A 72,089-nucleotide genomic window follows, 5' to 3' on the forward strand; every position below is an offset into this window, starting at 1 on the left:
TTTAATCAGGCTTTCTGTGTGAGAATGATCATATAAATGTAGAGTTCATATCCCCTAAAATTTGCATTGTGTCCATTTGTGGATCTGAATACAATAACATCTGTGTGGGCTGCTCCTAGTGGATTACTGCTTGGTAGGTCATGTCTCCTTTTAATCAATCCTGAGTGAATTAACACCACTGAGAAGTCTGCATATTTCAGACAATGGAAGTGATGTGTTTTATCTCATATGGAGGAGTAGGTTAGAGCTCACCTGCTGAGCCTGGTGACTTTATAAATCCTGTGCTCATCCCCTTCTCTCTCTCCTCAGTTCCTCCTCTGCCTATCCCAGTGTTCCTGCACATCTTTTTCTGCCTCTCTCTAACCTCATCTGTAATCTGAGCTGCTGTCCTTTAACTTGTATCCTCTTATTATAGTAGCAAAACTCTTTGTATTCTTCCTCAGCTGCTACTTTTGCTGCTCCTAGCAGTGTAGTAGGGTATGTGTACACTGTGCCCCCCTGTGCTGCTCCTAGCAGTGTAGTAGGGTCTGAGTACACTGTCACCCTATGCTGCCCCTAGCAGTGTAGTAGGGTCTAAGTGCACTGTGCCCCCCTGTGCTGCCCCTAGCAGTGTAGTAGGGTCTAAGTGCACTGTGCCCCCCTGTGCTGCCCCTAGCAGTGTAGTAGGGTCTAAGTGCACTGTGCCCCCCTGTGCTGCTCCTAGCAGTGTAGTAGGGTATGTGTACACTGTGCCCTCCTGTGCTACACCTAGCAGTGTAGTAGGTTCCATTTACACTGTACCCCTCTGTGCTACCCCTAGCAGTGAATTAGGGTCCACATACACTGTGCCCCCCTGTGCTGCTCCTAGCAGTGTAGCAGGATCTGAGTGCACTGTGCCCCAAGTGCTGCTCATAGCAGTGTAGTAGGGTATGTGTACACTGTGCCCCCTGTGCTGCCCCTAGCAGTGTAGCAGGGTCTACGTACACTGTGCCCCCCTGTGCTGCTCCTAGCAGTGTAGCAGGGTCTACGTACACTGTGCCCCCTGTGCTGCTCCTAGCAGTGTAGCAGGGTCTACGTACACTGTGCCCCCTGTGCTGCCCCTAGCAGTGTAGCAGGGTCTACGTACACTGTGCCCCCCTGTGTTGCTCCTAGTAGTGTAGTAGGGTATGTGTACACTGTGCCCCCTGTGCTGCCCATAGCAGTGTAGTAGGTTCCATTTACACTGTACCCCTCTGTACTGCCCCTAGCAGTGAATTAGGGTCCACATACACTGTGCCCCCCTGTGCTGCTCATAGCAGTGTAGCAGGATCGGAGTACACTGTGTCCCTCTGTGATCCTCCTGTAGCTTGACCCAGGTAATGAGTGTCCTAGCAGTATTCTAAGCTAATTAGCATATATAACAGTCCAGAGATATCACAGGTACCACCCCCACCTCTGATCTCTGCTGCTGACTAGTAGTACCTGCTGTTTCATTCTCATCTGTTACTGATCTGTCATTGCTGCTTCAGTCTACCTCTGATCTGCCACTGCTGCTTCATTCTACCTCTGTTACTTGTCTGCTGCTTCATTCTACCTCTGACCTGCCACTGCTGCTTCATTATACCTCTGTTACTTATCTGCTGCTGGACGTCCACACTCCCCTAGCATGGCCATCGGGACCTTCTCTGTATGGGACTATGTGGTGTTCGCCTTGATGCTAGTCATTTCGGCTGTCATTGGCATCTACTATGCCTTCGCAGGTGGCGGACAGAAGACCTCCAAAGACTTCCTGATGGGTGGCAGAAGCATGACTGCGGTGCCAGTGGCTCTGTCCCTCACTGCCAGCTTCATGTCAGCCGTGACGGTGCTGGGCACCCCTGCTGAGGTGTACCGGTTTGGTGCTATGTTCAGCGTGTTTGCCATCGCTTACACCTTCACAGTACTTATCTCATCGGAAGTCTTCCTGCCGGTATTCTACAGACTGGGGATCACAAGCACCTACGAGGTACAGTGTGAGGATATTACACAATAATTAAGCACTGTTAGATGCCAATCATTCTGCACAGACAGGCATGCACTTCATTGTCTTTTACTTACAGGTAGCAGATGTAATGAAAGGGCAAATAGAATATGTTATTTACATATAGAAAATGTATAGCTGCAATTACCATATGGAAACTGTAATATGCAATAGGTGATCAGTGTAGGTGAATTATACATGTAGTGCAGTCTTTTTTAGCTATAAAATGACTACTGATGCTTTTTGGGTCCAGAACTACTAAGACAGTAAATGCATAAAATGTGATCTTCTGGGCAGTATATTCTCTATATGTCTGTTGCCTAATACTTATAATTGCAAGTCCACCAGAGACTTCAGAAGCACTTGGTTAATGTTTGCCTCTTTCTTGGGAACCATAAAGACTAACGCTACTAACAGTAAATTATTTTAACCAACTGGCCTCTTAAAGGGGAATTCCATTTTTATTGGCAAGATGGAGAACATAATTTTATGTTGCTTACTTTGTTTTTGTGGGCATATAAAACACAGTCATTTCACAGTGTTTTTAACGGTACCTGGTGTCAAAGATTATACCAGGTCCATGAAGTAGTAGAGGTGTTGGAAATGTACAGCTAGTTACTCAGGCAGTACAGTAGGGATTTCTGTCTTAAAGAAACAGTACCCCAAACAGAGCATAGAGTGTACTGCTGCCAAAGCTGGGATTTCACTTTACTATTAATTATGGAAATTCTTAATTTGCTACAAATTCAATAGGAATTGCATTTTTTTCAGAGCTTATTTTTGCTAAATGATGAATGTTAATATCTGGATTTTTTGTCTTTACTCACAGTACCTTGAACTCCGCTTTAATAAATTTGTCCGACTGCTTGGAACAATCCTTTTTATTATTCAAACAGTAAGTAATATTATTATCATTACTTGTTTTGTAGTCTGGAAAGCGTGCGTGTGTGTGTGTGTGTGTGCGTGTGTGTGTGTGTGCGTGTGTGTGTGTGTGCGTGTGTGTGTGTGTGTGTGTGTGTGTGTGTGTGCGTGCGTGCGTGCGTGCGTGCGTGTGTGTGTGTGTGTGCGTGTGTGTGTGCGTGTGTGTGTGTGTGCGTGTGTGTGTGTGTGTGTGTGTGTGTGCACTCTAATAGGTCTAAGGGTGTGCATGTCCTAACATTTAACATTTTCCTTTTTGCTACATCAAACATATACCTAAATGAGCATTATGTTTTTCAGTTCTTCACACAATCCAGATAAACATGTAGATGGCTGATGGTAGAGAGTATACAAAGCTGTTAGTTCAGTATGTGTGTTCATCTTTAGGCCTCTTTCACACAGGAGGATGAAGGGAGTGATTCCACTGCCGATCAGCTGGTCCCCTTTTTCCAGGCGATGAGGTCACCCAGCCCTCTACAAAGGCGCACAGACATGAAACTTGCTCTGGTTGGGTAGTGCCGCAATTGTGCCCATTTGTGCTGAAAAAAACGAACATTTTATAAAGGTCAAAGTTCACTCAACCTCCCTATAACAGTGCACATGCTGGGTGAACTTTAGGTACATCAAAAACTGTAAAAGATAGAATGATTTTTGCAACAACAATAGGCACAAATGCAGCATTACCCAACCATACCAGCCTTATGTCCATGTTGCTGTTGTAGGGGGTTGGGTGGTAGCATCAGAAGAAAAAGTCATTGCTATTATCTTCCTCTGAGGGACAGTTAGTAACATGACTATATACATTGTGTAAAGCAGTGCTATATAAATACACAATAATAATATGGGGCATTCACTGTCATAGCAGGAGCTGTTTTCACTTGAGCTGATGGATGCTGACACTTGCTGTGATGCAGCAACACATCAGAATTCCTCTAGTCAAGCCATGCACGGCACAGAGATTCGCACATATTATGCGATTTGTTTTACTTCTGACCAACCGCTTTTTTACTGCATGCGAATTCAGAACCAGCCTATTGATTTTAATAGGATGTGTTTCTCCGTCCAAATTCACGTGCAATAAAAATCTGAGAATCACTCCTAGCAGAAACTAGCCCTAAGGGTTGTTTTTACTGAGCACCCTCAAGTAATGGAATATGCATCTGCATCTGAAAAGATCACATATACTAAAATAAACTGCCACCAACTTCCCTGTCTATAGCTACTTTTATATATGGTACACCATTTTGTGTTTATTGCAGTGAAACTCATTACACTCACATTTTCCTCTGATAACAGTGAATAACTAGGGGTAGCTGTAGAAATGGGACAAGAGGTAATTCTTTAGTGTGTGAATGGGTTGTGGCTAGTGGCCAACAACAAGTGATTAGTCTACACCTTTACCACAGAGAGCTACATAATGTGTTTTATCTTGTAGGCATCAGCCCCTACCTGCACACTCCAATGACTTTATTGCAGTTAATAAATTGTTTTATGTTTTGTTGATTGTAACTGGTACATGATGATAGTGCAACCATCAACTTTGAATATGCTGAAAAGTGCCCTCTGCAGAAATAAGTACCCTTTTTCGGTGAACTCTTTTATGATAATGTGCGGTACCAGTGGCGTGTCTTAGGAGCTGTGGGCCTCAGTGCAAGTTTTACATTGGGTCCCCCAAGCACTCTATACATAACAATTAATACAGCGCACCAAAACCTGCCAATAACGACCACAGTGTCAGAGGTGCAAGAAGGAGATGAGGAACAGTTTGTTAATAATTACCACTATTCAAAGCATCTATAGATATGAATGTTACCAGCACAGAACCAATAGAGAGCTAAAACTGCAGTTAAAGGAGGGCCCTTCGGGGCCCCTCTGGCCCAAGGACCAGTTGGATTGGATATATTGAGGTTAGCTAGTCACCAGCAAATTCGATCACACTGATTCCATCTGCAGATCAGATTGTGAGCTCCTCTGAGGGACAGTTAGTGACATGACATGACAAAGGCATCTGTTAAGGTGCACACTAATCATACAATCTCGATTGTACAATCTTATAACTTCTATGTAATATAAAGGACTACCTAAAGAATCCATCCAAAGCATAGTCACTCAAACTACCCTACTACTCTAGATTTGCTAAAATTGTACAATCAAGATTGTATGATTGGGGGACAACTTTAAAGCACTGTGAAGATGTCCATACGCTGCTGGGAATATTGACCCATGTATGGCCACCTGTATTCTGAAGAAAAAAAGTATTCTGGCTAAAGAAATCTCTGTGTTTTGCCTGACTGCACAACTGTTTATATACTGTAGAGTTTTCTATTGGTAGAGCCAGTCTCAGCTGTTATGTAATCCTTCTAATGATTACCTCTCTTGGTTTCTTGTCTGAAGGTTTATCTTGAATTAAAAAACAAAATGGGACAACCCCCTTCTTATGTTGCTTCATGTATTCTATCTCCTTTCTGCATTTAGGTTCTGTACACTGGAATTGTCATTTATGCTCCGGCTCTGGCGTTGAACCAAGGTAAGAGATACAATGCAGAAAGGCAGCTCCTCACTCACTGGAGCTCTTCAGCACAAGAGAATGTTAATATATTGTTGTTTCACAGTGCCCTCAATGTAAATTTGGGGGTATGGTGCGCTGAGGTGCTTATTTTTTGCGACAGTGATACCTGGGGTAACATTTGGTGCAGACGTTCGGATATAACATAAATGAGCACAAGGATTGTCGGGAGAAGCGGTGGGGATGGAGAGCAGAACAGTATTGAGTTTGGTTGCAGTGTAGCCAAACTCAGATAGCAGCAGGAAGGGTGCAAGGATCGGTAAGGAGTTTGGTTACATTGCAGCCGAGCTCACATATCAGCTGAGTCACGATAAAGGGGGGAGGTTAGTGTTAGGAGTGGAGAGGGTAAGGTTAGTGATAGGAGTGGAGAGAGGGGAGGTTAGTGTTGGGAGCAGGTTAGGGGAGGTTAGTGTTAGGCTTGGAGAGGGAGGTATGTGTTAAGTGTTATGAGGGGGGAGGTTAGTGTCAGGTGTGGAGGGGGGGGGGGGTAGTGTTAGGAGTGAAGAGGGGAGAGGTTAGTGTTAGGAACAGGAGTGCAGTTTAGTGTTAGGCTTGGCGAGGTAGTGTTGGGAGCAGGTGAGGGGAGGTTAGTGTTAGGCTTGGAGAGGGAGGTATGTGTTAAGTGTTATGAGGGGGGAGGTTAGTGTCAGGTGTGGAGGGGGGGGGGGGGTTAGTGTTAGGAGTGAAGAGGGGAGAGGTTAGTGTTAGGAACAGGAGTGCAGTTTAGTGTTAGGCTTGGCGGGGTAGGTTAGTGTTATGTGCTAAAAGGGAGGAGGTTTTTGTTAGAATAGGAGAGGGTAGTAAACAGAGGTATTACTGGTATAATTACATAGTTTGGCTGAAAAAATACATCTGTATATCAAGTTCAACTAGAAATTATCATGCGCCAAAAACTCTTGACAGTAACAACTATACACCTTTCTATTTGTGCAGCACAGCCCCAGAGAGCTCTCTATCCCTTCACTGCATGGATTTGTACAGCAATTGTACCCTGCACCCCTGAGCTCCTGTTTAGCTTCTCCTGGGATGCTCAGCATATGCCACAACCCACTTTCTCAATTTATGGCCTCTACTCAGTGATGTATTTAGTCAATCTTGCTGTACATAAAAGGCCATTTAGTAACTAAATGGTATATGCTGTAAAGGAAAGTTGGTGCTTGAGTTACATAATACATTGTTGACAAGTTATAATATAGTAAATGACAAGCAAAAACATTTATTATGGCAACAAGAACATGCGTCACTTTCTTTACAGAACCTACATTACTTCTAATGGGGGTCTCTTGTGTAATGCAAAAATGAAGCCCAACTCAAAGAGGAAAGCCAATATGATTTGCTTAGAATGTGTCTTCGGTCCCTGAAGTAGGAAGGCACTGCTTTATATTTGGCCAGGCTGAAATCCAATAGCCAAATACCACAATTATTTCATTATATCCTGAAATGTCCATGCACACATTCCTGTATTATTGTTGTCTTTCTTTTTTGCTGCCGGACCTGCATTTTACTTCTTATTGTCATCTTGGTTGGAGTCACAGGTCTAAACAGTTCTCTTTACTCCTCATCATCTGCTGACACATCATTAGGGCAGTGAATAGAGCTGTGCTAAAGAGCAAGCAAACAATGAGGAAGAAAAGGAAAATTTAAAAAAACTGAATTCATCTAATCTTTGTATTTAACTGACTTATTTCAAGTTTCTGCGAGATTGTTAAATGGTCATTTTGAGTTACAGAAAATGCTATTTTATGCCGGGCATACATGGTTGCGATTATGTGCCGGATCCAGCCTCTGGCTCGATGCCGGCGCATCCCCGCTCGTCCGTGCGTGCGCGTGGATCGATCCCAGCTTGTCCCCGCGGGCGGCTGCTAATTAGCCGCTCGTTTAGTCTATTGTTCTCCCCGCCGGTATCGAGCAAAGTATCGATCCGGCGGGGTATCGGACACGTCGGATATTATCAATCAAGCCATCAGGCTCGATTGATAATCCTCAAAATCATAAATAAACTTTGCCTATCTCAACAGCCACCTTAAATTGTAATACCCACACCTCAATGCGAGGGATCAGCCCCACCAAAATATGATGTATAGTATTATAAGCAGTAAAAATGGGAGAGATCATAGGTATATGCAAAAATAGAAAATTAGCTTTATTGTGACACCAAATCCAATCATGTGTAGCCAAATTGAAATCAATTAAAAGTAGCCTGTTTTGAGCATACCACCATCCGCACCTTCATCACGCACCACACACTTAACCACCCCTAACGGTACCGGTACCAGTTTAGCCGTATCTTCAGAGAGGGGGAGAGAGTAGTATGTGCTTAATAATGAAGAGCAATCGGAATCCTCTTCAGCTTGCAAGCTAGTTATAACAGAGTCCAGATAGTCTCACCATAAGTAGTTCAGTCATTCAGTTACCGTCACTGCGATGTCATTTGAACAATTCACCACCAAGGTACGGATCATCGGACAGCATAGGCTCTAAGGCATCTGCTCCACCCGCTCTGCTGTGTTGCCGTATGGCGGGGAACGCGCACTGATGCCGTGTCCTGCTATCGTGATGTTGCAGCCGTGAGGAGCGCTCCAGGTCACGTGATTCAGACCCGCCCACCGACGCGTTGCGCCCGCCCACTTGCGGGCTTCGTCAGGGTGTACGTGGCTTGCCATTGGCTACACAGTCTGTCTTTTCTACCCATCAGTTACGGGGCGGGGAGTCCTTCAGTCCGTCATCATTCCGCGTACATGCGGAAGTCTATGCGCACCACCTCAACACCGTCACACGCTGCTGATGGTATCCATGGCAACTCTTATGTACCAGCTAAAGTTTCAGATCCGCGTTCAGGCGGCGTCTTTTCCGCGTTTGGGCTCACATATTGCTCCTTTTCTCGATGCCTTCGTGTGCACCCATAGATAGAAGGTGAATTCAAGGAAGGGGATTCAATATATGCATATGTATGTCTTATTTCCCAAATTGGGACACATAGAGTTTCCATGCTTAGATTGTTTGGGTTATATTTCCTCTGCTTGCTAAAAAAATCAACAGTTGGGATATCTCATCCCCCTCTCCCTTTCCAATCACAAATGGCTTCCCAAGACAGCAGTATGGAGGTCGTCACCGGTTAGGGCAGAAATGGGGCATAACTCGGTTCACAATCGAGTCCTGCTGACCCCATAGCCCCCAGAAGGTAAATCCACCGGCTTTCTTGCTGCTTCAATAGTTTTAATCTGTCTCCCCCTCTCCTATTCATTGGGATTGAAACAATCCCCATTGCTTTCAGGCCTCTTGGGTCGCCATCATGTTCCTGGCAGAAATGTTCTGCAACGGAACTCTTGTATTGTCCATTGTCCTGGAGGCCACTGTTAATATTGGATATGTGTTCCATGACACGTGTTTTTAGCTTGCGGGTAGTTAGTCCTACATATATCTTGTGGCATGGGCACTCCAAACGATAAATGACCCATTCACTATCACAATTGATAAAGCTCCTAATCTTCCATTGTTTCCTACCAGATGCATCTTGGAAGGTTTTGGCTTGCACCATTACTTCACACGCAACCCACTTGCCACATCTAAACATTCCCACAGTTTTGCTACGGCCTAACCAGTTGGTCGTTACTGTAGGGACGTATTGTGAAGTTACCAATGCGTCCTTCAAGTTAGGTGCGCGCTTTGCTACGAGCAATGGGCGTTCACCAACAATTCCCTTCAGATCGGGATCGGTCTGCAATATTGGCCAAAATTTAGATAGGATCTCCTGGATTTTCCTCCAGTTGACATTGTATGGTGTTATAAATCTGGGGGGGTTCAATCTTTTTATCAGGCCTGCCTCTAGGGCGGCCTGTGTTGCCAGCCAACAACTCGTCCCTTGCTCGCATCCTGGCCCTGTCAAAGCCGGTGCAGAGCACATCATGACGGTACCCCCGCTCCCGGAAGCGGTCATACATGTCTAAGGCTTTTCTACCAAAGTCACTCTCAAGTGTACAGTTCCTGCGCAAGCACAGAAACTGACCATCCGGAATTCCGTTTTTTAGGTGACCAGGATGATGGCTGGCGGCGTGGAGGAGGGTATTGCCTGCTGTAGGTTTGCGGAATGTAGTTGTGTACAAACAGTCGCCCCCGCGTCTTATACGCAAGTCCAGAAATGAAATCTCTGTCTCACTCGCGGTATAAGTCAGGGTGATATTCCTTCCATTATTGTTTAGCTGGCACATGAAGGAATCAAGTTCCCGCATGTCCCCCCTCCACACCACCAGCACATCATCAATAAAACGGAGCCATAATCAGACATGTTGCTCAAACCCCGGGAGGGGGTACACGTCCTGGCGTTCCCACTGGCCTAGATGTAAACAGGCATAGGCAGGCGCGCATGCCGCCCCCATCGACGTGCCGTGCACCTGCCTATAGTGGGAATTGCCAAATATAAAACAATTGTGCTCTAACACAAACCTCAACGCCTCAACAAGGAACGAATTGTGTTACTGCGCATCAGGGTTAGCATCCTCCAGAAAAAAACGAACAGCCCCGATGCCAACCTCGTGGGTAATCGACGTATACAAACTCTCAACGTCGATTCCTACAAGGATGTCACCGGGGCCGAGCCGGACCTCTCCGAGGAGTCTGAGCACATCTGTGGAGTCCTGCACAAAGGAAGGGAGCGAAAACACCAGTCCCTTCAATTTTGCATCAAGCCATTTGCCTAACTTCTCAGTAGGGCCACCGATTGCGCTAACAATCGGACGACCCGGTGGTTTTGATGCGTTTTTGTGAATTTTTGGAATAAGATATAGTATTGGGATCCGATAATTCTCTACCCTTAGAAATTTCCTTTCTTTGGAATCCAAGATATTGGCCTCCCCAGCATCATCAACCAGGCTATTGACGCCACAATACGATCATAGGGCTTATCTTTTAATGCGCGATAGGTATTCTCATCAGAAAGCTGGCGATTGGCCTCGGCCAGATATTCCTCCTTGGACCTCAAGACCACGTTTCCCCCCTTTATCACTAGGCCTAATGAAGAAGTTATCTGCTGTTTTTAATTCCATTAAGGCAGTCCTCTCACCACTTGTCAGGTTGTCCTGATTTCTGGGGTATTGCCATTTTAGCTTTCTAAATTCCTGAGTGACCAGATCCGAAAAAATACCCAAAGCCTGATTTTGATAGGGGGACGGCATGTACTTGGACCCAACATGCATTTGTACGTGCTCGATTACATCAGGCTCCTCACTGTCATAATTCCTCCCATTTCCCTCTGATCCTAAATCTTTCAATTCCTGAAAATGTCGCAGGGTTTCCCTCTCACTCAAACTCCAAAACACATCCTGTAATACAGGTCCTGAGCTCTGCTCCGGGGGGGCCTCACTGTACTGGTCAGGGTGATCATACATTACCCGAAGGTTCAGTCTCCTAATGAACATCTGGAAATCTTTTTGAATATCAAACTCATCTCCTCCCTGCACTGGGGAGAAAGATAAACCTTTTGAGAGAAGGGAAACGTGGTCAGGGCCCAAGGAGAAATCAGAGAGGTTAATGACATTAATTTGCTGACTGGTGTCCCCCCGTGTTTTCACTGTCACGAGGGAACCCCTGTCGAGTTCAACATCTTCACATTCCACCTGACACATTATGTCTGTGGGTGATTCTTCCCTTTCCGGGGAGGTTGAACCCTTAATATAGGTTTTAAATTTTTCTCTCTCTTTTTCTTTCTCCCTCTCCTTTTTCCTTTGTCTGGCCTCTTTTCTTTTTCTGTGTCGCTGTCGTCGGCGCTTTAGTCTAAAAAAACAACCGATTTTCCTGAGTTCAACGATGCTGGAGAGCCTCCACCTCCTTCCTCCTCACCCTCCTCGCTTCCGTGGGGCCTCCCACCCCTACCACGGGAACGTGATTGCTGCCTGCCTGGAAGGTAGTCGTAGAACTCACCTTCGTTCCACTCGTCTATATCCCTTCTGTATTTTCCCTGTTTCTCCCTCTTGATATTCTTGATATTCTTTTGATAATCCTCCCCAGCAGCTGTGTATGCCCAGCATTAGACCTTTTTTTAATCTCATGTATGCTTTATTTTTCTTTTGCAGTAATGAGGCAAAACAAGGTAGAAAAAGAGGGTAAATTGGCAGTACACTATAAAAAACGAGAAGCATTTTTGTCCTGTGTTGTAATCTCATCCAGGACATTATTTGCATTACATTTTTATGTTTTTCCTATGTTTGTGTGTGTTTCTTGGCACTCCAATTTACTATGACATCCCAAAAAGATACTAATAAGGTCCCTTCCCCCCCCCCCAAAAAAAAAATGGCCTTAGAGAGCAACATAAGACTATGGCCCTTATTCAATTCACTTTTTCTCCTATTGTTTTCTCCTAGAAGATAATTTTTACTCCTTATTAATAAAATTGCCTTTAAAGAGATACTTAAGCCTCCAAAAAAAAAGTTTCCTTGCTCACGTTCCCGGGAACGAGAACTTGAACAAGAATATGTGTGGCCAGAGATGCGCAGGCAGAGTGGCCCACAAAACTAACCTGCGGCGGGGGACCGTAGCATCGGTGAGTGGCTGCGCGGGCACAGGGTGCTGCAGGGGCTGGTAGAAGCACCAGGTAAGTGAAACATTTTTTTTTTTTTAGGAGGCTTAAAGAGACACTGAAGCGAAAAAAAAATGATGATATTATGATTTGTATGTGTAGCACAGCTAAGAAATAAAACATTAAGATCAGATACATCAGTGTAATTGTTTCCAGTACAGGAAGAGTTGAGAAACTCCAGTTGTTATCTCTATGCAAACAAGCCATTAAGCTCTCCGACTAAAGGCCCATACACACGTCGGATTTTTTTGAACGACGGGTCGTTTGAACGTCCCGTCGTTCAGTCGTTCGCACGCGGAATCAGACGTGTGTACGGACTATCGTTCACGTGATAAGACTGGTTTACCAGTCTTATCACCTGAACGATAGTCTGTACACACGTCGGATTTGACGTGCGAACGACTGAACGATGGAACGTTCAAACGACGGGTCGTTCGCAAAAATCCGACGTGTGTATGGGCCTTAAGTTAGTCGTGGAGAGGGCTGTTATCTGACTTTTATTATCTCAACTGTTCCTGGACTATTTACTTTTCCTCTGCTAGAGGAGAGGTCATTACTTCACAGACTGCTCTGAAAGACTCATTTTGAATGCTGAGTGTTGTGTAATCTGCACATATTATAGAATGATGCAATGTTAGAAAAAACACTATATACCTGAAAATAAAAGTATGAGAATATTTTCTTTGCTGCTAATCTTCTAGTAATTATTCTTAGTACACAACCAGTTCACTATATCATATTTTTTTTTTCGCTTCAGTGTCTCAAGTATCCCTTTAAAACACCCAGAATAATGTTGACAGTACATGTTCACCTATACTTTTTTTAATTAAAGAATGCTGAAAAGTTACAGAAAATGAATAATTATCTCCTAGTAGAAAACTTAGGAGAAAAAGGAATTTGAATATGTACTCCTAACAGTGAGGTAAAGATGTTTTCATTTCAAACATCAATCCCAAGGAAATACTATATGTTGCCATTATTTACATATTTCTCCACATAATTGGATCTTTTCTTTCAGATTCTTTTATTTATCAAAACCATTTTTCCTTACATTTTGTTCCATAACAATTCAAAACACATCCATTGAGGAAGAGCAAATAAAGGAAGGAATAGAGGCCATACCATATTCTCTAAGAGCATATTATTTCTTCAATCCAATACCTTATTTGGGGAAGACCCACTACTTACCAACAGGTCTCCACTCCAGGAACCTATAGACCTCACTATACATCAATCTACTAGCTGACTTAAAGAGACACTGAAGCGGAAAAAAAATTATGATATTATGATTTGTATGTGTAGTACAGCTAATAAATAAAACATTAACATCAGATACATTACTGTTTCCAGTACAGGAAGAGTTAAGAAACTCCAGTTGTTATCTCTATGCAAAAAAGCAATTAAGCTCTGCTACTTTCAAAGTCGTGGAGAGGGCTGTTATCTGACTTTTATTATCTCAAGTGTTATTGAACTATTTACTTTTTCTCTCCCAGAGGAGAGGTCATTAGTTCACAGACTGCTCTGAAAGAATAATTTTGAATGCTGAGTGTTGTGTAATCTGCACATATTATAGAATGATGCAATGTTAGAAAAAACACTATATACCTGAAAATAAAAATATGAGAATATTTTCTTTGCTGCTAAACCTCTAGTAATTATTCATAGTACACAACCAATTCATTATATAATATTTTTTTTCTCGCTTCAGTGTCTCTTTAAGGTGGCCATACACTTATAGATTTGCAGCAGATTCGATCATCAGATGCCTCTCAAGTCGAATCTGACAGGAATCTATCTGATGTGTGCCACACACTAAGAACAGATTTCCAATAGATTTCAGAATGAAATCTATTAGAAATCTATCTAAATGCATTATTGGACCATTAGATCTAATGCATCTCTATGGGCGATGAATCTGCTGCCAGCAGCAGACCGACCTAGATCTTACATCCTGGCAGATAGATCAAATCCATAGAAATCGATCAAAATCGGCCACAAATCAATCGATCGGTAGATTTGAAAAAATCAATTTCTAGTCAATCGATTCTATAGAATCAATCGATGGCTGAGATCCACCAGTGTATGGGCCCCTTTAACAACATGCCCTCTCTCATTCCATCACAATAAACCCGTAATCAAATTAGATTAAATTCCCAACAGCTCCCATAATTGGATTTTAGGTCACAGAAATAGGACAATATAGTTTTCTGCATGGAAACCCAATAGCTTATCGTTTTGTTTAATCCTGAAATTTTGATCGTAAAATGTCTGCATGAGTGTCCTCGCTGCTGAAACTTCTCCAAACTACAAAAAATGGGGTAAAACTTGTTGTTTTGAATGTACAGGCAAAGAATGAGGAAATTACAAAAAAAATCACTTTCTCTTTTCTGAACTAGTTGTTTGCAATCAATAACATTTCCAGGACAAACTAACATTCAGTGACCCACTGGCTTAATTCTACAGGAAAGGGAGACTTTTGAAATAATTGTGTAGGTTTGTGCCAAACATAATAAATTCATTTCCTCCTTGTTAGTTAATCTGTTATCAAGCTCTACATAAATTTTCTGACATGCATTTCAAAGTTTAGAGACCAAAGTTCCAGAACTCATTAACTAGGGATAATCAGAAAACTGCAATATTCGATGTTCATAGAATGTATCCAAGATTCAAAGCATTTCCGTATTTTAATTCTGTGTTATTTTTATGCTTATTTTAGTCACTGGATTTGATTTGTGGGGTGCTGTTGTGGCTACTGGAGTGGTCTGCACATTCTACTGTACAATGGTTAGTCTTTAGTCTTCATACTGTTTTCTTACTCCATTATGTGACATACTGTATTGTCTATCCTGTTTTAAAACAGGACCACTGAGTTACTTTTGTAACTGGTTTGTTTAATTTACATATACAGTATACAAGCTTTAAGCACAATCTGTAAGCCTTGGTAGGTTTGAGTATCCAATCTTGTTGTGGACTGCAGTGGCCAAGTACCCCTAACTGTGGGTAACATTATCTCAAGTACCCCTTGATGCAATTATATTTGTTACAAATATTCTATAATTCTGTATAGATCTTTTCAGATTCAGACATTCATTGATGCTTTTAACCAACTATAAATACTTAAAGGACATCCGAGGTGAAAAGTGACATGATGAGATAGACATGTGTATGTACAGTGACAAGCGCACAAATAACTATACTGTGTTCCTTTTTGTCATTCTCTGCCTGAAAGAGATACAAATCAGGTACGCAAGTTACAGTTTCTGCCTGGGTCGGGACCAGGTCAGACTATAATGTAACACTCACTAATAAGGAATTACAGCCATAAAACACTTTACTGACAGAAAATGGCTTTAGAGAGCAGGAAAGAGATATAAAGGGCCAATAGTTCATAGATTTGAGCGCTGGCATACTTCAATTAATGTGCCATTGAGAAGAGGCATTAAAACAGTAAAAACTTGAAAAGTAGATTTAAATAGAAAACAAAACTGTGGCATAGCTAAAAAAGAAAGTCATTTTTAGGAGAAGGAGGATAGATACAATTGTTTATCTCATTACAGCAGAAAACAAAGCAAGCGCTCACCAATATGGGCCGCATCTGAATGACTCACCACCTCATATGCACCGCTTAAATAGCTCAAATACACACTCAGCAATCAGACAGATGCAAAACATATGCAAAACTAAACTAAATACTTACCATGCAAAACAGGATAGCACAATGGGTGCTGCTAGTCTGGTAGTTACAGAACTGTGGATACAAAATATAGGTAAAAGGCTGCGCATCCCTGACCCAATACTATACAATTGAATGGTTAATCGCTGTGGCGCACACCGCCCCCCCTGGACTAAAATGTACGCCCGCATCCAAACAATGCAATACTGGTCTATGGAGAAATTTTAGCTTCCATCATAGTTTTGCATGCAAAAATATAGATATACTGGACATCTGCACCAACGTTGAGGTAAATCTCCAGAGCAGATGTCCTAACACTAAACTGACCTAAGTTAAAAGCAAATGTCTTTACCCTGGCAGCAGCTACGCTAAAATGTGTAACTTACATTCAATACAGACAGCAGAAAACAAAGCAAGCGCTCACCAATATGGGCCGCATCTGAATGACTCACCACCTCATATGCACCGCTTAAATAGCTCAAATACACACTCAGCAATCAGACAGATGCAAAACATATGCAAAACTAAACTAAATACTTACCATGCAAAACAGGATAGCACAATGGGTGCTGCTAGCCTGGTAGTTACAGAACTGTGGATACAAAATATAGGTAAAAGGCTGCGCATCCCTGACCCAATACTATACAATTGAATGGTTAATCGCTGTGGCGCACACCGCCCCCCCTGGACTAAAATGTACGCCCGCATCCAAACAATGCAATACTGGTCTATGGAGAAATTTTAGCTTCCATCATAGTTTTGCATGCAAAAATATAGATATACTGGACATCTGCACCAACGTTGAGGTAAATCTCCAGAGCAGATGTCCTAACACTAAACTGACCTAAGTTAAAAGCAAATGTCTTTACCCTGGCAGCAGCTACGCTAAAATGTGTAACTTACATTCAATACAGACAGCAGAAAACAAAGCAAGCGCTCACCAATATGGGCCGCATCTGAATGACTCACCACCTCATATGCACCGCTTAAATAGCTCAAATACACACTCAGCAATCAGACAGATGCAAAACATATGCAAAACTAAACTAAATACTTACCATGCAAAACAGGATAGCACAATGGTTGCTGCTAGCCTGGTAGTTACAGAACTGTGGATACAAAATATAGGTAAAAGGCTGTGCATCCCTGACCCAATACTATACAATTGAATGGTTAATCGCTGTGGCGCACACCGCCCCCCCTGGACTAAAATGTACGCCCGCATCCAAACAATGCAATACTGGTCTATGGAGAAATTTTAGCTTCCATCATAGTTTTGCATGCAAAAATATAGATATACTGGACATCTGCACCAACGTTGAGGTAAATCTCCAGAGCAGATGTCCTAACACTAAACTGACCTAAGTTAAAAGCAAATGTCTTTACCCTGGCAGCAGCTACGCTAAAATGTGTAACTTACATTCAATACAGACAGCAGAAAACAAAGCAAGCGCTCACCAATATGGGCCGCATCTGAATGACTCACCACCTCATATGCACCGCTTAAATAGCTCAAATACACACTCAGCAATCAGACAGATGCAAAACATATGCAAAACTAAACTAAATACTTACCATGCAAAACAGGATAGCACAATGGGTGCTGCTAGCCTGGTAGTTACAGAACTGTGGATACAAAATATAGGTAAAAGGCTGCGCATCCCTGACCCAATACTATACAATTGAATGGTTAATCGCTGTGGCGCACACTGCCCCCCCTGGACTAAAATGTACGCCCGCATCCAAACAATGCAATACTGGTCTATGGAGAAATTTTAGCTTCCATCATAGTTTTGCATGCAAAAATATAGATATACTGGACATCTGCACCAACGTTGAGGTAAATCTCCAGAGCAGATGTCCTAACACTAAACTGACCTAAGTTAAAAGCAAATGTCTTTACCCTGGCAGCAGCTACGCTAAAATGTGTAACTTACATTCAATACAGACAGCAAAGTTACACATTTTAGCGTAGCTGCTGCCAGGGTAAAGACATTTGCTTTTAACTTAGGTCAGTTTAGTGTTAGGACATCTGCTCTGGAGATTTACCTCAACGTTGGTGCAGATGTCCAGTATATCTATATTTTTGCATGCAAAACTATGATGGAAGCTAAAATTTCTCCATAGACCAGTATTGCATTGTTTGGATGCGGGCGTACATTTTAGTCCAGGGGGGGCGGTGTGCGCCACAGCGATTAACCATTCAATTGTATAGTATTGGGTCAGGGATGCGCAGCCTTTTACCTATATTTTGTATCCACAGTTCTGTAACTACCAGGCTAGCAGCACCCATTGTGCTATCCTGTTTTGCATGGTAAGTATTTAGTTTAGTTTTGCATATGTTTTGCATCTGTCTGATTGCTGAGTGTGTATTTGAGCTATTTAAGCGGTGCATATGAGGTGGTGAGTCATTCAGATGCGGCCCATATTGGTGAGCGCTTGCTTTGTTTTCTGCTGTCTGTATTGAATGTAAGTTACACATTTTAGCATAGCTGCTGCCAGGGTAAAGACATTTGCTTTTAACTTAGGTCAGTTTAGTGTTAGGACATCTGCTCTGGAGATTTACCTCAACGTTGGTGCAGATGTCCAGTATATCTATATTTTTGCATGCAAAACTATGATGGAAGCTAAAATTTCTCCATAGACCAGTATTGCATTGTTTGGATGCGGGCGTACATTTTAGTCCAGGGGGGGCGGTGTGCGCCACAGCGATTAACCATTCAATTGTATAGTATTGGGTCAGGGATGCGCAGCCTTTTACCTATATTTTGTATCCACAGTTCTGTAACTACCAGGCTAGCAGCACCCATTGTGCTATCCTGTTTTGCATGGTAAGTATTTAGTTTAGTTTTGCATATGTTTTGCATCTGTCTGATTGGTGAGTGTGTATTTGAGCTATTTAAGCGGTGCATATGAGGTGGTGAGTCATTCAGATGCGGCCCATATTGGTGAGCGCTTGCTTTGTTTTCTGCTGTCTGTATTGAATGTAAGTTACACATTTTAGCGTAGCTGCTGCCAGGGTAAAGACATTTGCTTTTAACTTAGGTCAGTTTAGTGTTAGGACAACTGCTCTGGAGATTTACCTCAACGTTGGTGCAGATGTCTAGTATATCTATATTTTTGCATGCAAAACTATGATGGAAGCTAAAATTTCTCCATAGACCAGTATTGCATTGTTTGGATGCGGGCGTACATTTTAGTCCAGGGGGGGCGGTGTGCGCCACAGCGATTAACCATTCAATTGTATAGTATTGGGTCAGGGATGCGCAGCCTTTTACCTATATTTTGTATCCACAGTTCTGTAACTACCAGGCTAGCAGCACCCATTGTGCTATCCTGTTTTGCATGGTAAGTATTTAGTTTAGTTTTGCATATGTTTTGCATCTGTCTGATTGCTGAGTGTGTATTTGAGCTATTTAAGCGGTGCATATGAGGTGGTGAGTCATTCAGATGCGGCCCATATTGGTGAGCGCTTGCTTTGTTTTCTGCTGTCTGTATTGAATGTAAGTTACACATTTTAGCGTAGCTGCTGCCAGGGTAAAGACATTTGCTTTTAACTTAGGTCAGTTTAGTGTTAGGACATCTGCTCTGGAGATTTACCTCAACGTTGGTGCAGATGTCCAGTATATCTATATTTTTGCATGCAAAACTATGATGGAAGCTAAAATTTCTCCATAGACCAGTATTGCATTGTTTGGATGCGGGCGTACATTTTAGTCCAGGGGGGGCGGTGTGCGCCACAGCGATTAACCATTCAATTGTATAGTATTGGGTCAGGGATGCGCAGCCTTTTACCTATATTTTGTTTATCTCATTAGTTTATTTTCACCTCAGATGTCCTTTAATCAGGCATATTTATATATCATTTATAATTTGATTGTGAGAAGTCACAAGTACCCCCTGGGGCCAAATTAAGTACCCCCTGGGGTGTGCATGCCATGTGTTGATGATAACCTAGGGTCTAGAGAAGTGATGTTTTAAGTTATTTGGTCTGTGGACCATTTAAAACAAAAAATCCAAGATCACCTGCCTAGTAGCTGGATAGTGTAATGGTTAAGAGCTCTGCCTCTAACACAGGCAACTTGGTTCAGTAAGCCAGCACCTAGTCAGTAAGGAGTCTTTGGGCTAGACTTCCTTACACATCTACTGTAAGTGCCCTTCTTTTGACTTCAATAAACTGTTGTTATAGAAGTGTCGGCCTCCTGTTCTCTGCATATATAGTGTTTGATTTAAGGCTAGAGCACGCTTCAGGCAATGCTTGGTTTCATCAGAAGCACTGCAAGCAGAAGGCACCTAGGAGTCCATGATCCTGACAGCTACACGTACAGCCACCGAGTGCTGGAATTATTCCCATTCTCCATTATAAAATATTTGATCTACTGATATCTCCTGGCCATGGATCACCTGGCACATCTCTGAAGCCCACCATTAATCCCTGCACAGCCGTCTAATGCTGGGAATACTCCATTACATTTTGTGTTAGATAGATGATTCGATAGATAATTTCCGACATGTTTGATCTTATTTTCGATCGTTTTCCTGCTCGATTTCTCATAGAAGTGAATGTAAATTGATAAGAAAAGATAAGAAAATCGATCGGAAAAATTGATCGGACAGTAAATCCACTGTGAAATCTCATTGTGTATTCCCAGCATTAGATCTAGATTACTGTATTCATATGAATAACCTTCCCTTCATTTCCATATGCTTCATTTCTTTACACTTTATATTCTAGGGTGGTCTGAAAGCGGTTGTATGGACAGACGTTTTCCAGGTTGGCATTATGGTTGCCGGATTCTCATCTGTCATCATCCGAGCGCTGGTGGTACAGGGTGGTATTCAACCTATTCTCAATGACTCATTTTATGGAGACCGATTGAATTTTTGGGAGTAAGCACAATTATTCACAGCTAGCACTTTTTTTTAAACTCCAGGAGCCATAATATTTCAGTTTTATATATGCTGGAAAGAGGTTACAACATCTTTAGGGTTTCCATTAAAGTATACCTGACCTGAGGCAAAGCTACATAAGGTAAGCACAGAGGTACAATCATTCTGGATCTACATACCTCTGTGTAGCGATGATCGGAATCAGCTAATTACGATTATGCAACATTTTTGCAATTACGGCCATACGGAATTATGATTTGGATATTCAATTGATTTCGTATTGTCAGTTTTTAATTTCTCACACTTTTCTCATCATTTCTTGCCGACTTTAGCGGTTGATAGCAAAGCAAATACATACCATTGTCACCAAAATTGCTACACATGTTAATGAAAATAGTGGGAACAATTTTTTTTTTCAAAAAGACCTTTTAGTTTTTGAGAAAATTGATTTAAAACATTTTAAAAGTGATTTTAAAAATGCAAAGAATTTTTTTTTTAAACTCAGAAAATGACAGTTTAAAAACCATAATTCCTTTGCATGATTAAAAATTGATTTTCTCAAACTACAAGGTCTTTTTGTCTTGTTCCCACTATTCTTCTTAACATACAAAGCAATTTTTGGTGAAGATAACATGTATGGGGGCTTTGCTATTAACCCATAAAGTCATCACAAAATTACGCAAAAATTAAGCGAAATTACTGTTCCTGATTACATATACATACAAACAAAATTAATTAACCAATCACAAGAGAAGAATCTGGGCACCAGATGAGCTGCAAGATTCTCCATTTTATTTCATCCCACCACAAGCAGATACATACACTCAGGCAGGGCCTGACAGCTGTTTTGCAAGTTGTAGCACTTGCTTCCTCACAGACCACCAGTCTCTGAGGAAGCAAGTGCTACAACTTGCGAAACAGCTGTCAGGCCCTGCCTGAGTGTGTGTATCTGTTTGTGGTGGGATGAAATAAAACGGTGAATCTTGCAGCTCATCTGGTGCCCGGATTCTTCTCTTGTGATTGTACAATTGAACCTTGCCGGAGGCACAGTGAGTGATCACCTCTACCCCCCAAAAGCCTGCCAATCCACATTTAGTGCCGGTCTTCCCTATTCTTCTCTCCCACTGCAAAATTAATTAAGATTTTTCCCGCAATGTCACATTACGCTTTCGCATTGTAATTGCAAATTACGAATATGTGAAATTTGTGCTAATCACTACCTCTGTGCTTGTCTGTTTCTCTCCTCATTCCCCCTGGGCCCCCCATAATCACTCCTTGAAAAATTTTACTTTTTGCTAAAGTCTAATTTTCAGACAGGAAGAAGCAAGCAAATTCATCAGTCCTGCACTGTGCTTACCTTAGGTAACTTTGTCTCGAGCCAGGTATACTTTCTTTTTCTCTCTATTTTGGAAAGGTCCCTTAGTTTCTGTATTGACAGGAAGTGTCTAAAGCCATCCAAAGAGGACAGACTTTTCAACAAATAAAATTTTTTGCAATGTGGGGAAAAGTCAGATCCGCTGTTAATTTATCCTGTACCTTCTTTTCTGTCCCTGACCACCAGTTTTCATACTGAAGGTACTGAGATCTAAACAGGTGCCAGACTCCCTTCCAATAATAGTAAGTAAGGGAAAAACTTCCCAAAGAACAGAAGTAAAAACCTAAAAGATGTTCTAAAACCTCTTCACATTATCAATAGTAAGATAAAGAATGTATCTGTTGCTAGGCTTTACATGTATATCTTTTTCCTACTGTTAGCTAATAAAATTCAGCATATTTTATTTGTGCTTATTTTGCATTACTTTTAGCTTTAATCCGTGTCCACTGCAGCGACACTCCTTTTGGACTATTGTTATTGGAGGAACTTTTACCTGGACGGGAATCTATGGAGTTAACCAGTCACAGGTGCAGAGATACATCGCTTGCAAAACTCGATTCCAAGCTAAGATGTAAGTCGTGTTTTTTTGTTCTGTAATAAAATAATAAAACACACTAGGGCCAGACAGTCCAACGTTTCTTTTTTCTCTTCATTGTTTTCCTTTAACTAGCGGTAAGTTCAGTTCCATTTTTTTGTGCATAAGTGAGTACATTTACATTAAATAGCAATGTACTTGTGATATAGTTTTTGATATTAATATATTTAAGTACCTGCCATGGCTGGGTATTGTAGCTGCTTTTCCTGCTGAAACAACATTTCAATTTTATTGGTTGTCTAGAGTTGTGGTTGCTGTCCAACCTCCTCCCTCTATCCTTTCAAATCTCATATGAGGTATTCATAAAGGAGCTGGTTGGAGGTACCAGCCAGTCTTTCCCTATAATAACAGTGATAATCACCTGACCTACCTACCTCTTTTCTATGCTACTAAGAGATCAACTCTTGTGGCTATCACTGAATCTACAGCTAAGCTGATTCTTAAGTGTATGGAAAAGCATTTAAGTCTTTCTATGCCCTCCCAGTGTCCTTCCAAAAGGGTTGGTGGCTGCATATGCTGTAAAAAGGGGAGGGGGGAGGTTACAGGTCAAAGGAGGGAGTGGTGATAGACAGGAATTTTGTGAGGTTTAACCATACTTGTTCATCGAGGGTAGGAAAAACCTAGGGAGGAGAGCCCTATGAAATTTTGCAGGGGGTGCCATGGTTTGTGGTAAAACTCCTCCTCACTCCCGTGTTAATAAGTGTCATGTTTGTGTGGAGATATTATACTATATGCCCATAATATAAGTACTCTGTAAAACACATTAGCATATAGTGTGTCACTTGCCTAAGTATCTTATATATTTGTATCTTTAGGTCTCTGTATGTGAACCTAGTAGGACTGTGGGCTATTCTGACCTGTGCAGTATTCTGTGGGCTGGCCATGTACTCCGTGTATAAAGATTGTGATCCATGGACCGCTAATCTTGTATCAGCTCCAGATCAGGTAAACACAGTTCAACAAAAGCATAAAAACTCTATACAATGTCCTATGATACCCATACACTCTAATGTCTTGTAAACAAATTACTGACACCCCTTAACCCCTTTTTTTTAGTATTTTAATCCAGTGTTCCCCAACCCTGTCCTCAAGGCCCACCAACAGTGCATGTTTTGTGGAAATTCACAGAGATAGTTAATCAGCTCTGCTGAGACACTAATTACCTCACCTGTGAATGTTTGTCGTTTCCTGAAAAACATGTACTGTTGGTGGGCCCTGAGGACAGGATTGGGGAACTCTCCTTTAATCCACTTATGCCCAGATTTAAACAAATTTGGGCAGGACAATAAATCTCTCATAGGGCCCGATTCAATTCACTTTTCCTCCTAAGTTTCCTCCTAGGAGATCATTTTTCATCTTTTATTTAAAATAGCTTTACAGCACTCTGCAATTGAAAAAGTACCTAAAAGTAGATGAAAAAGTACTGCCAGAATCATTGTGGGTATTTTCATGCTTGCTGGTGGCTTAAAAGGCATTTTATTTATAATGTGACGATTAGGAGAACACTTAGGAGAAAAGGTTAACTGGGTCGGGCCATAGCCTTTCCAATACTATGTTATTTATTGAATTATTTTGCCTATATGCACTTTAGCAAGGCTTGCTGTTCTTCTATGTAATATTTACATTTCTCTTTTTGTACATACAATTTTGCCTTCATAAAACAGAAGGTATTTGCAAATAGTCAGCTTCACATGAAGTAGTTATTCCCACAACACATCATTTCAGGACGATAAGTGAATGTGCATATACCCCGGTAATTCCTTTATGTTCCAGAAAATCCAGACACGAATCCAGAACTGCTGGTTTACAGCACACTTTTAGCCTATTTTACAAAGCCATATAATCCAACTTGCAGACATGTTTCAGGCTGTTTTGGTCTTCATCAGTGCAAAGTTTGGATGGATATGGCTCCTTGGTATTGCTGCCAGGTAGAGCTATTACATGGTATCCAGTTAATTAATGGAGAACCAGAAGCACTAGGATTTATGTGCCAGGTTAAGTACAATTTTTTTATTTATAAAATAAAGATAGTTATACATTTTATGTGTAACTGCATGTGTTAATTGTGTGTATTTTCTAATTGTACTTCACCTCTGTCAACGATGTTGCTATTTAAAATAATCATCGTAATATTTTTTTTCTTTATTAGAGTATGATAAAGTTATGAGTAATTATAAATGGTTATAGACATGGCTAAAAAGCACGCTAATTTACCTACTTTTTCACTCAGCTTATGCCTTACCTTGTCCTGGACATTTTGCAAGACTATCCAGGGCTCCCAGGACTGTTTGTTGCCTGTGCATACAGTGGTACCTTAAGGTATAGTGTTTTCCATTCATTCAGTTTCTTGAATTCTCATTATTATTATTACTACCTATTGACTTATATAGAGCCAATATATTCTATAGCATATTACAATTGCAAAACCCCCCCAATACTAACAGTTCTATGATGTAAACGGGCAATACAGAGGACACAATGATATACAAACTCTTAACAAAATAGATATTTTCAACAACATCCACTCCTTAGATGATTATCAACCAGATAGTACTGTATATTCCTGCGTATAAGACTACTTTTTAACCCTTGAAAATCTTCTGAAAAGTTCTGGGTCGTCTTATACGCCGGGTATCATTGATGCCTGGGTGATACCCCCTATCCTGTTACCGTCTCTCAGATCTTGCTGCTGAGGACTGTAGTGAAGCGGTGCAGGCGCACATGTGCGAGATCTGAGAGGCAGAGAGGGAGATACATAGGATATAAGGGTGGGCCAGACAGGTGAAAAAGGCGTATTTTATGGGCACAGCGCAATCTATTCTTCCATAACGCTCTGATAAACAGGGAGACAGGGAGAGTTGACCAATCCAACCAGTCAATTGACTATATACTGTTCTATACTGGGTACCACATACAGTACAGCACCAGTATATGATTTTTTGGTGTATGTTGGAAGAGGGGTAGTCTTATACGGTGAGTATATCACAAACTCTATATTTTAACTGAAAAAGTTGGGGGGTCGTCTTATACACCCAGTCGTCTTATACGCCGGAATATACGGTAACTCCCCCCCCCCCTCCCCCCTCACCATAAAAAAAAAATCAGGAAGCCTCTCAAGTGATTAGGTAGCATTTCACATAAATTATTATTGTTATTATTTATTGTATTTATAAAGTGCCAACATATTACGCAGCGCTGGACATTAATTTAGGTTACAGACAATATTTAGGGGTGACATGCAGCAATATGACAATACAGGAATACAAGAAAACCAGATCACACAGCACAGTATGAGTACCAGGTAATGCTTAGTCAGTCACTGGATGGAGCATGGAGATTAGGCAAGTTAGGTTCACTCAAATGCATAGGATGGGTGCACAGTAATGGAGGTGCATGATCAGGTAGGACACAAAAGGAGGAGGACCCTGCCCAAAGGCTTACAATCTAGAGGCTCTAAATAGGCAGAGTGCGTGTTTCCTACACACCTAATTTGGCAGAGATCTACCAAAATCATAACTAGGCAAGTTCCTCCCTAAAGCCTCAAAATGTATGTATGCAGATCGCTCTCGTAAGTCCCCCAAACATAGATGGGCATAGGCCTTCCTAAATCTCCAAACATTATTAGGCAGAGGTTCGTCTCCCACCTTAAATGTCCAAACAAGAATGGGCACAGCACCTCCAAACATAATAAGCCAGCATCCCCTCTTAAAGTGTACCAGAGACTATGGCTATCATTCATAAAGCCTTTCCGCATGCGGAAATGCTTAAAACAGCTGACTTTACCGAACACTCGGCAAAGTCAGCATTCTTTCCGCATGAAAAAATGACACTACCGAGCAGAGTGATAAATCACCGCCTTGCGCGGTGATTATCGGAACAAATGTAGCAAAATGTTAATTCATGAAGATCACCGCAAGCGGTGTGAGGTCGGGAAGTACCGCTCACTCTGATGTGGCGATAACAATGTAAGTGAATGGAGACACACAGACCTCCCAGGCAGCTGCAGCAGAGCGGAACATGGAGAAATGTATCAGATCCGCTGCTTCCGTGTCTCTGCAAGCCTACCGACAGCCTAGTTCGGGGAATCTCCGCACTGCTACCGCACATGGATACATTTTTATGAATGCCCACCCGGAAGTCCAAAATACCGGCAGCGGTGTTTTCTCGCATTGATTCCCCTTACCGACAGCTCCTTTATGAATGATAGCCTATATATAAAATAAAAGTTTTATACATACCTAGTAACCTGGGGCTTCCTCCAGCCCCATCTGCAGGGATCCCTCCCACGACATCCTCAGTCTTCTGTATCACTGGTACCGGTCCCGCAAATTCAGCCAGTCGCGGCCAGTCTGTGCAAGAGAACTGCGCTCTCTACGTATCTTTGCAGCAGCCGCTTCTCTGGTTTCCTTTAGATCCCCAAGCGTAATTATGAATAGCGTCACCCACCCTCGTATAATTAGGCAGAATTCACCCAACCCCCAATTCCCAAACATAATTAGGAGGAGCCTTTCCCCCGAATATAATTGGACAGAACCCCACCCCCATCATAATCAGGCAGAGCCCCCTCGCAAAATCCCCTCCAAATTATTTGGCATAGTTTCTCTATAGGTAAGTAATGTGCTTCCAAATCCGTGGAGCAATTTGAAGGCACCTGTAATAAGAATAATAACTGGATACTCACCCATAGCCTGACTACCTTGGTAGCCTTCAGCAGTGTAGCAAATCTGCCACATCAGCCGTCTCTGTTGATCTGTTGATGCGGTTGCAGCACATACCCCTCCACATCTTCTCATCATAGACAGCCAAGTAAAGCCAGCACCATCATAAATTTGCCAACATAAAATACCTGTATATCACATCCAGATAGAACAAGGTAAATCCAATGAATTGAGAACACACAGGGTCTCTTTATCAAGGTAACCTGCTCACAGGTAGTGTTCAGCAGGCAACTGTATAATGCGTGCTAAAGGGCACGGAGTTGGGAGGTGAATGAGGTGAAGATGTGATGTGAACACTCCATGTAGCTCAGCAGCAGCCACATGTAACATTCATATTGCATCTGAGAGTGATCACCCCATTCATCTCCTGGACTCCATGCACTTTAGCACTGATTACCCTGCTACCTACTGAACACTACCTGCGAGAAGATTACTTTGATAAAGGATTTACCTTGTTCTGTTTGGATGTAATAAAATGTGTGCCTGAAGATTTATGATGGTGCTTGCTTTGTATGATAGACTTTGTTCAACAGGATGGAGACATCTGGAGACATCTGTCCCACCATTAGCCCTGTGCACCTCAAGCATTTGTTTTGGAATAGCCATATGGAGTGCAGTCATATAACCATTGATGTCATCAGAGACAGCTTCAGCCTGTAGATGGTTGCTCTGCTGCACTGCTACTCTGCATATAGCCTGGAAATCATGAGTGGAACCGTTTAGTCAAGTGAAAGGATCAGGGCATCACTGTAGACATCCAGGGCGCCCTGTCCTAATTCTCTGCACCTCTACAGAAGTATGACAGCCTCTAGTTTAAGTATGTAGCGTCATAGTAAATATTATAGTAAATATTCATTTGGTCGGATATGACACCAAAGTTTTATACTGCTTATCCATCTTTAGTGAATTAAATGCAATTTTTATTAATTTATTTATGGAATATTTGTTTCAGTACTGTATCCTCCAGTATAAATGCTTTGGCTGCTGTCACCGTGGAAGACCTTGTGAAGCCATACTTCCCATCCTTCAGTGAAACCAAGCTGTCCTGGATTTCCAAAGGAACAAGTATGATGATGACACTTCTTATATCAGATTATTATCATAACCCTGCCATTCTGCCAACCGTGCAAAGAGTGTAACAATAACATGTGGAATGCTGATAACACTTGCTAATTGCTCGTTACTATCTGTGCTTATGTTTCTCAACTTCATCAATTTATGTGTTCTTCTTGTGACATCAGATATTTATCTCCTTTACGTCAGCAGTTTCACAACTATTATGGTGATTAGATTACTGTGATCAGATTTAGTCATTTTTAGAGATGTAGAGTCCAAATTCATGTGAAAAGCAATTTGAAGGTCACCATGCACTGGTCGATGTGGTCATCAGATCTATCCCTCTCAGATCTGATCAGAGAGGACTCTATCTGATCAAATCTCACCACACATTATGCTGGGTATACACAATGCAATTTTCCACCCAACAGATGAGAATCAGGCAATTATTGCCGACATGTCCGAACGGTTCCTAAACAATAAAGTGATCGATTTTGCGCACTTATAATTGGAAAATCAATTGCTTTGGACATGTACACACGATGCAACTTCCCATCCGATCACCCATCGATTGGGAGTGAAATTGCATTGTGTGTACCTAACATTACACACATATTTTCAATAGATCTGAGCATGAAATCTATTGTAAATCTGTGCGCACTGCCTGCTGGGTCCCCATGTCTCCCAATCTTCCCTCCGGGCTGTGCAGAGTGTTCAGCAAATCACCTTTCTGCCGGTGCCTCTTCTCTCTCTACCCCTGGGCTCTCCTTCCTGTCTCTTCTCTCCCAGGGGCCTGTGTCACATGATAAACGCCAGAGGACAAATACTACAGGCACTATGGCACATACCTTATATGACCACTAGAGGCCTCTATTGTTTGTGATGTAATACACAGCTCCCCGGGAGTGAAGAGACATGGAGAAGCCCCTACTGTGGAGAGAAGATACACCAGTGGACAGATGAGAGTAAGCTCCGCTGCTGCGTTGGTTGTCAAAGGGATCATTTGCTGCATCGATTTCTACCAGATTTGATTAAATGCTTGAATCGTCCTTATCACGATGCAAAATGGACTCCTGTAGATGTAGCTGCTCTCTGCCCTGATTTGTTAAAAACAAAATGTTCTGCTGCTTTGCATAGTAGAAGATGAAAAATGTTTTTTTCCAGTTTTTTATATGCATAAGCATATATATGAAAAGGTAATAAGCATGGCCACTCTCCCTCTGAAGTCTAAACCTTCATGCACACTTAGGAGGACTGATTGGAGAGATTGGGAGTTGATCCCTTGGGCGACAGTGCATAGTCAAGGCTGTACTGCTGCTATGAAGAAGGGCTCACTGTATGGCACTGCATGAAGCAGGCGGGATAAGAAAGAGAACAATGCCCTTGGCCATCACCCCTTGCCTGAGATGATTCGCCAGGCAGATCACTGGGTGAAGCACCGCAGGGAATCTGGGGCCAACGTACACATGCTAGATTCTCAGCAAAGTGTCCCCGACTGGACACTTCAGCCAAGTACCACCTAGTAGCATGTGTACAAGGCTTAAAGGATACCAGAGCTGAATGAAGTAAGAAAAATGGGAGGAGCAGGCACGTACTGGCAGCTGTCCTGATGCCCACCGCTATCCCCGCTCTCCTCTGTCCCCCTCCTTTCCTACCAAAATTGGTCCGCTAGGCATTAGTGCACAGGTGCTGACCCGCCTGTGCGTGTCCTACATCGCGCACCGGCGGCTGGGAGTGCTCTGTGCATACCCATGACATAGTTGTGATGTCATACATTTTAAGAAAAGAACAGCAAGGGGTCCTCCTCCCAAGTTTTTTTAACCCCTTGTCACCCATACTGGCTGGTGTAGCCTGAATGTGGAGTCCGCACCTTGAGCTAGACCAGCTTTCACGGCTACTATGTATTTGAAAAATCATTTACCATGTTCGTAATTTCGTGTAACATGAAATTTACAAATGGATCACATGAAATCAATTCAATTTTGAAGTTGTAATTATGTGTAATTTGAATTGTGAAATGTTACGCCAAATTCTTTGTAAACAAAATTAGTGCATTACGATCATTCTTGTAAGTATAATTCCTCCCAACAACCACACAGCCATATATCATATATATATAAAGATTCCAAACCTTCTGTACTTTAAACAACAAAAGTTTTGGTTAAAACTCTGCCTTAGTTTCACTTTTGCAGGCTTGACAACGTTTTCTGTCTTTTGTTTGCCATCCCAGGTCTCCTGTATGGTGCAGTATGTATTGCCATGGCTGGTTTGGCATCTCTAATGGGCGGTCTGTTACAGGTAGTGAATCAAGATTGATATAACATGGGGAAGTACTACTGGGTGTATTTTATAACGTGGGTCTTCATTTATTAAGTTGTCTGTAAAAGATTTGTCTGTACTGTTGTTTAACAGTCAGAAATTACAGTGGTGGAATATACAGTATGTCTTATTTTTTTTCTTAAATAACTGATTTTATTATCCTGGAAATTTGATACATACATGCATTATACAATTACTATTTAAAAAGTGGATATTTCCTAGGCTTTAAGTTCAACTTCTCCTACTAATTGCACAAATGTATTATCCAAATACCTTTTACAGAGCCAAAAAAGCATATCACATGACCACTATGCCTGTTTACAAATATCTACTAGATATGCTGACTGGGAATGTCCTTTATAACCTTGATTACCTCCCCTTACCTTGGAAGCTACTCCAGCTGTGGTGGAACTACAAGTCCCATGAGGCATTGCAATACTTGGACAGCTTTAAGCATAACTCGCGGAGGCAGAGGCATGATTAGATTTGTAGTTCTGTCCCAGCTGGAGTACCAAGGCTAGCCATCACTGCCATAGGATGCCTGTAGCAATTTTTAAGTCAATATCAGTATGTAATTTCAACAATTACCGTATATACTCGCATATAAGCCGACCCGCATATAAGCCGACCCCCCAACTTTCCCCTGAAAAAACTGGGGACAATGATTGACCCCCATATAAGCCGGGGGTAGGAAATGCTGGATTGGTGCAGCCCCCCAGTGTGTCCCAGTATAGCTAGTATAGTGCCCAGTAAAGGTAGGTAGTGTCCAGTATAGCTAGTATAGTGCCCAGTATAGCTAGTAAAGTGCCCAGTATAGCCAGTATAGTGCCCAGTATGGGTAGGTAGTGCCTCAGTTTAGCTAGTATAGTGCCCAGTTTAGCTAGTATAGTGCCCCAGTATGGCTAGTAAAGTGCCCAGTTTAGCCAGTATAGTGCCCAGTTTAGCCAGTATAGTGCCCAGTTTAGCTAGTATAGTGCCCAGTTTAGCTAGTATAGTGCCCAGTTTAGCTAGTATAGTGCCCAGTTTAGCCAGTATAGTGCCCAGTTTAGCCAGTATAGTGCCCAGTTTAGCCAGTATAGTGCCCAGTTTAGCTAGTATAGTGCCCCAGTATGGCTAGTAAAGTGCCCAGTTTAGCCAGTATAGTGCCCAGTTTAGTTAGTATAGTGCCCAGTTTAGCCAGTATAGTGCCCAGTTTAGCTAGTACAGTGCCCAGTTTAGCTAGTATAGTGCCCAGTTTAGCCAGTATAGTGCCCAGTTTAGCCAGTATAGTGCCCAGTTTAGCTAGTATAGTGCCCAGTTTAGCTAGTATAGTGCCCAGTTTAGCCAGTGTAGTGCCCCAGTATGGCTAGTAAAGTGCCCAGTTTAGCTAGTATAGTGCCCAGTTTAGCTAGTATAGTGCCCAGTTTAGCCAGTATAGTGCCCAGTTTAGCCAGTGTAGTGCCCCAGTATGGCTAGTAAAGTGCCCAGTTTAGCTAGTATAGTGCCCAGTTTAGCTAGTATAGTGCCCAGTTTAGCCAGTATAGTGCCCAGTTTAGCCAGTATAGTGCCCAGTTTAGCCAGTATAGTGCCCAGTTTAGCTAGTATAGTGCCCCAGTATGGCTAGTAAAGTGCCCAGTTTAGCCAGTATAGTGCCCAGTTTAGTTAGTATAGTGCCCAGTTTAGCCAGTATAGTGCCCAGTTTAGCTAGTACAGTGCCCAGTTTAGCTAGTATAGTGCCCAGTTTAGCCAGTATAGTGCCCAGTTTAGCCAGTATAGTGCCCAGTTTAGCTAGTATAGTGCCCAGTTTAGCTAGTATAGTGCCCAGTTTAGCCAGTGTAGTGCCCCAGTATGGCTAGTAAAGTGCCCAGTTTAGCTAGTATAGTGCCCAGTTTAGCTAGTATAGTGCCCAGTTTAGCCAGTATAGTGCCCAGGTTAACCAGTATAGTGCCCAGTTTAGCCAGTATAGTGCCCAGTTTAGCCAGTATAGTGCCCAGCATAGGTAGGTAGTACTCCCGCCCTCACCCCCCGCTCCCCGCTCCCCCCGCTGCTATTACCTGCAGGCAGCGGCCGCTTCCTAATCCGCGTTCCCCTTCTGTTTCAGCGTGTATCACAGCAGCGCGCCCGGCGCTGCTGCTGTGACGATGCAGAGTGCAGGAAAGAGCGCGGCTCCCTATAGCGGCGATCTGTATCGCCGTTACCAGGGGAACCGCTCTTTCCTGCCCCCTGCATCGTCACAGCAGCAGCGCCGGGCGCGCTGCTGTGATACACGCTGAAACAGAAGGGGAACGCGGATTAGGAAGCGGCCGCTGCCTGCAGGTAATAGCAGCGGGGGGAGCGGGAAGGGGGGGGAGCGGGGCGCGGAACACCCACCACTAACCACTATACCACCAGGGAAGACTCGCATACAAGCCGACCCCCCAACTTTTGACCCCCTTTTTGGGGGTCAAAAATTCGGCTTGTATGCGAGTATATACGGTACATGTAATAATAGACTGTAGTGTTTCAGCCCCACTATACTGAAAGATGTAAAATCTTGGGTAAAAATACTTTGACTGGAAATATACATAAAAAAACTGTATTGTTTCAACTTTTCAAGTTTTTGCATTTTTACATTATAAGAATTACCCTGATGAGTAATAGTGTGTCTGGTGAATAGCATTAAAGGTACTCCGAGTAGTGCAGAAACTATCGCTATTTGCATTAATGCAGCTGCTGACTTTAGGAAAAAGTCGCCCTGTGTGATACAATGTAACTGTGTAAAGATGGATATCATTTTAAAGCTCTCTTTCTCCTCTTTCTGACAACACCTAAATCGTCGCCCTACGCCTTTTAGTTTTCTCTATTTTCGCGATCTAAATCGCGGCCGCGGCAATTTCAATCGTGAAAATAGCGAAAACTAAAAGGCGTAGGGCGGCAATTTATATATCATTGGAAAGAGGAGAAAGAGAGCTTTAAAATGATATGCATCTTTCCATAGTTTCTGCACTGCTCGGAGTCCCTTTAAAGGGTCAGTTCTTTAAAAGCTGCCTTTCAGGATTTGGGGAATACTACAAAGTTTAACTATAAGGGGACTTATTTAAAACTTTATATATGCCTTTTCCTTTGCATTCGTGGAAATAAGTTTATAAGTCACCTTTACTAAAGAGCCAATGTACTGCAACCCCTGCAGCTTATTTCCAGCATTGTCTTTCTGTACTGCAGCTATTACTGCTCACCACTAGAGGGTGTTGTTGAAAGGCTGGAGATGAGCTTTGTATATGGCAATAAAGTATAAGTAATTAACAGGAAGTAAAGTAAACAAACAAATCCAATAAAGCACACCACATCACATTTGCTACTCCCTAAAGACCCCTTAAAAAGTAGCATTTATTTTATCAGCACCAAAAATATGTTTCAGGCATGTAACAGTGTGAAGACACAATGTGGATGGAGAAGGATCACTGAATGCCCACTCTCACATTTGGCAGTGCACAGATGATCTAGTGTACAGTAAAAGAGTCAAGGGCCCTTATTTAATTCACTATTATTTTCCACTGGATCATAACTAAAGTGTAACCCTGCTATCCGCCTTGGTATTAGCAAACCACAAAACAAAGACTAATCTCCTTTTCAAACAATATACAGTTAAGCCTGGTTCACATTAGCATTTTTTTGCGGAGCCGGCCGTATGGATCCGGCCATCAGAATCAGGTAAAAACTGTCAGTTTTTACAGCCAGTGTGCTGTAAACTGTCATTTTTCTATTTGTTCCTATGCAGCTGAAAAGCCTTCCGTTTCCATTCCGCTGGGCACAACGATCTTGGGAAAACAGGTCCTGCAGCATTTTCTTGTTCGTTGAGAGGAACGGACAACGAATCCGTACAAGCGGATGGATGTGAACGGATCCATTGGTTAACATTGGATCCGTTCGGATACCGGACCGTTTGTACAGTAAACATTCTGCTTCCGTTCCGCTCACCGCTAATGTGAACCGGGCCTAAGTAGAAAGATAAGCCCAGAAAAAGCCAGAAACAAAAGAGGGGATGGGATGTCCTAACTGAACAAGTTTACATAATTGAACAAATACTAGACTGCAAAAATCAACCATTTACACAGGAACCTTGTAATTCACTAAGGCAGTATTGCAATAAATATACCTACTATATTGGACCAGCCATCTACAGCAAAACTACAAATACATGCTATTGCCCCCAGTGGCGTACTTTCCACAAGGCTGCAGGTGCTCACAGCACCGGGTGTAGCCATGGCTAGAGGTGCCGCTGTGGTGTTCAGCCACTGTGTTCTTCCACCTGGGACCTTTTTTCATAGTTCGGGCAACATTTGGAAAAATAGTAGCAGGCAGTGCAGGGGACTGTACTACTTCCTGCACAAGATGTAGCACCCCTCCCTCTTCCTGTCCCATGGGAAATGTGCTTCCTTGCTCTCTACACATAGCCTGCAGTGAGTGAATGTGCAGAGCAGCAGGGTGAGTAGAGAGAATGATTGCTGTGCTGCAGCTGGGACATTAGCAGGGAGAGGTGGCAGGATGTGTTTAGTGCTTCAGAAGTTGCTTGTCATTAGTAGCCATGTGCTGTAATACCAGAGTGCCTAGACTATTGATTATTTATCCTGATCAGAGTAATTAATCAATAATGCAGGGCAGTCTGCATTGCCAGTGATACAGGTGCTGACAGCCGGCTTCTGTAGTGAGCATAAAAGCAAGCTGCAGGCAATTTAAATTACCTTGATTGCAGGTAATCGTATCTCTTTTCCCAGCTCCCCCTGTTGTCTTTCCCATGACCCTTTCCTCTTTTCAGATTTTAGTGGCTTCATTTAAAGAACAAGCAACACCCATGCTAACCTAGTAATAAAAACACATATATAGGTAGATAAATACTACTTCTACTTACATAACAGATGTATTGTGCTATCCACGTAATGATTCCTGTGAATTTTATAAAGGAAAAGAAGAAAATCATTTTGCAGGCAGTGGCCATTTTGCCAAGCTAATGCTGACATCATATCCTTCCTGACTCTTGTTCCCCCCCCCCCTCCCTTCTCTTGCTCATTGTGTATTCATTAGCTGCCTCCTCCCATTTATTTTTTTTTATTTACACATCCAATCACTGAGTCACCTCAGCCTTGCTTGTAAACACAAGTGATCAGCTAGGCAGGGAAATAAATGGAAGAGGAGGAATATATTATAGATAAAAAGAACTCCCAGCATTCAAAAGAACTCCCACCATTCAACTGTTTGGCACTGTTTGGCACTAGGGCCAGTGCTCCTAAAGTATGTGATAACTCCAAACCATAACAGCAGAAAAAGTTTTGAATGCAGGATTAGCATCTTTATCACTTAATACACTCAGACCAGTTGCTGTTGAAATTAGATTTTTATGGTGACAATACTGCTTTAACAGCGTGTCCCTGCCAAACAGCACTGGTGATGTTTGCAGTCCTGGCGAGAGGTCCTCCTGCCATTTCTCCTCTCCCACCAGGTTCTCTGTTTTGTGCCTCCACCTCTTTACACCCCCTCCTCCTATGCATCCCCCTCTTTCGTATGTCCCCTTTTTCTGACTGTCCACAGAGGAGCTCACAATCTAATCATACCATAGTCATAATCTAATGTCCTAACATATAACTATTGTGTATTTATATAGCACTGACACCTTCAGCAGCACTGTATAGAGTACTGTAACAGTTAACTCCGTTGACATCCTGATGACTCCTTTTCCCCCAAAATGTGCAGCTCGGCACCCCAACCCGTCAACCCTCCCATCAAAATTATTGGCTGTTTTTGGAGGGAGGAGGGTGTCTGTAAATAACCAGCACCGGGTATCAAATTCCCTAATTAGGTCACTGCGCCATACAACTAAAAGTCTATCCTAACATGTTTTAGTGATTGAAAGCCTTCAACAGGATGTGGGAATAGTGCTAAAGTTCAGTACATAAAACATTATAACATGGTCAAACACAAAGAGACAAAAAATACAAACATTTGAGGAATGTCACCTTAATTGATTCTGAGCAGTTGAATCATGGATGTCTGCAGGTCCCCTACCCACCATCTAACCTTATGTATGTGTCCAGTAATGCCCGGATAAAACAGAGACCAGGGGCCATATGCAATTCCCTTTTTCACCTGAGTTTTCTCCCAGGTGATATTTTCACAACTTGTAATAAAACTCTTTTACCCCATCAGCAAGCAAACAAATACTCTACATAATTTTGGCAGTACTTTTTCGCCTAATATTTTGTACTTTTTCCATCGCAAAGTGATAAAAAATGTATTTAAATCGAAGATGAAAAATGATCTCCTAGTAGAAAACTCTGACTAAATATTCTGTATATTCTCTTGTATTTCACAGTGGGAAACTCCTTGCTCCTCTAAATGCAGTGCAAATCATGTTCTGCTACTACTTTTAAATTGTGTTTACCTCATTTTAATATCACCCCATTAACATAGCAGACAGCCTAGAGCTTAATACAATACTGGTCATTTGGAAATTCACATAGAGGTTATGTGAATGTCATTAAAAGTAATATAATTGGAGCGGTAGTACTAGTGTATACTGTAAACATTTTGCTGAATTAAATAAAAACAAAAAAAGGCACACAATGGTTTTTATTGTGTAGTTGAATACTGTGCAGACACTTCTTCAGCCTCTACTAATGTCATAATTGTTTATATTTTTTCAGGCGGCGCTGTCTATTTTTGGTATGGTTGGAGGACCTCTGCTGGGTCTGTTTTCTCTAGGAATCCTCTTCCCCTTTGCAAACTCATTAGTAAGTAAAAGTGTGCAGTGTGTAAGCAGCTCCTTGTGTGATTATTACATTCGTCCTTTTGTGGTGACACAGTGAGTGCAGCTGGCTATTTCCTACCACTTTTAATGGGGACCATTGCCAAAGTAGTGAGCGTGATATTAAATGGCCAATAGGGGTGCAATACGTTTGAAAATGATCCCTTAGAGGTAAAATATATTCAGACTTTAGAATTTCCTTTGCAGGGCGTAACTACAGGGGAGCAGCATATGCAACCGCAGGGGGGCCCAGAACTTTGAGGGGGGCCCTTACTAAACTTCCCTTTAACCAATAAAGGGGAGTATCCTTCAGTTCAGGTGTTTTTGAGGCTACGCTTGTTATGGGTGTGAAGATAATGATGGCCACACTTGTTTTATGACCCTAGAGTGATGGGCCCCCAGGCTGTGAGGGCCACCAGGGGTAGGCAAAGTAAAGGGAACATTGGGGGGCTCTATCTAAGTTTTGCTGGGGGGTGGGGCATGATTTGTAGTTATGCCCCTGTTCCTTTGCCAAAACAATTGCACCTGATTGTTTTAATAGGAAATCTAAAATGTGTACCGGTCACCCCCAATTCGCTGGACTGCCATGTAGTGGTCCATCAGAATGGCTCGCGGTCCTCTGATTTCTTTTGTTCCTGAAGGAACTTTAAAGGAAAATTCTGGATAGTGCCACTTGCATCTTTTCCCCCATCCCCCCTTCTTTCCCCATTGGGAAGTACATGTTGCTTGGCCAGGAGCTGAACACAGTGTGTCTGTACAGCAGTTGTTTCAAATTGACATCCGAAATGTTTTTACTGACAATTTTTAAATAAATACAGACTAAAAGTGACTACACAACTATAGGAAAACTCAGTATAACTAAGCTGTAATCTAACATATGCCAAAAGGGCAATTCAGAAGGTTCTGCCTAAGGTCTATCATGGAGGGTCCATAGCTCAAGAAATAAAGTATTAGTACAAAGGCTTTTAGCACAAAAATATAAGCATAGGACTATATTCACAGTGGGACGTTGCATTGTAATGCGATGTTAAAGTCGCAAGGTGTCTGCGTTAAGAGGTAACGCACTGCAAGCAGTGAGTTACCACAGAGCAACATTTTTTAACGCGACTTTAACATCGCACTGTGAACTGCCCATAGGATTAGCATTGCAGTGCGGTAAGCTGCGTCATAAGACTTTATAACGTACGACCATAACGCCCCACTGTGAATGCGACCTTAGGCAAGTAGAAAATGAAAAAGCAAATATTTTAGTCTTTAGTGTAGCTAACTTCTAACTGTAACTGTCTGAAAATAGTTGCAGATTTGGCACTTCCCTTGTAAGCTTCCCTGAGAAGCAGCATTGGTCTACAAACTGACATCATGCCTCTGATGGGGGTATTATGTTATGCTTGACCCTGTTCACCAACCCTATACTGCCCCACCTCCTGTGGATATTAATGGAAAGCATTTCAGCTCTATGGAACCCCTACTAACAGTTGGGAACTGCTTTGTTAAGCTAATGGGAGCTGTAGGTAGAATGTACTGAATACGTACATGAAGCAAATGGCTTGATCTTGCCCATAAATCTAGTGACATACTGCAATGTTCAGGTTGCAGTTGATTACCCAGCTTAATTTATGTTCAAATGCTTTATAAATGTATTAGGTTCAATAAGATCGTTCTTATATATTGCAGGGTGCTGTGGTTGGTCTAACATTTGGCTTTGTGATTTCACTATGGGTTGGCATCGGATCTCAGATTTACCCTCCTCTACCTGTAAGCAGTTTACCCAAACCTCTGTCAACACATGGCTGCAATTTCAGCACTATGGATACTAACTGGACTACAACAACCGTACTTCCCACCATGACTAGTTTGCTATCAGAAGTAGGGGATCGGTATGTATATGACTCTTGTCTTATAACACCTTTGCAGAATTAACTGACTTGTTTACCACTAAGCCTACTAAGCCTGGAATAGGAAAATGTTTAAGTAAAATAGATAAAACGTCATTTAAAACATTACCAGAATCATAAAACAAACACTCACATAAAAGCGAAAGTGCTTGTACATTATGCTCAATGTCAAGAAGGTGCTGCTACCTCCTCCTCATCCAACTGATTTCACATTGACTTTAGGGTCCATGTTGTGTGAGCCTTTTCATGTTACCTATTCTGACTAGGGATGATCAATGATATGCAAATTGTTTTTAAAAGTTTATGCAAATGTACGCACATGTTATGCAAATATATGCAGCTTGAAAATGGACCAATCAATTTAAACCTAGGTGGGACTTGATTGGTCCATTTTCAAGCTGCATATAGTTGCATAAAAAAATGCATAAATTAGCATAAACTCGGTAAAATTTGCATATCATTGATCATCCCTAATTCTGACTTCAGTTCTCAATTCGGTAACTTCCTACTTGAGATTCATTATGACACTTCATGATCAGCGGAGATTCACTGATATGATCACTTCCGTCAGATAGCAGAACCATTCCAGGCATCTGGATATCTTCCCAGAATGCATTACTCAGAGTACCTGTCAACAAAAAGTAGGAGGGGAAAAATGTATATAATGGAAAAAGGGCATTTAAGGGCTGGTGCACACCGGAGCCGTTCTGGAGCATTTTTTAAAATGCTTGCAGGGGGAAAACCGCTTGGCTAATAAAAGTGAATGGGATGGTGCACACCAGAGCGGCTCGTTTTTTCTACAAATGCAAACTCGTGGGCTGCAGCATTTTTTAGATTTCGGAGGCGTTTCTGCCGCATTGTTAAAGTATAGGAAAGTGGAAAACGCTCTGAAAAACGCTAGATCAGAGCGGTTTTCCAGGCGTTTTTGTTACAGAAGCTGTTCAGTAACAGCTTTTATTGTAACAATATTTGTAATCTGCTACACAAAAACGCGCCGAAAAATGCTAGCCATGTTTAGAAAACGTCTCTAAACATGCCTAGAATCGCTCTGAAATCTGCTTCAAAAACCTCTAGCGTTTTGCAGATCAGCTACAGGTTTTTGGTGTCCACTGGGCCAAAGAGAAGGACCATAGGGTGGCAGTGCTGCATACCAACTGTACAACATGCATGCTGTAGAGAAACATAACCAGAGTCAGAATGGCAATGCAATATTGAACCTCGGCTGCGGCAGAACACTGCCGACGCATTGTCTGATGTCCTTTTGTATCACACACTGAGTTGTTGAAATCAGCTCAGCAATGTGCCCAGATCCTTATAGTGTATAGCTCTTATTTGCACATGATCCATTTCTTTTATTAGAGAAGAAGAAATATCTGGATTTAGTATGTCAATCAGACTAGAGTTTATTTCCCCGGCATAAGCTTCCTGCAGCATGCTGTGCTCAGACTTCATGACATTTATCTTGTGCAGAACTAGTTGACCCTCCTGATGTGGGGAATCATTGTGATGGAAGAGACTTTTACCAACAATGGCCTTGATTCATAAAAGTGCTGTCGGTAAGGTAAATCCGTGCGGGGAAACACCGCTGTCGGTATTTCAGCCTTCTGGGTGGTCATTCATAAAAATGTTTCTAGTTGTGATAGGAGTGCGGAGATATTCCGCTGTAGGCTAGCGTTAGGCTGTCGGTAGGCATGAGGAAACAGGATATGCTGGCCGAGTCCCTCCATGCGGTGTTCTCTCTGCTGCTGCAATGTATTCCGCACGCTTCTCGCCACATCAGAGGTAGCGGTAATCCCCGTCTGCATACCGCTTCCTCTAATCTTTATGAATTGACATTTGTTACTTTTGTTAAGATAATCACAGCACAAGGCGGTGATTTATCGCTCTTCTCAGGAATGTCGGCTTTTCATGCGGAAACAGCCTTTATGAATACAGATTTTGCTATGTGGTCGGTAAAGTGAGCTGTTTTCAGCATTTCCGCATGCGGGAATACTTTATGAATCGAGGCCATTATCTTTCTGGAAGACAGTACCCCAGCAGTTAAAGGGAACCTGAATTGAGGGGAATATGGAGGCTGCCATCCTCATCCCCTTATAAACAATTCCAGTACCCCGGTTGTCATGCTGAGCTCTGGGCTTTAGTTGTGTTTGAGTCACAAATCAGCAACAAGCATGCAACCAGTGGAGTCAGACCATAGTCAGAGCATCTGATCTGCATCTCATTCTGGGCGAGTGACTTAAAGGGAACTAAGCGCCACTTTTTTCCTGCAATATCTCCTGTCCTGGTTTCTAATAGCTATAGGAGCCCCCATGTTCCCATGTGAAGGTAATCAAGTGTGATTTCTCTAAACTCTTTGAAGAACAGTGTCCTATCTTTAAACCCTGTCTGCTGATGAAAGCTTTTGTTTGCTCTCTGCTAATGTGTGCAATAAAATAATTACATCAGTCCTCATCTGCCTGAAAAGTCTGCGGTTGGGCAGGCCTGGGAAGTAGGGTAATAAACACTGCTCAACTTTTAAATGTAAAAAGAAGAGGTAACAATTTTATTAATGAGGCAAATTGTTAGCATGCATTTTTAATCTGCTATTGAGATGCCCGGAGTGCTAAAAATTGTACTCGGTTCACTTTAGTATTAGAGGCAGAGCATCAGCACAAAAGTCAGGCAACTGACATTGTTTATTAGAGGATGAAGATGGCAGTCCTCATATTCCTCTCACTTCAGGTTCCCACTTAACAGAAGCGCAGATGTGCTGAAACTGTATAATATATATTAAATGTGAGACATTTAAAGAGAACCAGAGACGAAGCACCCTCATGTATTTTATTACATTTATCAGTGGGAACATGACAGTAAACACCTACCCTGTTTTTAGTTTCATTGTTATCTGCTTAATTAGTCTATTAGCAGCTGTGATAAGAATCCCCGACTGGCTCAGTCTAGGTTTGACCTGGAATCATTATAGCTGAGTCACTCTTCTGTGGAGTCTTTTCAAGCCCAAGCCTTCCCCCTCCTGGCTTAGATTTCCTGCTTTGCATACTGAGAGCTGTGATGACATGGGAGGGGCTGCTGCTGCTGAGAGAGAAGCTCTGTGGCTGCAATATGATCCCTGTGTGCTCTGTGTGCACTAGATACTGATGATGACTGCAGTTTCATTCCTATGAGAGACACTTCCTACAGGCAGCTGTACATCATACCAAAATGAAAGCACATACCTGTATATTCCTGTGTAATACTAATTTTTAACTCTTGAAAATCTTCTAAAAAGTCAGGGGTCGTCTTATACGCCGGGTATCATTGATGCTGGGTGATACCCCCTATCCTGTTACCGTCTCTCAGATCTTGCTGCTGAGGACTATAGTGAAGCGGCGCAGGTGCATATGTGTGAGTTCTGAGAAGAAGGTAAATAGGATACAAGGGGGGGCCAGAGGGGTGAAAGAGGTGTATTTTATGGGCACAGCGCAATCTATTCTTCCATACTGCTCTGATAGACAGGGAGAGCTGACGAATACACTTAGGGAGAGTTCAACAATCCAACCAGTCAATTGACTATATACTGTTATATACTGGGTACCACATACAGTACAGCACCAGTATATGGTTTTTTTTTTAAAAGAGGGGTAGTCTTATACAGTGAGTATATCACAAACTCTATATTTTAACTGAAAAAGTTGGGGGGTCGTCTTATACACCCAGTCGTCTTATACGCCGGAATATACGGTAGATGAAAGGCTGCATTTAGCCTAGATAGCAGCATAGTCTCATATAGCCTAGACAGCACATCCAGAACAACTCATAGCCCGGAAGGAGAAGGGATATGAGCCGGCGGCCATATTTTATTTTTCCTGGAGCAATAATGCATAAAAAACACTAAAAAAGGCACACCAGAGCGGCGAAATTATCAGGTAGAGCATTTATTCTTTGCAAGCTATCGACTGATATGTTTATTTTGTCTGAAACGTTCATCTCTGGTTCCCTTTAAACCCTCTGGGTGATTTATCAAGACTAATGAAAGAAAAACCTGAAGTAAAAATAAAGCAGCTACCAGAGCAACCAATCAGAATCCACGTATTATTCAGCAGCTAAAAGTTTATTCATTATGAACATCAGTGCATTTTAACTTCCTTTGCAGTTGTCTCAGTGACCCTGTCCTTCTTTCTTTATTAACATTTAGTAGGAATTGAGTTCAAATGATGTCAAGAAAAATGTGCAATGTTTGCATACCGTACATTACATGTGTTTTAAAATTGTCTTATGGTGGCCACTGGCCACTAATGAGCCATTTTTTCATCCAATCCTACCATTTATATGTAATATAAGGGACTGCCTACATTATCCTTTCAATATATTCAATATATTTTACTCAGTTTACTCTTATACTACATAGATTTGGTAAAATTGAATGAAAGAAAAAATAGATAATTAGTGGCCACCTTTAAAGTGGACCTGAACTCTTGCACAGGACAGAGGGAAAGGAAATGCACCCTGTATGTATTTAGAGAGCTTAGTCTGTGTCTAATTTCCCCTTATTGGTGACTAATCACAATTTCATCCCTTGGCTGTGTAACCGGACTGCAACGACAGAGAGCTCATTTGTAAACACAGGATGTTAACAATATGTCTGCTTCCATGAAAGCAGGAAGTAGAAACACTGCAGATTTATTGCAGGATTTGTATCAGCTGTAACAAAGAAATGTTTTTCTTTAAAGGTTATTGTGCTGTTGCTTATCTTTAGAGCAGAGAGGAAGTTCTGAATTCAGGTCCGCTTTAATTTTCTGTTGATGTTTTTCATATTTTCTCTACTCCAGACCTGACCTGGCTGACAACTGGTATTCATTATCCTATCTGTACTTTAGTACCATTGGAACAATCATTGCTATTATTGTGGGAATAATAGTCAGCTTGGCAACAGGTAAGATTGTTATCAATATTGTATAATCAATTCCCACCATAGTTGCGTTTCAGGGGTAACTGTGTGAATACATTTTGCCTTTGTTAAACAATAGATTTCTATTGAAAATCATGAACATTGATATAGTTGTCTCCCAAATGTGACTCCATGCACCTGTGTAGCAGTGTATGAAAGCAGGAACCTTTCAGTGCAGCTATCAGTACAGCAGGTTCTGAGTTTAGGCTAGGGGGTTGTTCTAGCGCACACATGTACTTCACATTGTGGTCACACTACACAATTTCATTTGATTGACTTGCAATTCGATCAACTTGTGCAATTAAACTAGCACCAGTTGATCAATAGTGTGTTAAAAAACCAAAGTGAGGCTGAGCTCACACATAAAAGTAAGGTAAAATGGACAGTAAAGGACTGGAACAGAACTGCACAGATTTATGTGTGAACCCAGCCTTAGGGTGCATTCACACTGCATCAGTTGAGTTGCAGATTAATTCTGCATGTCAACTCACTGCCCATACATGGGCATGTTTACATCTCTGCAAGCGTTGTAATGGATCGCGTTATTCTAATGTGCTGCATGCAGGGTTTGTATCAAGGTGTATGGTATAACATGTACGGTGTCCATTGTTCCCCCTCCCTACTTTATAAGACTAGGTCCATATTATGCAGATTGGCAGAGTGTATGGTCACAGCAGATCCATTGTACGATCCACTGTGTCCACCTGTATACATTTTGGACTCTATTGGTGCCTATTGTAATTTTTGGCAATGGACAGCAAAGGAGACCTGATTTAGTGGCAGGGGCTTCGGGAGTTTTTTCTTCCTGTTTTAATCAGGTGTGTTTTCCATGCGATTTTCGGAAAAGTCACACAAGATGGGACATTGTGTTCCCTACTGCAACAGAGACAATAGATACATTGAGATCAAACAATCAAAATGTCTAAATGGATCCTATAGAATACATCTTTATGTCAGTTTAAATCCTTGTCTCTGCTGTTGAAAATGTCAGTACATCAATTAAAGGCGCATGGCCCAGTAATGCAGATAGTAAAGTATCTGTATTAACCACTTAAAGGAGTTGTCAGGCAAATTGTAATAAAATAAACGCTACTTACCGGGGGCTTCCTCCAGCCCCAAGCTCCCAGGACCTCCCTCGCCGCAGCTCTGCCTGCAGACGTTTGCCGGAGCTCCGACCTGGTCCCCGGCGATGATGTCAGAGCAACCTGGAGGACTGGCCCACGTGGCGGTGATTGACAGCGCCGATTGCGCAGGCGCAGTACAGAGCGACCTCCAGGTCGCTCTGACGTCATCACCGGGGACCGGGTCGGAGCTCCGGCAAACGGCTGCGGGCAGAGCTGCAGCGAGGGAGGTCCTGGGAGCTTCGGGCTGGAGGAAGCCCCCGTTAAGTAGCGTTTATTTTATTACAATTTGCCTGACAACTCCTTTAAAGAGAATCTGTATTGTTAAAATCGCACAAAAGTAAACATACCAGTGCGTTAGGGGACATCTCCTATTATTACCCTCTGTCACAATTTCGCCGCTCCTCGCCGCATTAAAAGTGGTTAAAAACAGTTTTAAATAGTTTGTTTATAAACAAACAAAATGGCCACCAAAACAGGAAGTAGGTTGATGTACTGTATGTCCACACATAGAAAATACAACCATACACAAGCAGGCTGTATACAGCCTTCCTTTTGAATCTCAAGAGATCATTTGTGTGTTTTTCTCCCTGCAGTTCTCATGCACTGAAGTTTCAGGCTGCTCTTTTTTCTCCTGCAAACAGCTTTGCCCTTGTCTGTAATTCTTCAGTATGTGAAAGCCCAGCCAGCTCAGAGGATGATTTATCCAGCTTGTAAAAGATAAGAGAGAAGAAAGAAGCTGCTCGAATCTAAATAATACACAGGCAGTGTGCATAGAGGGGCCTGGAAGGGGGAAATCATAGCAGAACCACAACATTGAAGAACTTGGCAGCCTTCCAGACACAGGCTGACAAGTCTGACAAGGGAAAGATACATTGATTTATTACAGAGACTGTGATAGCAGAAAGTGCTGCAGTAAGCCAGAACACATTAGAATAGCTTTTGGAACTTGTAGGATGATAAAAAACAGGATGCAATTTTTGTTACGGAGTCTCTTTAAAGAGACTCCGTAACAAAAATTGCATCCTGTTTTTTATCATCCTACATGTTCCAAAAGCTATTCTAATGTGTTCTGGCTAACTGCAGCACTTTCTACTATGACAGTCTCTGTAATAAATCAATGTATCTTTCCCCTGTCAGACTTGTCGGCCTGTGTCTGGAAGGCTGCCAAGTTCTTCAGTGTTGTGGTTCTGCTATGAACTCACCCTTTCTGGCCCCTCTATGCACACTGCCTGTGTGTTATTTAGATAAGAGAGAAGAGAGAAGCTGCTCTAATCAGCTGGATAAATCGTCCTCTGAGCTGGCTGGGCTTTCACATACTGAGGAATTACAAACAAGGGCAAAGCTGTTTGCAGGAAGAAAAGAGCAGCCTGAAACTTCAGTGCATGGGGGAAAGAAACACAAAAATGATCTCTTGAGATTCAAAAGGAATGCTGTATACAGCCTGCTTATGTATGGATGTATTTTCTATGTGTGGACATACTGTACATCAACCTACTTCCTGTTTTGGTTGCCATTTTGTTTGTTTACAAACAAACTTTTTAAAACAGTTTTTAACCACTTTTAATGCGGCGAGGAGCGGCGAAATTGTGACAGAGGGTAATAGGAGATGTCCCCTAACGCACTGGTATGTTTACTTTTGAGCGATTTTAACAATACAGATTCTCTTTAAGGCCGAAGGGTTGTTTATTTTTTGCATCTGAGGAACTTTCACCTCCCATTCATTTGCCAATAACTTTATCACTACTCATCACAATGAATTGGTCTATATCTTGTTTTTTCCGCCACCAATTAGGCTGTCTTTGGGTGATACATTTTGCTAAGAATTATTTTATTCTAAATCCATTTTAACAGGAATATTAACCTCCTGAGCGGTATGGACGAGCTCAGCTCGTCCATCACCGCCGGAGGCTGCCGCTCAGGCCCTGCTGGGCCGATTTTCTTCAAATAAAGTGCAGCACACGCAGCCGGCACTTTGCCAGCCGCGTGTGCTGCCTGATCGCCGCCGCTCTACGGCGATTCGCCGCGAGCAGCGGCGAAAGAGGGCCCCCCTAGCCGCCTGAGCCCTGCGCAGCCGGAACAAAAAGTTCCGGCCAGCGCTAAGGGCTGGATCGGAGGCGGCTGACGTCAGGACGTCGGCTGACGTCCATGACGTCACTCCGCTCGTCGCTATGGCGACGATCTAAGCAAAACAAGGAAGGCCGCTCATTGCGGCCTTCCTTGTTTATTCTGGGCGCCGGAGGCGATCGGAAGAACGCCTCCGGAGCGCCCTCTAGTGGGCTTTCATGCAGCCAACTTTCAGTTGGCTGCATGAAATAGTTTTTTTTTTATTAAAAAAAAACCCTCCCGCAGCCTCCCTGGCGATCTCAATAGAACGCCGGGGAGGTTAAGAAAGAAATAGAAAAAAATCATTATTTCTCAGTTTTTGGCCATTATAGTTTGAAATGAATACATGCTACCGTAATTAAAACCTATGTATTTTATTTGCCCATTTGTCCCGCTTATTACACCATTTAAATTATGTCCCTATCACAATGTATGGCGCCGATTTTATTTGGAAATAAATGTGCATTTTTTTTCAATTTGCTTCCATCACTATTTACAAGCCCATAATTTAAATAAATTATATTAATATATAGTGGCTTGCAAAAGTATTCAGCCCCCTTGAAGTTTTTCACATTTTGTCACATTACTGCCACAAACATGAATCAATTTTATTGGAATTACACATAAAAGACCAATACAAAGTTGTGTACACGTGAGAAGTCCAATTCCCAAGAGATTCCAAGCATTTTTTACAAATAAATAACTGCAAAGTGGGGTGTGCATAATTATTCAGCCCCCTGAGTCAATACTTTGTAGATCCACCTTTTGCTGCAATTACAGCTGCCAGTCTTTTAGGGTATGTCTCTACCAGCTTTGCACATCTAGAGACTAAAATCCTTGCCCATTCTTCTTTGCAAAACAACTCCAGCTCGGTCAGATTAGATGGACAGTGTTTGTGAACAGCAGTTTTCAGATCTTGCCAAAGATTCTCAATTGGATTTAGATCTAAACTTTGGCAGGGCCATTCTAACCATGGATATGTTTTGTTTTAAACCATTCCATTGTTGGCCTGGCTTTATGTTTAGGGTCGTTGCCCTGCTGGAAGGTGAACCTCCACCCCAGTCTCAAGCCTTTTGCAGACTCCAAGAGGTTTTCTTCCAAGATTGCCCTGTATTTGGCTCCATCCATCTTCCCATCAACTCTGACCAGCTTCCCTGTCCCTGCTGAAGAGATGCGCCACCCGAGCATGATGCTGCCACCACCATATTTGACAGTGGGGATGGTGTGTTCAGAGTGATGTGCAGTGTTAGTTTTCCGCCACACATAGCGTTTTGCATTTTGAACAAAAAGTTCCATTTTGGTCTCATCTGACCAGAGCGCCTTCTTCCACATGTTTGCTGTGTCCCCCACATGGCTTGTGGCAAACTGCAAACGGGACTTCTTATGCTTTTCTGTTAACAATGGCTTTCTTCTTGCCACTCTTCCATAAAGGACAACTTTGTACAGTGCATGACTAATAGTTGCCTTATGGACACATTCCCCCACCTGAGCTGTAGATCTCTGCAGCTCGTCCAAAGTCACCATGGGTCTCTTGATTGCATTTCTGATCAGCACTCTCCCTTGTTTGGCCTGTGAGTTTATGTGGACGGCCTTGTCTTGGTAGGTGTACAGTTGTGCCATATTCCTTCCATTTTTGAATGATCGCTTGAACAGTGTTCTGTGGGATGTTCAAGGCTTTGGAAATCTTTTTGTAGCCTAAGCCTGCTTTACAAATAAACATAAAACCTGGCGCTCCTCACTACCTCCTTGCTTTCCTCTCTCCTATATCAATCTGGTTCGCTTACTGCATAAAAAGTGTTTGTAACACTCACAAAAATATTAAAAACATAAAAGCAGAGCGATCAACAGTAACAAGAACTGCAACACTAATGCTGCTAAGTAATCAATGTCCTCTTTGGCGTAAGCCTAATGCTGTCCAAACAAAGTTCATCCACATTTGATAAGTATAGGCTCTTCACTGTAAAACTTCCTCCAAAGAAATTGATAAATTTCTGTCACAGCGCTTATCACTATACGCTCACCAGATCGGTTGGCCAATCTTTTCAGATCAGCAGTCAGCGTTTTTGGCCTTGCCAGCAAGAGATTCCTCCGATCACTTCACCAGCCTCTCCAGGCATCCGACCATAAGCCCAGAATAAAACAAGGGAAATGCAATAGTGTGATACCATTTGGATAAAGCTTAATATTATCACCAGTGCACCCCTTTTCCAGAACAGTGCCACCAACGTGCTTCCACCATAAACAGATACACAAGGCGCTCACCAGATGCACTGGCCGACCCGCAACAGACCAGCAATATAGCGTGTTGTTATAACTTCAGTTTTTGGGATAAAGGACATCCTAGGACTCAAACAAAGCCGACCATAGCATAATTCCGTTTGATTTTAATAAGTAATAAAATTAGTGCACTTACAAATTTGCAGTAAAACATGCGCATATAAAAAAACGTAGCACAGGATCCTCCAGCATCTCCTCAGCTCCTTAGGCTCCGCCCTACTAGTTTCGTCCAATGACTCATCAGGGGCTCGGCCATTCAGAGCTGAGGGACGCTTAAAATACTCTCCACCTCTATCACATGACCAGCTGTCTCAGCTGGATTCATTCGCTGCTGCCGCTTCTGTCATAATCATGCGGCCACTCCAATAGGCTGTCCATATTGGACTAAAGACTACAGTACCCATCTCACTTAGCGGCTACTTCCGCATTTCGGGTGTGTACACCCATCACCCAGCATTTGTTACTTGAAATCCTAATCCCCCTTCCAGTTAAAAACAGTAGCCTTATTAAACAACCCCAGTATATCATTACACTCACCGCTTTACTCCACTGTACATCCCCCATCTGCTAACTGGGGGCTGCAAACTCCAGAATCCCATAGTTCACAACAGTCCCGATTTGGGCGGGACTTACCCGGTTTACGCCCCCTGATCCCGCCTCCCGCCTTCTGCCTGTCAAATCCCGCTTTCCTCCTCCCTGCCCGACTGTCTCCCCTTCTCCATACAGACACCAACACTGTGCAGCCTGCTTGTCACCTTCCTGTGTGTCCCCAGTATATTTACAGGCTGCCTGTGAAGAAGTCGGGCAGTTTAAGCTGTCTGCAATGCCCATAATTAAAGTACAGTGCCGATAAGTGAAAAATCCCATCTCTTCGTGAAAAAACTACTGCGCCTGTGCATGACGTTTCATGCTTTAATTGGCTGTAAAGCACGCACAGGGGGATCCGTCTATAGCTCCTCCTCCTTAATGCTAACCAGTGGAGAAGGAGGTGTGCCTGTGCTGGAGAGAGCGGCAAACCTGAAGTGCTGCAGCTTCCCGGGAGAGCAGATCAGATAGAGCGTAGCAGAGCTGGTGAGTTTCTATTTGTTTGTGACACCACAGCTCTCTCTGGTCTTTTAACTAGTGTTGTCCTCATCAGCCTTATCTCTGTCACTGCCTCACTGAGCCTCTGATCTCCGGGGAGCTGTCTTTCATCTCTTTGATCCTCTTCCGTGGGCAGCCTGTCATGTCTCCACTGTGTTCACAGATTGCTGCTTCTGTTTCTGGACACTGAAACTTGTTGCAGATTGTTTCCTGGTCATTGGTTCTTTGCACACATGCTTTTTTCCTGTGTGATTGTATTGCACAGTTTATTTCTGTGCACTCATGACTTAGCTCCCAACTGTGCCTGTCTAGAAGCCCTGTCACTCAGTCTGTCCCTCTTTCCTTCTTATTTGTCCCTCTTTCAGGACTGTTGTAATGTAATTCTATGTAGTTTTCTAGTTTCTACAGAAAAAAATGTGTTTCATTGGCTCTTAACTTTATTCCCATCCTTCTTCCAATTTGATATATTTATTTTCAAATGTAAACCTGAAGTAAAATGAACTAGGATAGAAAGGATCAGTGTGGTTTGAATAATAAAACAAAATATTTTTCTTATGAAATCTGTTTGGAATGTGTGACTAGGGGTGTGTTGGGGCGTGGCTAGGGGTGTGGCATGGGTGTGGCTTAAGTGTCCCTCTTTCTCATCTCAAAATGTTGGGAGGTATGAGAATCCACATGTCAGCAGCAGCGGCCATCTTGTGCCTCATAGACTACATTACCCAGAATCCCCTGAGTCAGACGGCTGCCATCTTGAAAAAACAGACTACAGGGATACTGATGTCCTCTGCTCCGGATTGCAATGACTACATCACCCAGGATCCCCTGAGTCATAGCGGCGGCCATCTTGGAGAGGGACTACAAGGAAAAAAATGCCCTTTGGACAATATTTCATAGATATCTTCTGCCTACTCTTGCAGGCATGAAGATAGTACAAGCTAAAAACTCAAAAATTAAAAGTAAAACTAAAAAAGTCTTGCAAAATAAACTACATAAACAAAAATATATAAAATTGAAAAAAGGGGGGATAAGAAACATCACCAATCAGTGGCCGTAGAAATTCTCATTCCTGAGCAACCTTATTTGGAAATTTCCCCGATTTCCAGGCTTTCAGGATGCATTAGGAGGACGGGAAACTTTTTGTGAATTAGAAAACAGCAGCCTCTGTTAAGAGGCTGTCGTTTTTTCTGCGGTGAGCTTCGATCAACGAATGGGATCTATAATCCCATTCATTGATCGCTGGGCTAACGGCCAGCAGTGGGAGCACACGCGCTCGCAGCCCAACTGGACGAGAATGTTCGTCCAGTTGGGCTTAAGTGGTTAAATACCAATATGTTACTATCAAGTATAAAATAATGGTATTAAATACTGATCATGTACTATAGCTAAACCTAATCCTACCCTATAGCTAAATCCTAATCCTACACAGAACCCTCCCCCCTGGCGCATAACCCTTACACCCCCCCCCCACAAACTACCTACCTAATGGCTAACTCTAAAGCTCCCCCCACAAACTGCCTACCTAACTCCTAAGGCTTAACCCCCCCACACACATACACACACTACCTACTGCCTAATCCTTAACCCCTTTAAACTACCTACCTAACGCCTATCACCCCCCCCCCCCCCCCCCCATTGCTGCTGCTGAACCCTGAATTCTCAGGCGCCGCCGCAGGTGCCTTCAGACAAAATGTGGGTTCCTGATAAACAGCGGCGCCTACATTTCCCCTCCGGCGCCCAAATACCGCTGAAATACATTGGTGTCCATGGCAGTGTCCAGCTAGTTCACTTGCTGTATGTTCCCAAATTGACTGCTTCGTTTGAACCTAGCTTAAAGAGAATCTGTATTGTTAAAATCGCACAAAAGTAAACATACTAGTGCGTTAGGGAACATCTCCTATTCCCCTCTGTCACAATTTCGCTGCTCCCCGCCGCATTAAAAGTGGTTAAAAACAGTTTTAAAAAGTTTGTTTATAAACAAACAAAATGGCCACCAAAACAGGAAGTAGGTTGATGTACAGTATGTCCACACATAGAAAATACATCCATACACAAGCAGGCTGTATACAGCCTTCCTTTTGAATCTCAAGAGATCATTTGTGTGTTTCTTTCCCCCCTGAGGGGGGAGTGCATAGCAGAACCACAACACTGAAGAACTTGGCAGCCTTCCAGACACAGGCTGACAAGTCTGACAAGGGAAAGATACATTGATTTATTACAGAGACTGTGATAGTAGAAAGTGCTGCAGTAAGCCAGAACACATTAGAATAGCTTTTGGAACTTGTAGGATGATAAAAAACAGGATGCAATTTTTGTTACGGAGTCTCTTTAAAGGACTTTCGAGGCGAGAATGGTAAAAAAAAAGTTAAATACTTGGCTGCAAGTTTTAACGCCATCTGCGCCCTCTGTTTCATTCTGTTTTGGTGTCTTTCTTATTTTCACCCCGAGGTTGGGATCCGACCCGATCCCTCAGGTCGCCTGCATTTGCCGCCCCATTAAAGATGGCCACCAGGACTTGCCGCGGCTGCACAGTTCTTATAGCCACGAGTGCGGCTGCACAGCTCTGAGTCCTCCTTCAGCCCCGTCATGGCTCCCAGCAGTCTCATTGACGTAAAGCGCCCAAAACTGCCGGGAGCCATGACTGGAGGAAGACTCAGAGCTGCACAGCCGCACTCGCAGCTATGAGAACTGTGCAGTTGCGGCAAGACGTGGTGGCCCTCTTTAATGGGTCAAATGCAGAAGACCCGAGGGATCGGGTCAGGGCCCAACCTCATGGTGAAAATAAGAAAGAGACCACGGCGGAATGAAACAGAGGGCGCCGATGGCATCCTCTGTGGATAAAACTCGCAGCCAGGTATTTAACTTTTTTTACTATTCTCGCCTCAGAAGTCTTTTTAGCCTGACTATGAACACTGTGCTAGTCCGGATGGGCATGTTTATGGAAATATCTTCTATATATAAACATATATATATATATATATATATATATATATATATATATACACATACACGTACACGTACACAGTATATAGTGTTTCAGTTGTCTGATCATTGTTGCACATCCATTGTAAGGTATACTTTCTATAGATACTTTAAGTTTAAGTTTCAGAACTTATCACTAACACTTTGTGACGCCTTGTTGTCTTGCAGGTGGCTTAAAGCAAAACGTTAATAGAGAGTATTTATTAACATCTGAAGATTTCTCCTATCTCAAGGCTGTGTTTCCTTCTTGTTGGAATAATGATGTAAGTAGATTGCTACGTTAAGGTTTATGGTGCTAGTGTTGGGAATTTGAGTAGTAGGTACTGATTATGGGGTCTGTGCCTTTAATGCATTTAAGTCTGGTTGTAATTTAAAGTGAGAGTACACAAAAATGTAATGGAGTCCCCTCAACCTCTTATCCACTTATCTGCCACGCAGATGGCACATGGGGTTCCACCCTCTGACCTATACATGGTACATAAAAATGGGAGGTACTCAACAAAAGGTAGTTAAAATGCTTCCCAAGATGGTCTCCTCATAGACTTCAATGTGATTTCTGTTAGAGATTGGCACTATACCAACAGAATTCCATTAAAGTCAGAAAATGGCAGTCCTGAGAATCACTACTGCATTAAATATCTTCACACTCCACCATACGTACCTTGTTGTAAATACAAAACATAACAGGAAGTGAAAAGGATTAAAGGAGGACTCCAAGTTTAATCTGGAAATTAAGGGGATTAAAGGAGAACACCATCAAGTTTCATCAGATAGGACACTCACATAAATAATATTTGCTTGTTATTGTAGCAATGCAATCTTTCCTTGGGTAATGCTAATTGTGCAATGTGCACTAGTCAACTAGTATACGTATTGGAAAGATTCCGTGTGCTGCTGTCTGCAAATGGCAATTTTATCACCTTTCAGTGAATCAACCCAATGAATGCTGCATTTCTGTCTGTGTCTGTACAGTTTATCTTTGTGCTTTATAATGTGAAAGGACCCCTCACAGTAGGTGGTGCATGCCACCGGCCATCGTTGTGTTAGTAGGTCTTAAAGGATACCTTAGCTCTTTCAAATTTTCAAAAGCTGGGGGAGCAGGCATGTGTAGGATTCTCTCCTTGTGTCCCCCGCTCCCCTGTTCTCCTCCATCCCCCTCCTTTAAGGTGTAATGTCCCTCTGAACCTATTTCCGGGTCGGGAGGGTCGGTGCACACTGCGCAGGCACTGCCCAGCGACACATGTCTGTGATCACGTGCCTGCGAGCACTGTGCACTATGTCACAACTACGTAGTGCGCATGCGCAGAGCACTCCTGGAGGCAGGAGAACGGGGGGGGGGGGAGTGGTGGGCATGAGAAGGGACTGTTGCACATGCCTGCTCCCCCCATTTTTGAATTTTTAAAAGGGCTAAGGTATACTTTAAAATATTTATGAAACTACAGAAAGTGGGTTTTTGTAAATATTGCAATATACAGCTTAAAACACTAGAAGACTTGTTTGCATTGTTTTGTGGTTTGTATGTATACTTTTTAATGCTTACATGCAACTTTTTGCAGAGCGAGAAAGTGGAAGTGCTTAACTGGAAACGTCAGGATGCTGATGCTTGCTTGGATAAAGGAACAGACAACCCTGCTTTCAATCATATGGAGATGCAGGACACAGAGAAGAATGAGAAAATGAATGGCTTTCATCCCTGATATTCCCTGCAATTCTTTACAGAAAAGTGTGAACAAAAGCCAGGAAGCTGTTGTTATGAAGCAGTGTTTGAGAATAAAGAACACACTAAATATTTGCGCCACTGCTTCCCTGCAAAGTAATAGATGTGTACATGTGAAATTTATAAGAATGTCTATATTTATACAGGAAATATAAAGAAGAGGCAGCAGTGCTGCCATGACACCATATAGAATGACTCAGGGAAATCAGTAATAGGAAACTTTTACATAATGTAATTTTACAAAATGAGGTCTGTTGTTTGTTTCTGTATGTTTATGTGTTTTATCTCTATATATTCATAGTTTATTTAAATAAAATATGAACTTGCTTTTATTGCATCTGTGTTTTTGTAAACTAGATGTTTCACAGGGGTGGAATGCTAAGTTAACCTTAGGCGTCCATGCAAAAAGGGCGCCTGTGAAAAAGGGCACGGGATATAGACGAAATTATACGTTTTTTCTAAAACAATATTTTTCATTTCTGTATTATAAACAAAAATCAAGTGCTAAGTGCCGCGGGGACAAGCGGCATGGCGGCTATCTCCGCGTATCAGCCAGCGGCTTCGGCCGCGCAGTTACATGCTGGTGCTCTGCCTGGTCCTTCTATTGCACATAGATTGAGGGCTACGCGCGCGCGTGCCAGGCGACAGGACCTTTATGCGAATAGAAGGGGAGTCAGCTGATCTGCCAGGTCAGCTGACTCCAAACGCTATCTCGGATTGGCTGAGTGACTGGGGCGGCGCTGCGGAGCTGCTATGTATATATAGTGGTAGTCTGTCAGTTGCTCCGTGTCTGCTGTTGCAAATGCTAACGTGTGAGTGCTCAGACCTAGTCAGATCCCAAAGTGTGCTAGAACCAGCCGGAGCCAGATTCTGTTGATAGCTTAACCACTTCAGGACTCAGCCTTTACCCCCCCTTAAGGACCAGCACTGATGTCTAAGATCTGTGCTGGGTGGGCTCTACAGCCCCCAGCACAGATCAAATACCAGGCAGAGCGACCAGATCGCCCCCCTTTTTTGCCCACTAGGGGGATGATGTGCTGGGGGGGTCTGATTGCGCCTGCGTGTGGCTGGTGGGGGGGGGACCTCAAAGCTCCCTCCACCGCAGGATTCCCCCTCTCCCTCTCCTCCCTCCCTGCCCCGGAGATCGGAGGCTGCACAGGAACGGATCTGTCCTGTGCAGCCTCTAACAGGCTCCTGCCTGTCATGTGACAGCGATCCCCGGCCGCTGATTGGCCGGGGATCGCTGATCTAGTACAACGCTGCTACTGTTAGCAGCGTTGTAAAAATGTAAACAAAGCGGATTATTTCCGCTTGTGTTTACCTTTAGCCTGCGAGCCGCGATCGGCAGCCCGCAGGCTATTCACGGAGCCCCCCGCCGTGAATTGACAGGAAGCAGCCGCTCGCGTGAGCGGCTGTTTCCTGATTAATTAGCCTGCAGCCGGTGTTGTGTCTGATTACGCTGCCTGTAGATTTGTGCTGCCCCGCATGCGCAGTAGGAGACTGTGCGGCCACATTTCCTATTGAATGATGCTGCTGGAGTTAAAATACTAAATATCTCCGCTCCCACACCTCTTACACTCCCCAAATTTTCAGGGTAGTCAGGGGACCCCCCGAACGACCTCTATGCCAAATTGCAGCCCCCCAGACCCGCTGGTTCCCGACATAGATTTCTCTCATCTATCTCGGGAACCAGCGGGTCTCGGGGGCTGCAATTTGGCATAGAGGTCTTTCGGGGGGTCCCCTCCCTACCCTGAAAATTTGGGGAGTGTAAGAGGTGTGGGAGCGGAGATATTTAGTATTTTATCTCCAGTAGCATCATTAACTTCACACTGAGCATGCGCGCTACTCAGTGTGGAAGGGAGCTTCCGGGCAGCGCAATCAGACATTACACCGGCAACGCAGATGTGCGTCACTGGTCCTGCAGCTACCACTTTGCCGACGCGCGTTATGAGTGCGCAGTCGGCAAGTGGTTAAAGTACTAATTCATTGTATTATCTGTTATGACCTTCTGCTTCCATTGACTATTCTCCTGCTTACTGACTCTGTACCTCTGCTCATCTGATTCATGTTGCCGACCCTGCCTGAACCTAACACTGAATCAGTGTTCTGTCTTTGTACCTTATCTGTCCGTACGTTGCCTACTGCTTGTCTGACCTTTCTTGCCTCACCAGTGGGCCTAGCCACTGGCGAGGGTTCTGCGGCTTTTCACCTGCTCCTCAGGTGAAGCCCAACTGCAGCGCTGTCTGTGACACCTGCTCCTCAGGTGTCCCTTGGCTGCAGTATAGTCTTAATCACCTGCTCCTCAGGTGGTCATTGCTCGCAGCGCAGTCTGTAACACCTGCTCCTCGGGTGTCCACTAGCTGCAGTATAGTACTTATCACCTGCCCATCAGGTGAATATCCTTTGTAGCACTGTCTGTAACACCTGCTCCTCAGGTGTCCACTGGCTACAGTATAGTCTTAATCACCTGCTCCTCAGGTGGTCATTGCTCGCAGCACAGTCTGTAACACCTGCTCCTCAGGTGTCCACTGGCTGCAGTATAGTCTTTATCACCTGCCCCTCAGGTGAATATCCTTTGCAGTACTGTCTGTAACACCTGCTCCTCAGGTGCCTACTGGCTGCAGTATTGTCTGAATCACCCGCTCCTCGGGAGACTTCCTATTCCTCATTACTGTTGCACCAAACACTATCTCACATTAGTAGTCCTGTGTCTGGCTGTGACAGCATTATTGGTGATTCTGCAGATCACCACATAATCAGGTATAGCATCTGTATTATTGGTGATACTGCAGATCACCAATAATCAGAAAATCTGTTTAGCTGACACCAATCGTTACACTAAGTATGTTGAATGAACGTTAATGAAATGGCAAAATACCATCTATAACAAAAAACAATATTTACACTTGTATTAAGCATAGGAATACAATTGTAGATATTACAGGTATTTTAGTGTAACTATACCTAACTGTACTCTCACACAGAACTCTCCCTATACCTATCCCTAACTCCTAGGAACCCCCCCCCCCCCCCCCCAGTGGTAATAAGCATAGTTTAATAAATTGTATATATTACAAATATTGTACTGGAACTATACCTAACCCTACTCTCACACAGAACCCTCCCTGTACCCATCCCTAACCCCTAGACCCCCCTGGGGGTGCCTAACTCTAAAACATCCCTGGTGGTGCCTAACCCTAAACCCCCTCCCCCCCATTGTGGTGCCTAACCCTAACCCCCCCTGGTGGTGCTTAACCCTAAAATCCCCCTGGTGGTGCCTAACCCTAAAACCTCCCTGGTGGTGCCTAATCCTAAAACCCCTCTGGTGGTGCCTAACCCTAACCCCCGCCCCCCCCCCGGGTGGTGCCTAACCCTTACCTCCCACCTGATGGTGCCTAACCCTACCCAACCCCATGGTGGTGCCTAACCTTAACCACCCCCTGGTGGTGCCTAACCCTAACCACCCTCCCATCTGGTGGTGCCTAACCCTAACCACCCCCCTGGTGGTGCCTAACCCTAACCACCCCCCGGTGGTGCCTAACCCTTACCACCCACCTGATGGTGCCTAACCCTAACCACCCCCTGGTGGTGCCTAACCCTAACCACCCTCCCCCCTGGTGGTGCCTAACCCTAACCACCCCCCTGGTGGTGCCTAACCCTAACCATCCCCACTGCACAAACACCCTTACACACTTAAAAACACAATATATTTGATGTAGTAAAATATGTCACTACAAATAACATGAATAGAATAATTATATTTTTAATAGAATAAATAGCCTCACAATCACGTACACATTAAAAATATTATGAATAGTAAAAGTTATATATTTAAAATAGAATAAATAGCCTTACAATCACTTATGCATTAAAAATGTAAATAGAAAAAGTTATATATTTATAATAGAATAAATAGCCTTACAATTACGGACGCATTAAAAATCTTAAAATGACGGTAATATTAAAAGCGATATATTAGTGAGATAATAAATCTGAAAACTATAATTCATGCATTATAAGTCTGAAAACAAGGTTAAAAACAAAAGCGATATATTTGTAATACTGTACAAAAAGCTTGAAAACTATATTTAAGCATTATACTTCTGAAAACAAATTTTAAAACGATAAAATAAGTGAAAACTAAAATGTGCTCATTACACTCCGGAAAGTGAAATTTAAAAACGATAAAATAAGTTAAACTGAAAGTCAAAACGAATTTGCAAACAATATTTGTCATAAACCTTATTCTGTAAACGAAAAGTTTTGTTATCATGATCCATGCAACCGCTATTTCTCGGGCGCCCTAATTTCTTCTCTGCGCCCAAAAGCCGATATTTTGCATTGCAGCCTATGGTGCGCCCTTTTTGTCTATTAGCCATATGTGCCTTTTTTTCCTGCTTCCAACCTTATACCCACACTTTACCCTTAAAGGCACCACTGTAACCAGAGCTCTCTTTTAAAGCACCCCTATCACCAGAGATCTCTTAACCACTTCCCGACCGCCTAACGCACAGAGGCGGCCGGGAAGTGGAGCCCTGAAGGACCGGCTCACCCACAGAGGCGGCGGTCCTTCTAAGGGCATGGGCGGAGCGATCGCGTCATCCGTGACGCGATCCTCCGCCGGCGCCTGTCACCGCTCGCCCGCCGCAACATCCCGCCGGCTATACGGAAGCGCCGGCGGGATGTTAACCCCGCGATCGCCGCATACAAAGTGTATAATACACTTTGTAATGTTTACAAAGTGCATTATACAGGCTGCCTCCTGCCCTGGTGGTCCCAGTGTCTGAGGGACCACCAGGGCAGGCTGCAGCCACCCTAGTCTGCACCCAAGCACACTGATTTCTCCCCCCCCTGCCCCAGATCGCCCACAGCACCCATCAGACCCCCCCCCTGCCCACCCCCCAGACCCCTGTTTGCACCCAATCACCCCCCTAATCACCCATCAATCACTCCCTGTCACTATCTGTCAACGCTATTTTTTTTTTATCCCCCCCTGCTCCCTGCCCCCTCCTGATCACCCCCACCCCTCAGATTCTCCCCAGACCCCCCCCCCCCCCTGTTTACTGTATGCATCTATCCCCCTGATCACCTGTCAATCACCTGTCAATCACCCGTCAATCACCCGTCAATCACCCCCTGTCACTGCCACCCATCAATCAGCCCCTAACCTGCCCCTTGCGGGCAATCTGATCACCCCCCCACACCAATAGATCGCCCACAGATCCGACATCAGATCACCTCCCAAATCTATTGTTTACATCTATTCTCTCCTCTAAACACCCACTAATTACCCATCAATCACCCATCAATCACCCCCTATCACCACCTGTCACTTTTACCTATCAGATCAGACCCTAATCTGCCCCTTGCGGGCACCCAATCACCCGCCCACACGCTCAGATTGCCCTCTGACCCCCCCTTATCAATTCACCAGTGCATTAATTACATCTGTTCTTCCCTGTAATAACCCACTGATCACCTGTCAATCACCTGCCAATCACCTATCACCCATCAATCACCCCCTGTCACCCCCTGTCACTGCCACCCATCAATCAGCCCCTAACCTGCCCCTTGCGGGCAATCTGATCACCCACCCACACCATTAGATCGCCCGCAAACCCGCCGTCAGATTACCTCCCAAATGTATCGTTTACATCTGTTATCTTCTCTAAACACCCACTAATTACCCATCAATCACCCATCAATCACCCCCTATCACCACCTGTCACTGTTACCTATCAGATCAGACCCTAATCTGCCCCTTGCGGGCACCCAATCACCCGCCCACACGCTCAGATTGCCCTCAGACCCCCCCCCCCCTTATCAATTCGCCAGTGCATTAATTACATCTGTCCTTCCCTGTAATAACCCACTGATCACCTGTCAATCACCTGCCAATCACCTATCACCCATCAATCACCCCCTGTCACTGCCACCCAACAATCAGCCCCTAACCTGCCCCTTGCGGGCAATCTGATCACCCACCCACACCAATAGATCGCCCGCAGATCCGACATCAGATCACCACCCAAGCGCAGCGTTTACATCTATTCTCTCCTCTAAACACCCACTAATTACCCATCAATCACCCCCTATCACCACCTGTCACTGTTACCCATCAGATCAGACCCTAATCTGCCCCTTGCGGGCACCCAATCACCCGCCTACACGCTTAGATTGCCCTCAGACCCCCCCTTATCAATTCGCCAGTGCAATATTTACATCTGTCCTTCCCTGTAATAACCCACTGATCACCTGTCAATCACCTGCCAATCACCTATCACCCATCAATCACCCCCTGTCACTGCCACCCATCAATCACCCCCTGTCACTGCCACCCATCAATCACCCGCTGTCACTGCCACCCATCAATCAGCCCCTAACCTGCCCCTTGCGGGCAAACTGATCACCCACCCACACCAATAGATCACCCGCAGATCCGACATCAGATCACCACCCAAGCGCAGCGTTTCCATCTATTCTCTACCCTAAACACCCACTAATTACCCATCAATCACCCCCTGTCACTGCTACCTATCAGATTAGACCCCTATCTGCCCCTAGGGCACTCAATCACCCGCCCACACCCTCAGAATGCCCTCAGACCCCAGCCCTGATCACCTCGCCAGTGCATTGCTTGCATCTATTCCCCCCTCTAATCACACCTTGAGACACCCATCAATCACCTCCTGTCACCCCCTAGCACACCTACCCATCAGATCAGGCCCCAATTTGCCCCGTGTGGGCTCCTGATCACTCGGTCAAACCTTCAGATCCCCCTCAGACCCCCTTCCGATCACCTCCCCAGTGCATTGATTGCATCTATTTTCCCCTCTAACCACCCCCTGAGACACCCATCAATCACCTCCTGTCACCCCCCTAGCACTCCTATCCATCAAATCAGGCCCAATACAACCTGTCATCTAAAAGGCCACCCTGCTTATGACCGGTTCCACAAAATTCGCCCCCTCATAGACCACCTGTCATCAAAATTTGCAGATGCTTATACCCCTGAACAGTCATTTTGAGACATTTGGTTTCCAGACTACTCACGGTTTTGGGCCTGTAAAATGCCAGGGCGGTATAGGAACCCCACAAGTGACCCCATTTTAGAAAAAAAGACACCCCAAGGTATTCTGTTAGGTGTATGACGAGTTCATAGAAGATTTTATTTTTTGTCAAAAGTTAGCGGAAATTAATTTTTATTGGTTTTTTTTCACAAAGTGTCATTTTTCACTAACTTGTGACAAAAAATAAAATCTTCTATGAACTCGCCATACACCTAACGGAATACCTTGGGGTGTCTTCTTTCTAAAATGGGGTCACTTGTGGGGTTCCTATACTGCCCTGGCATTTTAGGGGCCCTAAACCGCGAGGAGTAGTCTAGAAAACAAATGCTTCAAAATGATCTGTGAATAGGACGTTGGGCCCCTTAGCGCACCTAAACTGCAAAAAAGTGTCACACATGTGGTACCGACGTACTCAGGAAAAGTAGTATAATGTGTTTTGGGGTGTATTTTTACACATACCCATGCTGGATGGGAGAAATTTCTATGTAAATGGACAATTGTGTGTAAAAAATCAAACAATTGTCATTTACAGAGATATTTCTCCCACTTAGCATGGGTATGTGTAAAAATACACCCCAAAACGCATTATACTACTTCTCCTGAGTACGGCGGTACCACATGTGTGGCACTTTTTTACACCCTAAGTACGCTAAGGGGCCCAAAGTCCAATGAGTACCTTTAGGATTTCACAGGTCATTTTGCGACATTTGGTTTCAAGACTACTCCTCACGGTTTAGGGCCCCTAAAATGCCAGGGCAGTATAGGAACCCCACAAATGACCCCATTCTAGAAAGAAGACACCCAAAGGTATTCCGTACGGAGTATGGTGAGTTCATAGAAGATTTTATTTTTTGTCACAAGTTAGCGGAAAATAACACTTTGTGAAAAAAAACTATTAAAATCAATTTCCGCTAACTTGTGACAAAAAAATAAAAACTTCTATGAACTCACCATACTCCTAACGGAATACCTTGGGGTGTCTTCTTTTTAAAATGGGGTCATTAGTGGGGTTCCTATACTGCCCTGGCATTTTAGGGGCCCTAAACCGCGAAGAGTAGTCTTGAAACAAAAATGACCTGTGAAATCCTAAAGTTACTCATTGGACTTTGGGCCCCTTAGTGCAGTTAGGGTGCAAAAAAGTGCCACACATGTGGTATCGCCGTACTCAGGAGAAGTAGTATAATGTGTTTTGGGGTGTATTTTTACACATACCCATGCTGGGTGGGAGAAATACCTCTGTAAATGACAATCTTTAGATTTTTTTACACACAATTGTCCATTTACAGAGGTATTTCTCCCACCCAGCATGGGTATGTGTAAAAATACACCCCAAAACACATTGTACTACTTCTCCCGAGTATGGCGATACCACATGTGTGGCACTTTTTTGCACCCTAACTGCGCTAAAGGGCCCAAAGTCCAATGAGTACCTTTAGGATTTCACAGGTCATTTTGAGAAATTTCGTTTCAAGACTACTCCTCACGGTTTAGGGCCCCTAAAATGCCAGGGCAGTATAGGAACCCCACAAATGACCCCATTTTAGAAAGAAGACACCCCAAGGTATTCCGTTAGTAGTATGGCGAGTTCATAGAAGATTTTATTTTTTGTCACAAGTTAGCGGAAATTGATTTTAATTGTGTTTTTTCACAAAGTGTCATTTTCCGCTAACTTTTGACAAAAAATAAAATCTTCTATGAACTCACCATACTCCTAACGGAATACCTTGGGGTGTCTTCTTTCTAAAATGGGGTCATTTGTGGGGTTCCTATACTGCCCTGGCATTTTAGGGGCCCTAAACCGTGAGGAGTAGTCTTGAAACTAAATTTCTCAAAATGACCTGTGAAATCCTAAAGGTACTCATTGGACTTTGGGCCCTTTAGCGCAGTTAGGGTGCAAAAAAGTGCCACACATGTGGTATCGCCGTACTCAGGAGAAGTAGTATAATGTGTTTTGTGGTGTATTTTTACACATACCCATGCTGAGTGGGAGAAAGATCTCTGTAAATGGACAATTGTGTGTAAAAAAAATTAACAAATTGTCATTTACAGAGATATTTCTCCCACCCAGCATGGGTATGTGTAAAAATACACCCCAAAACACATTATACTACTTCTCCTGAGTACGGCAATACCACATGTGTGGCACTTTTTTGCAGCCTAACTGCGCTAAGGGGTCCAAAGTCCAATGAGCACCTTTAGGCTTTACAGGGGTGCTTACAATTTAGCACCCCCCAAAATGTCAGGACAGTAAACACACCCCACAAATGACCCCATTTTGGAAAGTAGACCCTTCAAGGTATTCAGAGAGGGGCATGGTGAGTCCGTGGCAGATTTCATTTTTTTTTGTCGCAAGTTAGAAGAAATGGAAACTTTTTTTTTTTTTCACAAAGTGTCATTTTCCGCTTACTTGTGACAAAAAATAATATCTTCTATGAACTCACTATGCCTCTCAGTGAATACTTTGGGATGTCTTCTTTCCAAAATGGGGTCATTTGGGGGGTATTTATACTATCCTGGAATTCTAGCCCCTCATGAAACATGACAGGGGGTCAGAAAAGTCAGAGATGCTTGAAAATGGGAAAATTCACTTTTTGCACCATAGTTTGTAAACGCTATAACTTTTACCCAAACCAATAAATATACACTGAATGGGTTTTTTTTAATCAAAAACATGTTTGTCCACATTTTTCGCGCTGCATGTATACAGAAATTTTACTTTATTTGAAAACTGTCAGCACAGAAAGTTAAAAAAAATCATTTTTTTGCCAAAATTCATGTCTTTTTTGATAAATATAATAAAAAGTAAAAATCGCAGGAGCAATCAAATATCACCAAAAGAAAGCTTTATTAGTGACAAGAAAAGGAGCCAAAATTCATTTAGGTGGTAGGTTGTATGAGCGAGCAATAAACCGTGAAAGCTGCAGTGGTCTGAATGGAAAAAAAGTGGCCGGTCCTTAAAGGGAAGGTCCAAGCAAAAAAAAAAAAATGAGTTTAACTTACCTGGGGCTTCTACCAGCCCCATGTAGCCATCCTGTGCCCTCGTAGTCACTCACTGCTGCTCCAGTCCCCCGCTGGCAGCTTTCTGACCTCGGAGGTCAGGGCCGCATTGCGTACATTTTTACGCATTCCCGCTAGTGCAGGAACATTAACACACACATTTTTACGCGTTAGTGGTGCAACGCATACATTTTTGTTCCTGCACTAGCTGGAATGCGTAAAAATGTATGCAATGCGGCCCTGACCTCCGAGGTCAGAAAGCTGCCAGCGGGGGACTGGAGCAGCAGTGAGTGACTACGAGGGCACAGGATGGCTACATGGGGCTGGTAGAAGCCCCAGGTAAGTGAAACTCATTTTTTTTTTTTGCTTGGACCTTCCCTTTAAGGGGTAGAAAGCCCTAGGTCCTCAAGTGGTTAAAGGCACCACTGCCACTGGAGATCTCTTTAAACCATCACTGTCACTGGAGATCTCTTTGAAGTACCACTGCACCCAGAGACCTCTTTTAATGTACCGCTGTCACTAGAGATCTGTTGAAACCAGCACTATCCACAGAGATCTGCAGAAGCAGCGAATGCTGACTTTCTCCTGAAAATGCTATTCATATGGTTGCAATCATTATTCACTGATTATAATGCTGCCTGAGCTTATCCTCTAAAAATAATAATAATTATTATATGATTTGCAAGCGAGATCAGAAGACCTGATCTTCTACTGAACATTCTCATTTCAGAAGAGAGATTCTAAAAGCATTATTGTTAGATGATTAGGATTACATGCAGTAAAGTAACATTTACTCTTTCCTGCTTGTATCCCTCATTAGTTTCATCCCCTGGCATTACTAGATCTCTCGATCTTAGTGATCAGTGAAGTCAGATGCATTACCTCTACCTCCGTACCCCCACCCAGATGAAGGTTGATCTCAGCCTGCTTCTGTCCTCTAAATATATTGGGATGCCTGCATTATTCATAGCAGAAGTGTTGGAATGTGTATTTAGCAACAACAGTCTATTATGTATATATCTATGCATAACCAGCTATAACCACAGGGTGGCAGTGTGTTCCAGTAACAAAGGTCTTACTACACCCTGTGTCTGTAAAGGAAACTGTAAATAAACTTGTCTGTATTCTTGGTGATTTAACAGAAGCTAGTTTATAAAGCCTTTCTAATAAGAAGCATGTCATTTGCAGATGAAGAGCTCACCATTTACCTTACCCAGTATAAAGTATTATTTTCTTTCTTTCTATGACTTCATAGAACTGTTATGCAAATTATGAACTGACATCAAAGCATGCCACTTATGAGATGTCAGTAGGGTCAGATATAACCTTTTCTACTTGGCTATCTGTCCCAAAGCCTAAAGGTGCATACACACGCACTTTTGTAATGAACGATGGGTCCATCAGACCTTCCCGCTGGGAGGGCGTTCTGCCGACAGTAGTGCGTGTGTACAGTCTGTTGGCAGACTGATAAGGCTGTTTCTAAACGATCCGCTCAGTGGATCATTCAGACAAAGCCTTATTAGGCTGAGCGGATCGTTCAGATACAGCCTTATCAGTCTGCCAACAGACTGTACACCCGCACTACTGTCAGCAGAACGGATGGGCCCGTCGTTCATTACAGTAGTGCGTGTGTACGCACCTTAAATCTACAGTAGCTGCCAAGCCAAAAATCAAGTAGCAGCACTCTTTTTTATTTGATTATGGCATCACCTCTTGTTTGCTCTTAATTAGGTTTCCACAGCACCATGCTTAGTCTTAACCCTGTGATCCATGAACTGCTTGGTAAAAAAAACTAAAGAAAACTCCCAGCAAAATCCCAGCATTGCATCAATTGGAAACCAGGGAAAATTACATGTTCCATTGCACACACAAAGACCAGTGATTCTGGTGTATTAAACATGCAATTTGTAAAGACTAGGGCTGATCGGAACAGCTGAATTCCGATTTTGTCGAAATTCCGTGTACCGCATGCGAAAACCGAATTTCGTGTTCCGAATACTTACCTTGCGATAATCCCATGCCAGTATCCTTAGGAGTGGTCCCACAATACAGATTGCAGAGGCTGTCTCCAGCCATTCAGCCCCGGGAGTTGGGCGGGTGCGTGGGACCACTCCTGAGGATACTGGCGTGGGACCACTCCTGAGGATACTGGCGTGGGATTATTGCAAGGTAAGTATCCCTGGTTAATTTAGAATAATAAAGGACTTTTTCGTTGTCGTGTTTTTATTTCTTTTTTTAACTCTGCTGAAATGGGTAAGGGGTACCGTGTACCTCTATACTCATTTCTCATGGGGAGGGGGCGGCTTCCGGGGTCAGCTTGTTAAAGGGTAACCCCGGATGGCACCATGAACCCCCCCAGGATGTCGGCGGCCCCCACCTCCTCCTGGGGCACCGGAGGTGGGGAAGAGCCCCTTGTCCATAGATTGGACAAGAGCTCTGGGGGAGAGGGGGAGGCTTTGCCACCCCTCTCCTCCAGAGCCCCCCCATACCATGGACCATGCAGGCTGGTATAGCTCAGGGTGCGAAGCCCCATGTGGCTGGGACTCCGCATTCTGGCTAGCCCAGCCTGCATGGGAGACAAGGGGTTAAGGAGGCTTGGGGGGGGGGGGGGGGAACCACACGCTGTCTGTTTTCATGAAATGTATACAATATGTATACAGAACTTGGAATGCAGTGACCTGTACTGCAGCACTGTCATTTTACACAGTTTAAAAACCATTTTTCCTATGAAATTTTAAAATCGTTTATTTCAAAAACTATAAGGTCTTTTCACAATTTTTTTTTATCACATTCCTACTCACCTGCTTAACATACATGCCAAATTTGGTGATGATAGCATGTAAGGGGGCTTTACAATTAACCACGGAATTTAGCACTATTGACTTCAATGTAAACGCGAATTCGGTACTCGGAATTGCAGAATTTTCGAGTTTTGAGTGCTTACTCAGAACTGCCAAATTCCGATGGCAAACTTGAAATTCGGAATCTGAGAGCTCAGCCCTAGTAAAGACTAGGCACTGATAACAATAAAACGTGCAATGAATCAGTGCTGTGAGAGCTTGATAGGATAAATGGCAAATTGACAGTTGATATTCAAAATTTGAATACCATTGGGGTGTCCAGGACAATAGCCGCCCAATCTGGACTTCATAGCATCCCTGGACAGTACTGCCTCACACCCTGGCTTGCAATTGCTCTAAATTGTTCTAAATGTATGTTTCTCACGCTTGTTTTAATTGTATGTCTCCCACGTTGTCATTGCTATGTCGGTCATATGTACTATTGCCAATGCCATGTGAACCACAAAATAATTCTAGGTACAACATTCGTTGTACTAGGCAAATAAAGGTCATTCTGATTCTTCTGATTAAAAGATTTAGTCTTTCCCATGTGGGCCTCCAAGCTATTTGCTTTAAAATAGGAACATGTTTCTCAGCATTTTGTTTGCTTCCCATGCCAGTGTGTTGCAGCTGGTTACTGTATTTGTCCTCCTGGCACCAGAACAAATCTCCAGAATGTTGCCACATTGTTTTCTGTGGTGAATTCAGTCCCTTTCAATTCCCAGACAATTTGGTCTGTTCATTTGAACTGCCCTCAGAATGAGAAGTGGAATGTTGTAAACTACTTGAGTTGCTTGTGCTCTTTCTTACACCAAACTGCATTCAACAAGCTGCTAGGCTTGTACTTGGTTGTTGGATGCTTATGATGTCATGTACACATTTCTTTCTCAGTCTGTTGCTAACTTCGAAGACAACACCAGAGATGCATAGATTGTTAAACACTCTTTTGAGTTTCTCCTAACAGCTACATATGGAATTATTATGTTGTTCTTCTCTACTCTGTACCTTTGTCTGGTGTTTTTTCCTACATTGCTGCAGTTTGTACAAATACACAGTCTCTAGATCAGGGGTCTCAAACTTAATTTACCTGGGGGCCACAGGAGGCAAAGTCAGGAGGAGGCTGGGCCGCATAAGGGATTTCACAAAATCCGGGAACACATCCCCCCCCCCCCTCCCGTCCCTTGCATTGATTTTTATTTCAAAATCCAATTCACACTGAAGCAAACTATTTTGCCTATTTTACCTTATAGTTCGCTTCAGTGCTCCCATTAAAAGTAATCGGCTGTGTCCCCGCCGCAAAACGAGGGCTGCAGAGCCCCCAAATTGCCCGGGGGCAATCCGCCGGCATTTCCTGGAAGGGGCAGAGCTTTCAGCTTCAGCTCTCGCCGCCTCTCCCTGCCCCTCTCTGTGAAGGAAGAGTGAGAGGGGTGGGCAGAGGCGGCGATGCGCCGCGATTGACGTCATTTAGCGGCGGGGATGCGGCGGATTACTTCAGAGCACTGAAGCGAACTATAAGGAAGCTTTTGCCGGCGTGGGCCACAAAATATTGTAGCAAATGGCCCGCGGGCCGCGAGTTTGAGACCCCTGCTCTAGATAAACCCACAACTTATCGCTTTTCTGAGTTGTTTGTAATGTGAACCTGGCATGAGTATGGTAGTTTCCATCTTAGCCTTTGGTCATTATTATAGTTCAATAGACAATATTTTACCCCAGTCATGGCTAACTAGTACTGTGTGACAGTTCTGTCTTTTTGTCTGTGACTTTACTTAGCCAGGCCAATATAGTTTCGTAATCAACAGGGCCGGATTTATGGGAAGGCCACCAAGGTCAAGGCCTAGGGCGATAAAAATCAGCAGGGCGCTGGACTTTGAGAGATAAGAGGTCACATGTCAAAGTAAATCATCTCCCCTGCTTTGCTCTGGTCTGCCTGAATTCCGGAGATCCCTGCATCTCTCTCACTTGTGTAGAGTGTGTTTGAGGACAGTCAGTATGTGTTGTCACTGGATGATTATGTTGTATGTATGATGGTGGGGACATACAAGATGCTGTGAGAAGTGCCAGCCTGGGTTTAGTAGCAGAACTCTTGAGTTCTGTAAGTTTTTTTCATGCACAAATTCAGAATCACAAACAGGAATCTTCTCCCTCTGCGCTGTCAGATTTATTACTGGTCTGGTCAGCTCTTAAAGACCTGTGACCTGTTGAATTTATGGTTTGTTTGTTTTTTCCTAGGGAATGACCACAGCATTCTCTTTGCTACAGCTTAACTCTTTCCTGACTCATTTTAGAAGAGCATTGTACTTTGCTAGCTATGTGTGAAACAGGATGGCAATTATATTACATTCATTTATATTTGCAAAACAAACTATACATCTCCTTCTGATGCTGAATGTATATACAGTGGTGTGAAAAACTATTTGCCCCCTTCCTGATTTCTTATTCTTTTGCATGTTTGTCACACTTAAATGTTTCTGCTCATCAAAAAATGTTAACTATTAGTCAAAGATAACATAACTGAACACAAAATGCAGTTTTAAATGATGGTTTTTATTATTTAGTGAGAAAAAAAACTCCAAACCTACATGGCCCGGCGTGAAAAAGAAATTGCCCCCTGAATCTAATAACTGGTTGGGCCACCCTTAGCAGCAATAACTGCAATCAAGAGTTTGCGATAACTTGCAACAAGTCTTTTACAGCGCTCTGGAGGTATTTTGGCCCATTCATATTTGCAGAATTGTTGTAATTCAGCTTTATTTGAGGGTTTTCTAGCATGAACCTCCTTTTTAAGGTCATGCCACAACATCTCAATAGGATTCAGGTCAGGACTTTGACTAGGCCACTCCAAAGTCTTCATTTTGTTTTTCTTCAGCCATTCAGAGGTGGATTTGCTGGTGTGTTTTGGGTCATTGTCCTGCTGCAGCACCCAAGATCGCTTCAGCTTGAGTTGACTAACAGATTGCCGGACATTCTCCTTCAGGATTTTTTGGTACACAGTAGAATTCATGGTTCCATCTATCACAGCAAGCCTTCCAGGTCCTGAAGCAGCAAAACAACCCCAGACCATCACACTACCACCACCATATTTTACTGTTGGTATGATGTTCTTTTGCTGAAATGCTGTGTTACTTCTACGCCAGATGTAACAGGACACGCACCTTCCAAAAAGTTCAACTTTCGTCTCGTCGTTCCCCAAGGTATTTTCCCAAAAGTCTTGGAAATCATTGAGATGTTTTTTAGCAAAATTGAGACGAGCCTTAATGTTCTTTTTGCCTAAAAGTGGTTTGAGCCTTGGATATCTGCCATGCAGATCATTTTTGCCCAGTCTCTTTCTTATGGTGGAGTCGTGAACACTGGCCTTAATTGAGGCAAGTGAGGCCTGCAGTTCTGTAGATGTTGTCCTGGGGTCTTTTGTGGCCTCTCGGATGAGTTTTCTCTGCGCTCTTGGGGTAATTTTGGTCGGCCGGCCACTCCTGGGAAGGTTCATCGCTGTTCCATGTTTTTGCCATTTGTGGATAATGGCTCTCACTGTGGTTCGCTGGAGTCCCAAAGCTTTAGAAATGGCTTTATAACCTTTACGAGACTGATAGATCTCAATTACAATACTTTTGTTCTCATTTGTTTCTGAATTTCTTTGGATCTTGGCATGATGTCTAGTTTTTGAGGTGCT

The 72,089-nt window shown here is 43.2% G+C and overlaps 1 protein-coding gene across 1 annotated transcript; it reads left to right on the forward strand.

Annotated features, from left to right (window-relative positions):
- The first annotated feature begins 1,535 nt into the window (after window positions 1-1,535).
- LOC137561502 (sodium-coupled monocarboxylate transporter 1) lies at window positions 1,536-55,736 on the forward strand. The gene is made up of 15 exons (XM_068272804.1): window positions 1,536-1,963; window positions 2,808-2,873; window positions 5,372-5,423; window positions 14,750-14,817; window positions 20,442-20,596; window positions 22,402-22,542; window positions 23,382-23,511; window positions 24,797-24,885; window positions 28,237-28,349; window positions 30,571-30,638; window positions 37,316-37,402; window positions 39,091-39,293; window positions 44,117-44,220; window positions 53,970-54,064; window positions 55,358-55,736. Exons 1-15 carry the CDS (start codon window positions 1,625-1,627, stop codon window positions 55,496-55,498), a joined length of 1,851 nt encoding a protein of 616 aa, XP_068128905.1. The 5' UTR covers window positions 1,536-1,624; the 3' UTR covers window positions 55,499-55,736.
- Window positions 55,737-72,089: the final 16,353 nt, after the last annotated feature.

This window comes from Hyperolius riggenbachi, chromosome 3, assembly GCF_040937935.1.
Source record: "Hyperolius riggenbachi isolate aHypRig1 chromosome 3, aHypRig1.pri, whole genome shotgun sequence".
Taxonomy (NCBI): domain Eukaryota; kingdom Metazoa; phylum Chordata; class Amphibia; order Anura; family Hyperoliidae; genus Hyperolius; species Hyperolius riggenbachi.

Bases quoted from the DNA above. Each gene is read 5' to 3' on its own strand.
- LOC137561502 (XM_068272804.1), top strand. From the start codon at position 1,625: ATGGCCATCGGGACCTTCTCTGTATGGGACTATGTGGTGTTCGCCTTG. The intron at 30,639-37,315 runs GTAGTGAATCAA...ATATTTTTTCAG, and splicing joins TAATGGGCGGTCTGTTACAG to GCGGCGCTGTCTATTTTTGG. The intron at 54,065-55,357 runs GTAAGTAGATTG...AACTTTTTGCAG, and splicing joins CTTCTTGTTGGAATAATGAT to AGCGAGAAAGTGGAAGTGCT.